General features: G+C 60.3%; 1 protein-coding gene across 1 annotated transcript; it reads left to right on the top strand.

Annotated features, from left to right (window-relative positions):
• Window positions 1–24,674: 24,674 nt before the first annotated feature.
• Window positions 24,675–58,023, top strand: Adgra1 (adhesion G protein-coupled receptor A1). The gene is made up of 5 exons (XM_042702141.1): window positions 24,675–24,796; window positions 26,784–26,907; window positions 30,529–30,674; window positions 51,192–51,296; window positions 56,817–58,023. Exons 1-5 carry the CDS (start codon window positions 24,747–24,749, stop codon window positions 58,021–58,023), a joined length of 1,632 nt encoding a protein of 543 aa, XP_042558075.1. The 5' UTR covers window positions 24,675–24,746.
• The last annotated feature ends 12,516 nt before the right edge of the window (window positions 58,024–70,539 follow it).

The following is a 70,539-nucleotide window of genomic DNA, read 5'->3' on the forward strand; positions in this document are numbered from 1 at the left end:
CACAGACACACAGACACACAACTGCACATGACACACACATTTTCATGCCACACAGACACACAACTGCACATGACACACATTTACATGCCACACAGACACACAGACACACAATTGCACATGACATACATATTTACATGCCACACAGACATACAGACACACAACTGCACATGACACACATGTACATGCCACACAGACACACAGACACACAACTGCACATGACACACACATTTACATGCCACACAGACACACAACTGCACATGACATACACATTTACATGCCACACAGACACACAGACACACAACTGCACATGACACACACATTTTCATGCCACACAGACACACAACTGCACATGACACACATTTACATGCCACACAGACACACAGACACACAATTGCACATGACATACATATTTACATGCCACACAGACATACAGACACACAACTGCACATGACACACACATTTACATGCCACACAGACACACAGACACACAACTGCACATGACACACACATTTACATGCCACACAGACACACAACTGCACATGACATACACATTTACATGCCACACAGTCACACAGACACACAACTGCACATGACACACACATTTACGTGCCACTTACATACTTCCATACTCATACACCACCATGCACTCATACACACATCCATACACTCAGGCCACACACATTCAAGTTCACACATGGTCACACCTTACCTGTGCTTGTACACTCACACTGGGACATGCATGCACTTGCACGTGTTTCCACACGTGTGCACACACATGCCTGCAGCACTAGCACACCTAGTTGCTCACACGCAGTACTTGGCAGTGGCTGACCAGTCCCGGTGGGTGGGAGGTACTTCAGCCCACACCCTAGCGTTAAGTATTTAAGTTGTTCCAAATTTCTACCATTAACAACAGCTCCAAGCCAGAATGACTGGCTCAAATTTTATTAGAAAATTTAAAATATAAGGATTATTTTTAGGCTTAGAGATATATTTAAAGGAGAGAAAGAAATGTTCCAAACTGTAAAGAAGCAGAAAACTGTTCTGCTCAAGATTGCTAACACTAGAAAAACTAGTGACTTGGTCACATAACAAATAATTACTTTAACCAAATTGCCAGATAAAGCAACTCGCTCTCCAGCACATTAATGTGGTAACATTGCTCTCACCCAAAGCTGGTGGCCTTGGCAGGCATGGTCAGCCAGGGGGGCCGGCGGGCAGCTGGCAGGGCTGGACCAGGCAGGGAGCCCCTGGAGATGCTCCTAGCTAGGGATAAGGCAGCCAGACCTGGACAGCTCAGGGGCTCGGTGGGATGGTCCCAGGAAGTCCGTCTCAGCTCTCCCTCCTCAGGGTCCTGGTGTCTGGACGGCTCCCCCAGGGTCCAAGATGGAGAGCTGTCTCCAGTGCCTGTGGTCTCCTTCTGGACCTCCTGACTCAGCCCCGCTCCCTGGCAGGGAGTCGGGGGGAGGCCAGCACTGCGGTGCCTGGAGGGGCCCCCTCTGCATTAGAAAGCACGATTCTTGGGTCTCGGCCTTCTAGGCCTCCTGTCTTGACCTAAGTGTGGCTCTGAGGGCTAAGGTTTGGGCCAGGGCCCTAATTCCCCCGACTCCCACCCACCTCCACTACCCACCACGGCAGGCCAGAGGGGCCCTAATGAGACACGCGAAGGCCCGTGGCCTGAAGGTCACCTCGCCCAGGAACGCCAGCCCCATCCCACAGGGCAGGGTCACCCTGGAAGCCACGTCCTGTGGATGCTTGTTTGGCCGAGACACACGCATCCCCACACTGAGAACGTTCCCGTGGCTGAGGTCCTGTGGGCAGATGCACAGCCCAGCAGCTGTGGCTGAAACCTCGCTGTTGGCCAAGCTCCCAAGAACCCCACAGGAACCGTCCGTGAGAAACGGATGCCGTTCCGTGCGGGTCTGCAAAGCCAGCCCAGTGCCTGTGCTCCTTGCCAGCCAGCCAGCCAGCCAGCGCGGTGACCGCTCCGCTCGCCCAGCGCGCGTGGAGCTTTGTGTGCTGCTTATCTCTCTCTGAGATGAGCCACATTAATATTCTGTGCTGCTGCGCAGTCTCCACAGAGTTCACAGGAGGCTGGTCCCGGGGCTGGGGCTGTGTGCCGCAGCCACACTCCAGCCTGACGGGAATGGATGCTGTGTGCCCGGGGACAGGGAGCCTGCCCAGCACTGTCCCCAGCCTGACGGGAATGGATGCTGTGTGTCCGGGGACAGGGAGCCTGCCCAGCACTGTCCCCAGCCTGACAGGAATGGATGCTGTGTGTCCGGGGACAGGGAGCCTGCCCAGCACTGTCCCCAGCACTGTGTCTGCGTGTGAGCTCCCCGCCAGGCACCAGCAGGCCCCCGGCAACGAGAAGCCCCACTTTCCATACGGGGACCAGGGATCCTCAGAGGCACTCCCCAGCCCTCTGACCCCTCCCCCCCCCCCCCCCAGTGACGCAGCTGATGCCAGGCAGTGCTGCTGTTTAGACACAGAAAGGGCCTGGCACGCGCCTCCATGGACGGCCACACTGGCTCCCAAGCCCCTCCTCCCCGGTCGGCAGAGTGCTGAGCCACGGTGATGTGTGGCCCACAGAAGGCCACGTCCGGGCAGAGAGGAGGCCCAGGGGGCGTCCAGGAGGACAGCCAGGAAGCCGCCAGCCACGGAGCTGCAGCAATCCCCACACCACCACGACAGCCGAGCGCAAACCGACTCACTCCGTCCCCAGACACCGTGTAGCTCCAGGGGCCAGTGGAACAAGGGAGAGTTCTGTGCACACCGCCCTCCCCTACTAGGTCCAAATGGCATCCTGGACTTGCTCTGCTACATGGGGGGGGGGGGGGGGTGCAGCACCATCCTCAGGAGCGACCTCCGAGCAGAGAGGAGCAGGCAGGGGCCACAGGCCCTCCAAACCTCGCACAAACCCAGGGATCCTGGAAAGGAGTGGCCCTCCGTCCTCTGAGGAGGAGGATCCCGAGGCCCAGGGTGTGCTGACAGGGCCCGGACCAGGCACCGGGCACTCAGAGGCCGAGGGTGAGGGCACTGCCCCCCACAGACCACCCTGCCCAGCCTGTGGTGATTCGGCCGCACCTCCAGAGCAGGGCTTTCCTGACAACAACCTGGAATCTCCAGAGCCCTGTCAGCCGAGGGACACGGATGCAGACTCAGCGGGCACTACAGGCACCGGTCATTACAAAGCATGGTGGGCAGAGGCATGAACCGGCTGCAGTGGAGGCCCGACTCCCCTCACGGCTCCTGGTGGCAGATGGGTTCATTTCATTATCTGGTTCTCAAACTGTGCTTTCTTCAGGGTGAGGATGAGTTTGCTGGCACTGACGCTGTTGGGAACAGTCGGCACAAATTCAGACTGATGTCGTTTGGGGGGAGGGGGGGAACAGCGGTTGCCACAGCAACAAAAAAGCCTTTTCATTCCACACCACAGCCTGGACGCACACACCGCAGGCCCCAGCCACAGCCCCTTTCCAGGCCCCAGAGACCAGTTTCCACATCCTGTGACGCGCCCAGGGCTCTGGGGTCTCAGGCCCCATGAGATGGCTGAAAGCAAGCAATTGCAAAGACTTTAGGGTCCTGTGTGTCCAGGGCAGTGTGCTGTGTGGTCCAGGGCAGTGTCCTGTGGTCCAGGGCAGTGTCCTGTGGTCCAGGGCAGTGTGCTGTGTCCAGGGCAGTGTGCTGTGTGTCCAGGGCAGTGTGCTGTGTGGTCCAGGGCAGTGTCCTGTGGTCCAGGGCAGTGTGCTGTGTGTCCAGGGCAGTGTGCTGTGTGTCCAGGGCAGTGTGCTGTGTGTCCAGGGCAGTGTCCTGTGTGTCCAGGGCAGTGTGCTGTGTGTCCAGGGCAGTGTCCTGTGTGTCCAGGGCAGTGTCCTGTGTGTCCAGGGCAGTGTGCTGTGTGTCCAGGGCAGTGTGCTGTGTGTCCAGGGCAGTGTGCTGTGTGTCCAGGGCAGTGTCCTGTGGTCCAGGGCAGTGTGCTGTGTGTCCAGGGCAGTGTGCTGTGTGGCCCAGGGCAGTGTCCTGTGTGTCCAGGGCAGTGTCCTGTGGTCCAGGGCAGTGTGCTGTGTGTCCAGGGCAGTGTCCTGTGTGTCCAGGGCAGTGTGCTGTGTGTCCAGGTCAGTGTCCTGTGTGTCCAGGGAAGTGTCCTGTGTGTCCAGGGCAGTGTCCTGTGTGTCCAGGGCAGTGTGCTGTGTGTCCAGGGCAGTGTCCTGTGTGTCCAGGGAAGTGTCCTGTGTGTCCAGGGCAGTGTGCTGTGTGTCCAGGTCAGTGTCTAGTGTGTCCAGGGCAGTGTCCTGTGTGTCCAGGGCAGTGTGCTGTGTGTCCAGGGCAGTGTGCTGTGTGTCCAGGGCAGTGTCCTGTGTGTCCAGGGCAGTGTGCTGTGTGTCCAGGTCAGTGTCCTGTGTGTCCAGGGAAGTGTCCTGTGGTCCAGGTCAGTGTCCTGTGTGTCCAGGGCAGTGTCCTGTGGTCCAGGGCAGTGTGCTATGTGTCCAGGGCAGTGTGCTGTGGTCCAGGACAGTGCGCTGTGTGTCCAGGTCAGTGTGCTGTGTGTCCAGGTCAGTGTCCTGTGGTCCAGGGCTGTGTCCTGTGTGTCCAGGGCAGTGTCCTGTGGTCCAGGTCAGTGTGCTGTGTGTCCAGGTCAGTGTCCTGTGTGTCCAGGGCAGTGTCCTGTGTGTCCAGGGCAGTGTCCTGTGTGTCCAGGGCAGTGTGCTGTGTGTCCAGGGCAGTGTGCTGTGTGTCCAGGGCAGTGTGTGTGTCCAGGTCAGTGTCCTGTGTGTCCAGGGAAGTGTCCTGTGTGTCCAGGGCAGTGTGCTGTGTGGTCCAGGGCAGTGTGCTGTGTGTCCAGGGCAGTGTGCTGTGTGGTCCAGGGCAGTGTCCTGTGGTCCAGGGCAGTGTCCTGTGTGTCCATGGCAGTGTCCTGTGGTCCAGGGCAGTGTCCTGTGTGTCCAGTGCAGTGTGCTGTGTGTCCAGGGCAGTGTGCTGTGTGTCCAGGGCAGTGCGCTGTGTGTCCAGGGCAGTGTGCTTTGTGTCCAGGGCAGTGTCCTGTGTGTCCAGGGCAGCGTCCTGTGGTCCAGGGCAGTGTCCTGTGTGTCCAGGGCAGTGTGCTGTGTGTCCAGGGCAGTGTCCTGTGTGTCCAGGGCAGTGTCCTGTGGTCCTGGTCAGTGGCCTGTGTGTCCAGGACTGTGTCCTGTGGTCCTGGTCAGTGGCCTGTGGTCCAGGTCATGTGTCCAGGGCAGTGTCCTGTGGTCCAGGGCAGTGTCCTGTGGTCCAGGTCAGTGTCCTATGTGTCCAGGGAAGTGTCCTGTGGTCCAGGGCAGTGTGCTATGTGTCCAGGGCAGTGTGCTGTGTGTCCAGGGCAGTGTGCTATGTGTCCAGGGCAGTGTGCTGTGGTCCAGGGCAGTGTGCTGTGTGTCCAGGGCAGTGTCCTGTGGTCCAGGGCAGTGTGCTATGTGTCCAGGGCAGTGTGCTATGTGTCCAGGGCAGTGTGCTGTGGTCCAGGGCAGTGTGCTGTGTGTCCTGGTCAGTGTCCTGTGTGTCCAGGGCTGTGTCCTATGCGTCCAGGGCAGTGTGCTGTGGTCCAGGGCAGTGTCCTGTGTGTCCAGGGCAGTGTGCTATGTGTCCTGGTCAGTGTCCTGTGTGTCCAGGGCAGTGTGCTATGTGTCCAGGGCAGTGTGCTGTGGTCCAGGGCAGTGTGCTGTGTGTCCAGGTCAGTGTGCTGTGGTCCAGGGCAGTGTCCTGTGTGTCCAGGGCAGTGTGCTGTGTGTCCAGGGCAATGTGCTGTGTGTCCAGGGCAGTGTCCTGTGTGTCCAGGGAAGTGACCTGTGTGTCCAGGGCAGTGTGCTGTGGTCCAGGGCAGTGTCCTGTGTGTCCAGGGCAGTGTCCTGTGGTCCAGGGCAGTGTGCTGTGGTCCAGGGCAGTGTGCTATGTGTCCAGGGCAGTGTCCTGTGGTCCAGGTCAGTGTCCTGTGTGTCCAGGGCAGTGTCCTGTGGTCCAGGGCAGTGTGCTATGTGTCCAGGGCAGTGTGCTGTGGTCCAGGACAGTGCGCTGTGTGTCCAGGTCAGTGTGCTGTGTGTCCAGGTCAGTGTCCTGTGGTCCAGGGCTGTGTCCTGTGTGTCCAGGGCAGTGTCCTGTGGTCCAGGTCAGTGTGCTGTGTGTCCAGGTCAGTGTCCTGTGTGTCCAGGGCAGTGTCCTGTGTGTCCAGGGCAGTGTGCTGTGTGTCCAGGGCAGTGTGCTGTGTGTCCAGGGCAGTGTCCTGTGGTCCAGGGCAGTGTGCTGTGTGTCCAGGTCAGTGTCCTGTGTGTCCAGGGAAGTGTCCTGTGTGTCCAGGGCAGTGTGCTGTGTGGTCCAGGGCAGTGTGCTGTGGTCCAGGGCAGTGTGCTGTGTGTCCAGGTCAGTGTGCTGTGGTCCAGGGCAGTGTCCTGTGTGTCCAGGGCAGTGTGCTGTGTGTCCAGGGCAATGTGCTGTGTGTCCAGGGCAGTGTCCTGTGTGTCCAAGGAAGTGTCCTGTGTGTCTAGGGCAGTGTGCTGTGGTCCAGGGCAGTGTCCTGTGTGTCCAGGGCAGTGTCCTGTGGTCCAGGGCAGTGTCCTGTGGTCCAGGGCAGTGTGCTATGTATCCAGGGCAGTGTCCTGTGGTCCAGGTCAGTGTCCTGTGTGTCCAGGGCAGTGTCCTGTGGTCCAGGGCAGTGTGCTATGTGTCCAGGGCAGTGTGCTGTGGTCCAGGACAGTGCGCTGTGTGTCCAGGTCAGTGTGCTGTGTGTCCAGGTCAGTGTCCTGTGTGTCCAGGGAAGTGTCCTGTGGTCCAGGTCAGTGTCCTGTGTGTCCAGGGCAGTGTCCTGTGGTCCAGGGCAGTGTGCTATGTGTCCAGGGCAGTGTGCTGTGGTCCAGGACAGTGCGCTGTGTGTCCAGGTCAGTGTGCTGTGTGTCCAGGTCAGTGTCCTGTGGTCCAGGGCTGTGTCCTGTGTGTCCAGGGCAGTGTCCTGTGGTCCAGGTCAGTGTGCTGTGTGTCCAGGTCAGTGTCCTGTGTGTCCAGGGCAGTGTCCTGTGTGTCCAGGGCAGTGTCCTGTGTGTCCAGGGCAGTGTGCTGTGTGTCCAGGGCAGTGTGTGTGTCCAGGTCAGTGTCCTGTGTGTCCAGGGAAGTGTCCTGTGTGTCCAGGGCAGTGTGCTGTGTGGTCCAGGGCAGTGTGCTGTGTGTCCAGGGCAGTGTGCTGTGTGGTCCAGGGCAGTGTCCTGTGGTCCAGGGCAGTGTCCTGTGTGTCCATGGCAGTGTCCTGTGGTCCAGGGCAGTGTCCTGTGTGTCCAGTGCAGTGTGCTGTGTGTCCAGGGCAGTGTGCTGTGTGTCCAGGGCAGTGCGCTGTGTGTCCAGGGCAGTGTGCTTTGTGTCCAGGGCAGTGTCCTGTGTGTCCAGGGCAGCGTCCTGTGGTCCAGGGCAGTGTCCTGTGTGTCCAGGGCAGTGTGCTGTGTGTCCAGGGCAGTGTCCTGTGTGTCCAGGGCAGTGTCCTGTGGTCCTGGTCAGTGGCCTGTGTGTCCAGGACTGTGTCCTGTGGTCCTGGTCAGTGGCCTGTGGTCCAGGTCATGTGTCCAGGGCAGTGTCCTGTGGTCCAGGGCAGTGTCCTGTGGTCCAGGGCAGTGTCCTGTGTGTCCAGGGCAGTGTCCTGTGGTCCAGGGCAGTGTCCTGTGTGTCCAGTGCAGTGTGCTGTGTGTCCAGGGCAGCCCTTACTTCTGATTCCAGAAACCGCAGTGCAGAGGGAAGCATGTCCTGCCGTGGCCCGGGGCTCTGTGAGCACCTAGACATCAGCCCAGCCATTCCTTCGGAGCACGCCCCACCCCTCACAGGCTGCACCCATAACCAGCCCACTGGAAACAAGCAGAAGCGCCTAGCCGTGCTCATGCCAGCAGCCGCGGGGCCTGTACCTTTGTGTCACAGAACACAGCTTTTCCCTAACCAAACTCAAGGTGCCACCTCTGTGGCCAAGACCCTAGGTCTTCAGTGACTGTCCAGCCTGCGTGACAGCTAGTAGATGCCCTTCACAGGCATCCAGAAGACTGAGCTTGTTTGAAGGCAGAGCATGAGCACAGCAAGTCCAGACATGGCCCTAGAGGAGGGAGAGGCCGCGGTGGAGCCCGGGGCGGAAGGGTCAGGAGGGCCTCCGCACTGCCTCGTCCCTGCCACAGGTAGGAGCTGAGAGCCTGGCCTTGCTGAGGAAGACGTCGGCCCCAGGCCAGCGCGGCGATCCCCTGCCACAGGTACCTGTAAACGGATCCGCTTTGTGCAGGTGTGTGGGGACTAGGCCTTGAACTCAGGGCTTTGCTCTTGCTTGGCTGTTTATTCCCCTCCTACAGCTAGCGTTCTACCACTCGAGCCATGCCTCCGGTTCTGGCTTGGGGACAGAATCTCCAAATTTAATTGGCTAACTGGAGATAAGACCTGCTTCCGTGGCTTCGAACCTCAGCCTCCGATCCCAGCATCTGCAGTCGCCTCGTGCTCTGTGCAGAGCCGAGCGGCGTGGAGACCCCCCTCCCCCCCCCCGCCACAGCACCACCACCCAGGAGATAGAGTCTGAGGCAGACACCACCTGCAGTCAGCGCCCAGAGCCACAGCGGGCGCCACTGGGCAGGGTGCCCGACATGAGCTTGGAGACCATAACCCAGGACTGACCGCACTGCTAGAAGAACATGGCCAGCCCTCACTCTGCACCCTCCAGAGGGCCCAGGGGCCTTGGCCAGCTGCGCCAGCACCAGAGCCATACAACCCTGGCTTCCCTTCCCCTGCCCTGAGTCAGCTTAAGAAGGGTCAGGAGTCCTGACGGGGGACACGGGACCTGCGTCCACCTGTGCACTCTGTACCCTCAACTTTGTGAAAGTCGGCAAGGAGTACACACACACACCTGCACACACGCGCATGCACACCCATACACACATGCATACTCACATACACACTCACATGCACACATGCACACGCACACACATACACACATGCACACGCATGCATGCACACACGCATGCACGCGTGCACACACACATGGCCCACTTTGGGAGATCTTGGGCTCCCTATATTCCCCGACCAGCTGCCCGAGGAAGCTGGGTGGCCTGAAGGTCGCCGGCCTCGTGGGACCCTGTGACTGACAAGTCACCCCGCCCACACCCTGAGCCGCAGGTCAGGGCTCATCACCATCCTCACACTGGGGCAGGACAGCCGGCACCCCTACTCAGAGGCAAAGCTGACCTGCGCTGTCCTGGGTCCTATCTGCCTTCAAGATTGTTAACCCAGAGAGCAAGGTGCTGGGGGGACCCTGGGCCTGTGTGGACGTCCCGGTGCTGGGGAAGTGCAGTAGCCGTGTCAGGCCAAAGGGGAGAGGAGGCCCTGGCCAGAGGCTCCCATCTTAATGGCAGCACTGGGCCCTGGCTGCCACTGCCAAGAATTAACCTTGTGAAGGATCTATGGCTGACCAGGCAGCAGCCAGCTTTCCCACTCCCTCCCCACCACCTTCCCCCTGAGTGCTGGGGTCTGGGTACCCTGGGGAGGGGCAGGAGGCCGGGCTCCATCCACGCACAGCGGGACCGCCCTGCTGACTCACACCAGGGACCTGTGGTTCAGCTTCATCTCAGACTAGGCAAACGTGGATTTGAGACTATTTAAATGTGAGGACTATAAAAATCCCTCCGAAATCCATCTCCTTTTTCACGTAGAGCCCTCCACAGACAGGATTTCCTTTCAAAGGTGTCACCGCGTCCTCCTCTGGGGGGAGGCTTCCATGTGGGTTGTCTGACTATTGGAAGGCAGTGGCCAGCCTGGTCGGTTGTCTCTTTAAATTGACTCTGCAGTGTGACGGGCGGGCAGGGCGGGCCAGGCTGGCTGGGAAGAACCATTCCTCCTCTGCCACAGGGAGCCTAGCACCTCCCCCGTCCCCATGGTTACGGCTGCTGCTTCCTGGCCGGTCCCGGTCCCTGGCTGCGGCAGGAAGACTGGAAGACGCGGCACCGGTGTCCCTGCCCAGAGCTGCCTGCTGAGATCATATTGAATGCCTGCTCTCCGTGTCTCTGACTCATTCCTCACCACCACCACGCGCCGGCCACAAGCCCGCAGCTGCAGCCCTGCAATCTGTTGATCGCTCGGCGCCCAGGCTCTGGTCCAGCGCTCTCCGGGATGGAAAGCCGTCCCCTGACCTGGGGGCCCTGCCACTTTGCGTCTGCGACAAGGAGGAGGGCTGTAGGACCTGTGCCTCCACAGCGGTTTTTAGCAAAATAGGTGAGAAGTTGAGCTGTGTCGTCCAGGGGTCTGGGCTGCAGAGGGGCCCTCGGGGTCCGGCTCCGGCCACTGCAGAGGCTGCTTACAGGGCTGGTCTCACCTCCCTGCCAGGCCGCTCTGTGGGGAGGCAGGAAGTTTGGGCCTCCCGGGCAGAGCCAAGAGCGTCCTGGGGGATGACAGCCCCCAGGTCCGGCCACAGCCCGGCCTGGCTGCCGGGTCTGGCTGAGTACTAGGAGATGTATTCGGGCTTACTTGTTCTCTTGATTTAAACTGACAGACATGTTTATCTGGCTTTGTGCAGCCCCACGCGACCGAGTTGGGCTCCTGTGTTGGGGTGGCGAGCAGGGATTGGTTTTAGGCAGGAAGAAGGGTGGGGGGCAGTGTCGGGCAGCTTCACGCAGGTCCCCGAGCTCAGCGGCCCAGGGTGGCACAGCTCCTCCGGAGCCCCCAGGGCTCGGGTCAGAGGCTGTGGCCAGCCCGGAGGGAGAGTGGAGGAGGGGCTGGCCCCTTCTGAGGGGTGGAGGGGAGGCAGGAGACAGCCCACGGTGCCTCTGTCCTCACAGGTGGGCGTGGCCTCCAGACCCCCAGCCGCCCGCCGCGTCCTGCCCAGAGCCCGGCTGACCGCAGCTGCCGCGCAGGACGGTGACCTTCCAGGAGGCCATGGAGGCCGGAGGGGAGCAGGGTGCGACCTAGCTGCCCCTGCCAAACCTCCGCTCCACCTGCGCCCTGCCTTCCGAACTCCACAGGGCTCATGGTGAGTACAGAGCCCGGGCCCCGCCAGCCGGGCGGCCGGCGGCTGCCCTCGCCTCTGGTGGCCAGGCAGAAAAGTAAGTTGTGGAGCAATTAGTCAGGGAATGCACGCGTGCCTAGCGCTGGGGTAGGGGGCTCTGTGAGGAGGTGGAGGCGGCGGCCCCGCCGCGCCGGGGCCTCCCCCCACCGCCTGACCAGGCTGCTCGCTCGCAGCTCTTCATACTGATCCGCTGCAGGCACATGCCAATGTCAAATCACTGAACCAACAGAGTGGCTCCGTTGCGAGGGGACTCTGCCCGAGGAATCTTGCTTGGCTCCCGGACGGGGTGGCCCCACTCAGGACCCCCGGGCCTGCTCGTTAGACCCTTCTCCTGCCCGTCAGAAAGCCAGCGGGCTGTGATGGGGAGAGGGAGAGACGCTTCTCTGACCAGAAAGGGGTCAGCGTGGTCAGCTGGCTACCATGGTGCCCAGGACCCAGCGGGCCCATCCTGAAGGCTCCCACAAGCTTTTATGGTGGTTGCTGCCGGCCTGGACCCCAGGAAGGTTGGTGTGGAGTAAATAATGCTCTGTGTGTGTTCGTAAGGGATGGTGACAGGGCCCTGGGGCGGCTGCACGTGCAGAGGTGCCGACAGCCCGTAGGACAGCACGTCCAGGGCCCAGACGCGTGCTGAGCGCCTCCCTGCAGACCTGGGTGTCTGCCTCCTGAGGAGCGCTCTGTGTGAGTCACAGCCTCGTTTTCCTCTCTTGTCCAAACGACAGAGATGTTCTCTGCCAAAATCCAGCCTCCTCTCAGGGCTGCTAGGAGCCTGGAGGCTGGAGGTTGGGCCATGCTCCCTTCCAGACATCCAGCAAGGTGACCTGCGTGGGGCCCGGAAGCCACCAGAGAATGGCAGACCGGCCCAGCACCAGCACCTCCGACCCAGGCACCTGCTGCCCCCCGGTGCCACACCCAACATGGCTGTCCATCCTGCATTGCCATTATTCATAACTTTCGACCTCAGATGTAAGATGTTTACGAAATGGAATGGTGCCCTTGACCGACAGGAGGCCGGCCTTCAGAGCAGGTGCGGCCCCTGCCTGTGTGACGCGCTGGCGGGGTCTGGTGCCCAGCTCGGCGGCCCTCCCACCTCCCCTCCCGAGCCCCAGACCGCCCCTGCACACACCCTGCGCACACTCCCCCTTCCTCTGCGTCCCGTGTGGGACCCCCGGTCCCAGCAGAACTCTGCTGGCCCTGCAGTCGCACGGCTGTGTAAATTCAGCAATCATCCAGCCACGGACGACTTTGCTTCTGTCACCATATGATCTTCACATTTAGCGCCACAAATGCATTCTTTCAGAATGAAATGGCATCTCTGAGTGACTCTAAGAAGTACGCAGCCTTTTCTTTCTGTCTGCCTACTTCCTGAGGCTGGTGAGCAAACCAGAAGTGCTTTGTGTGCACAGGTCTGCTTTCCCAGCAACGCTGCTCCCGAAGCCAGAAACTGAAGGAGAGCTGGTGTGACAGACATGTCACCGTGTGATAGGAGACAGAACGGCGTGGATCGCAGGACTGCCTAGCACAGTGTGAATAGCCTGGTGTCCTATGGGGTCTCTTTGGATGGTGTAGCAAGCGTGTTGTGAGGTCAAGTATAGGAAGGTGCTCCAGGAGGAAACTGTGGAATGAGGGATTGTCGGGTGGTGGTGATTGCAGGGGTGTCCAGGGATGTAGTGGGATGGTATCCAGAGTGAGCCTGTGTGGTGTGACATGGGGGCGCGTGGTGTGGTTTGGGATACAGCTGGCGGGTGGTGTCCCATGGCTCCGTGGGGAGTGGGGTAGAGTGGACGTAAGTGGTGTACAGCCGCACGGGTAGACCAGTGTGGAGTGCAGCAATACCGGACGGCAGAGTAGGGGAAGCGTGGCACAGCCGTGGGGTGGCACGGGATGGGGTAGGAGAGGACAACGTGGTGTGGATGGAGTGGTATTGATGCACGGTGTGAATGTATTGTGCGGGCATGGCATGGATGGGGCGACAATGGCGGCGTGGTATGAGGTGTCATGGTATAAATGGCGGGACATGGCATGGATGATGTGGTGTAGATGGTGTGATGGGGTGTTGATGGTGTAGATGGGGTGATGGGGTGTTGGTGGTGTAGATGGTGTGATGTGGTGTTGATGGTGTAGATGGTGTGATGGGGTGTTGATGGTGTAGATGGGGTGATGGGGTGTAGATGGTGTAGATGGGGTGATGGGGTGTTGGTGGTGTAGATGGTGTAGATGGTGTGGTGTTGATGGTGTAGATGGTGTGATGGGGTGTTGGTGGTGTAGATGGTGTGATGGGGTGTTGGTGGTGTAGATGGTGTGATGGGGTGTTGATGGTGTAGATGGGGTGATGGGGTGTTGATGGTGTAGATGGTGTGATGGGGTGTTGATGGTGTAGATGGTGTAGATGGGGTATAGATGGTGTTGATGGGGTGATGGGGTGTTGATGGTGTAGATGGTGTTGATGGTGTGGTGTTGATGGTGTAGATGGGGTGATGGGGTGTTGATGGTGTAGATGGGGTGATGTGGTGTTGATGGGGTAGATGGTGTGATGGGGTGTTGATGGTGTAGATGGTGTGATGGGGTGTTGATGGTGTAGATGGTGTGATGGGGTGTTGGTGGTGTAGATGGTGTGATGGGGTGTTGGTGGTGTAGATGGGGTGATGGGGTGTTGGTGGTGTAGATGGTGTGATGTGGTGTTGGTGGTGTAGATGGGGTGATGGGGTGTTGGGTGTAGATGGGGCGATGGGGTGTTGGTGGTGTAGATGGGGTGATGGGGTATTGATGGTGTTGATGATGTGGTGTGATGGTGTGGTGTGAGGTGACATGGTGTAGATGGTGTTATGGGATGTTGATGGTATAGATGGTGTGATGGGGTGTTGGTGGTGTTGATGATGTGGTATTGGTGGTGTAGATGGGGTGATGGGGTGTTGATGGTGTAAATGGTGAGGCATTGATGATATAGATGGTGTGATGGGGTGTTGATGGTGTAGATGGTGTGATGGGGTGTAGATGGTGTGGATGGGGTTATGGGGTGTTGATGGTGTGGTGTTGATGGTGTAGATGGGGTGATGGGGTGTTGATGGTGTAGATGGGGTGATGGGGTGTTGATGGTGTAGATGGGGTGATGGGGTGTTGATGGTGTAGATGGTGTGATGGGGTGTTGATGGTGTAGATGGTGTGATGGGGTGTTGATGGTGTAGATGGGGTGATGGGGTGTTGATGGTGTGGTGTTGATGGTGTAGATGGGGTGATGGGGTGTTGATGGTGTAGATGGTGAGATGGGGTGTTGATGGTGTAGATGGGGTGATGGGGTGTAGATGGTGTAGATGGGGTGATGGGGTGTTGATGGTGTGGTGTTGATGGTGTAGATGGGGTGATGGGGTGATGGGGTGTTGGTGGTGTAGATGGGGTGATGGGGTGTTGGTGGTGTAGATGGTGTAGATGGGGTGATGGGGTGTTGGTGGCGTAGATGGTGTAGATGGTGTGGTGTTGATGGTGTAGATGGTGTGATGGGGTGTTGGTGGTGTAGATGGTGTGATGGGGTGTTGGTGGTGTAGATGGGGTGATGGGGTGTTGATGGTGTAGATGGGGTAATGAGGTGTTGATGGTGTAGATGGTGTGATGGGGTGTTGATGGTGTAGATGGGGTGATGGGGTGTTGATGGTGTAGATGGGGTAATGAGGTGTTGATGGTGTAGATGGTGTGATGGGGTGTTGGTGGTGTACATGGGGTGATGGGGTGTTGATGGTGTAGATGGGGTGATGGGGTGTTGATGGTGTAGATGGGGTGATGGGGTGTAGATGGTGTAGATGGGGTGATGGGGTGTTGATGGTGTTGATGGTGTAGATGGTGTGTTGATGGTGTAGATGGTGTGGATGGGGTTATGGTGTGTTGATGGTGTAGATGGTGTTGATGGTGTAGATGGTGTAGATGGTGTGGTGTTGATGGTGTAGATGGTGTGATGGGGTGTTGGTGGTGTAGATGGTGTGATGGGGTGTTGATGGTGTAGATGGTGTGGTGTTGATGGTGTAGATGGGGTGATGGGGTGTTGATGGTGTAGATGGGGTGATGGGGTGTTGATGGTGTAGATGGGGTGATGGGGTGTTGATGGTGTAGATGGTGTAGATGGTGTGGTGTGGTGTTGATGGTGTAGATGGTGTGGTGTTGATGGTGTAGATGGGGTGATGGGGTGTTGGTGGTGTAGATGGTGTAGATGGTGTGGTGTGGTATTGATGGTGTAGATGGTGTGGTGTTGATGGTGTAGATGGGGTGATGGGGTGTTGGTGGTGTAGATGGTGTAGATGGTGTGGTGTTGATGGTGTAGATGGTGTGATGGGGTGTTGATGGTGTAGATGGTGTGATGTGGTGTTGATGGTGTAGATGGTGTGATGTGGTGTTGATGTTGTAGATGGTGTGGTGTTGCTGTAGATGTGTGATGGGGTATTAATGGTGTAGATGGGGTGATGGGGTGTTGATGGTGTAGATGGTGTGGTGTTGATGGTGTAGATGTGTGATGGGTATTAATGGTGTAGATGGTGTGATGGGGTATTGATGGTGTTGATGATGTGGTGTGATGGTGTGGTGTGAGGTGACATGGTGTAGATGGTGTTATGGGGTGTTGATGGTATAGATGGTGTGATGGGGTGTTGGTGGTATAGATGGGGTGATGGGGTGTTGGTGGTGTAGATGGGGTGATGGGGTGTTGATGGTGTAAATGGTGAGGCATTGATGATATAGATGGTGTGATGGTGTTGATCGTGTAGATGGGGTGATGGGGTGTTGATGGTGTAAATGGTGAGGCATTGATGATATAGATGGTGTGATGGGGTGATGGTGTAGATGGTGTGATGGGGTGTAGATGGTGTGGATGGGGTTATGGGGTGTTGATGGTGTAGATGGTGTGATGTGGTGTTGATGGTGTAGATGGTGTGATGGGATGTTGATGGTGTAGATGGGGTTATGGGGTGTTGATGGTGTTGATGGTGTGGTGTTGATGGTGTAGATGGTGTGATGGGGTGTTGATGGTGTAGATGGTGTGGTGTTGATGGTGTAGATGGGGTTATGGGGTGTTGATGGTGTTGATGGTGTGGTGTTGATGGTGTAGATGGTGTGATGGGGTGTTGATGGTGTAGATGGGGTGATGGGGTGTTGATGATGTTGATGGTGTAGATGGGGTGATGGGGTGTTGATGGTGTGGATGGGGTTATGGGGTATTGATGGTGTGGTGTAGATGGTGTAGATGGGGTGATGGGGTGTTGATGGTGTAGATGGTGTATGTAGATGGGGTGATGGGGTGTTGATGGTGTGGTGTTAATGCCATGGTATGGGATGTCATGGTGTGGTTGGCATTGTAGGGATTCCACGGTGTGAGGTGAGGTGGTTTATAGATGGCTCAGTGTAGGGTGGCAGGGTGTTGATGCATGATGTGGATTTGCCATAGGTAGTATGGGTGGTGTTCATGGCATGGAATGATGATAGCCTGGTATGGGGTGGAATCCAGTGGGGTGGGTGGAGTGACGTGAAGTGAGACAACGTGGGTGGGGTGGCATGGGTGGGCGGCATGGCGTCTACTGGCACGGTGGGGGGCGATGTGATCTGGATGTGGGGGGGGGTGGCATGGGTGGGCGGCATGGCGTCTACTGGCACGGTGGGGGGCGATGTGATCTGGATGTGGGGGGGGTGGCATGGTGTGGGCGGCATGGCGTCTACTGGCACGGTGGGGGGCGATGTGATCTGGATGTGGGGGGGGTGGCATGGTGGGCGGCATGGCGTCTACTGGCACGGTGGGGGGCGATGTGATCTGGATGTGGGGGGGTGGCATGGTGGGCGGCATGGCGTCTACTGGCACGGTGGAGGGCGATGTGATCTGGATGTGGGGGGGGGGTGGCATGGTGGGTTAACTCCTGGCTCCCCATAGGTATGCATTTGAGTGGAGCCTCCTCTCTGGTGAGCAGGACAGTGCTGTGTACACTCTCTCCCTCCACGGCTTGCTGTGGCATGGACGCTGTGGATACAGCACCAGCAGGACTTGGGTCCTTACAGAGGCCTCCTTCAGCCCTGCTGACTTGGGTCAGAGGTCGCCTAGCTTCCACTGCAGCAGTCTTTGCCAAGCTCTGCAGGGAACTCAAGGCCAGGATTAGGCAGACAAACCTGGCCCAGCCCATTTGCACGGAGGCTCTCAGTATCTAGAGAGAGAACATGCCGGGCTGCCGTCCTTTTCCACATAACCGCCCACATTCAAGAGGGCATGCTGGGATTAAAAGCCCAAAGGCCCTAGTCCAGAGCAGAGATGGAACCCTTGGACACAGTACCACTGCTCACGGAGCACGCCTCTGCTCACGGAGTGTGCCTCTGCTCAGGGAACACGCCTCTGCTCACGGAACACGCCTCTGCTCACAGAGCTCACCTCTGCTCACGGAGCACGCCTCTGCTCACGGAGCGTGCCTCTGCTCACGGAACACGCCTCTGCTCAGGAAACATGCCTCTGATCACGGAGCATGCCTCTGCTCAGGGAACACGCCTCTGCTCAAGGAACACGCCTCTGCTCATGGAACACGCCTCTGCTCAGGGAACACGCCTCTGCTCAGGGAACACGCCTCTGATCACGGAACATGCCTCTGCTCATGGAGTGTGCCTCTACTCACGGAGCACGCCTCTGCTCAGGGAACACGCCTCTGATCACGGAGCATGCCTCTGCTCAGGGAACACGCCTCTGATCACGGAGCATGCCTCTACTCACGGAGCACACCTCTGCTCATGGAACACGCCTCTGCTCATGAAACACACCTCTGCTCAGGAAACACACCTCTGCTCACAGAGCTCACCTCTGCTCACGGAGCACGCTTCTGCTCACAGAGTGTGCCTCTGCTCACGGAACACGCCTCTGCTCAGGAAACACGCCTCTGATCACAGAGCATGCCTCTGCTCAGGGAACACGCCTCTGCTCAGGGAACACGCCTCTGATCATGGAGCATGCCTCTGCTCAGGGAACACGCCTCTGATCATGGAGCATGCCTCTGCTCAGGGAACACACCTCTGCTCACGGAACACACCTCTGCTCACGGAACACACCTCTGCTCATGGAATATGCCTCTGTTCAGGGAACACGCCTCTGCTCAGGGAGCACGCCTCTGATCACGGAACACGCCTCTGATCACGGAACACGCCTCTGATCACGGAACACGCCTCTGCTTAGGGAGCACGCCTCTGCTCAGGGAGCAGGCCTCTGCTCAGGGAACACGCCTCTGCTCAGGGAGCACGCCTCTGATCACAGAACACGCCTCTGATCACGGAACATGCCTCTGTTCAGGGAATGGACCTCTGCTCACGGAACACACCTCTGCTCATGGCACGCCTCTGCTCATGGGACACGCCTCTGCTCATGGAACACGCCTCTGCTCATGGAACACACCTCTGCTCATGGAGCTCACGGGGCTCACAGAACACGCCTCTGCTCATGAAACTCATGGGGTTCACGGAACACGCCTCTGCTCACGGAGCACGCCTCTGCTCATGGAACATGCCTCTGCTCACGGAGCTCAAGCTCACAGAACACGCCTCTGCTCACGGAGCACACCTCTCACGGCCAACACCCTGGAGGTGATCCTGAAAGCCGGGATTCGGAGAGCCCCTGTGAGGCTCCGGCCATGCAGGTCAGCTCAGGAAGAGCCAGGACCAGAACCTGGACCAAAAATGGGTGCCAGGATGCCACAGCTCCACCGTGGAGTGTGCAGTGCCAGGCAGGTGGCTCGTTGGTGAGCGGGGCCGGGAGCCTCCTCCAGCACAACAGAGAAGTTGGTCATGTTTATAAACAAACACTCCAGCACAACAGAGAAGTTGGTCATGTTTATAAACACAGCGTAACTCCCAAGGATTGTTTTCAAATGGCTGCCTTTTGTTTAGCCCGATGTCTAAATTACTAAAAGCTTCTAAAATCCGCCTTTCTCGCACATCCCACGTAACATTCTCCTTGGATTACAGACTTCAAACAAGAAGCTACCAATATGGAAGGAAGTCTCCATAGTACTTCCCAATGTGTTTTTTCTCCAAATAGCTTCTTAATTTCACAGTCCTATGTATCCCTCCAAAAGGAAGGCTATAGTAAACTGTATTCAGGTAATGTCCACTTTGGGTATCTAATGTTTCAATAAAATATTGTTCTTTTTTTTCATTCTGCCTTCCCTTAAAGTATTTCCATGAAAAGCTGATAAGTCAATAAGATGCCATTAGCATTAAAAGAAAGACAAGAATAATGCCCAATATATGCACATGAGAAGGGAACTGGGTCGGCAGAGTTGTGGCTCACTTGGTAGAGCACCAGCCAAGGAGTCAAACATCAGGTGCTAAGTTCGAGACCCATTCTCCCAACAAAAACAAGAGAGAGAGAAAGAAAGAAAGAAAGAAAGAAAGAAAGAAAGAAAGAAAGAAAGAAAGAAAGAAAGAAAGAAAGAAAGAAAGAAAGAAAGAAAGAAAGAAAGAAAGGAAAGAAAGAAAGAAAGGAAGGAAGGAAGGAAGGAAGGAAGGAAGGAGAGAGGGAGGGATGGAAGAAGGAAGGAAAAAGAAAGAGAGAGAGAAAGGAAGGAAGGAAGAAAGAAAGGAAGGAAGGAGAAAGGGAGGGAAGAAGGAAGGAGAGAGAGAGAGGAAGGAAGGAGAGAGGGAGGGAGGGAAGAAGGAAGGAAAAAGAGAGAAAGAGAGAGAGAAAAGAAGGAAGGAAGGAAGGAAGGAAGAAAGAAAGAAAGAAAGAAAGAGGAGCTAGGAAACTTCAGGATATGGGTATAGATGGGGATGATACAAGGTGATACTGATGGAAATGTATTGCACACATAAATGGACATGTAAACCACACCACCATTTGGAAAATAACAATAAAAAAAGGTGGGAGAAAAAAGCACACATCAGGCTCTAATTAAATCTATCTGCATTGGTGCAGAACCAAGAGGAAAAACTAGGAAAAGGAACGAAAACACAAATCAGGAAGACCAAACAGATGAACCAAGAAGAATAAGGAGTCAGGAAAAACCAGGAGGGAACGGTTGCCGCTTGGTGGGAGCCCCCCCCGCCCCCTGACCCCCGCCCCCTGACCCCCGCCCCTGACCCCCGCAGGATGTGCCTGTGGCAGGGGTCCTCCTGCTCAGTCGTAAAGGCCGCATTTTGATCAGAGGTGACCCACCGCCCGAGTGGCCTTCTCTTCCCATCTTGCCTTCCCCGACACCCCGTCCTTATGAGCACCCTGAGTCATTCAATTTGCAGAGCACATCAGAAAGGACACATCCGTATAGAAAAGATGCAAACGGAAGAGGAAGTCGTGGCTCTGAGGAGCACAAGTCACACTGACACAGGACGCTCACGGGCTGCGAGGGGAGCGGGAGCTGCCGTTCCCCGGGAAGCAGCGCCTCCACGGGCCTTCCCAGCCGCTGTGTCTGCAGACAGAGCAGGAGGCGCTGGGCCCCCTCGCCGGGCCCAGGGCTTCGCTGGGCTTTTCCACAGCCCCGTGTCGCTGGACCTGCTCCCTGCTCAGTACTGACTGTAGGTAAGAAAACAGTTCTGGGAGCCAGCAGAGTTTGGTATTACCTGGCCAGTGAATGGAGCAGGGAGATCATACCAGAAAGCCACCTCCTCCGGGGTGGGCTGGGGTCTAGGTCTTCCCTAGGACCGGTGGAGGCTTGGAGGACTCGGGGCCTGCCCTTTCTTCCTGGCCGGCTGTGACCGGCCGCCGCCCGAGGGGTGGTGATGCTCTCCTCTGTGTGAAGGGTTTAGAGGGCGCCCGTGTCGTCTGCAGGATCAACGTCCCAGCGGGACCGCAGAGCCCTGGGGCCTTTGCAAGCCATCTGTACGATGCCCGGACAATCGGCTCTGGCGTGGTGACGCTCTGTGTACAAGCAGCTGGCTGGGGCTCTGCCCCACCCGGGCAGGCACCTCGGGTGGGCAAGGAGGCCTCGGGCCAGCCATCCCCGCCCTTGCCTGAACCGGCAGGGCTGGGCAGCAGCAGACCGGAGTGGCGTCCCCTGGTGTCCCGGCTCTTGTGCAGCCCAGTGCTGACGCCCTTAGCCTGCGCAAGGCTGAGGCTCCTGGGCTGGAGGAGGGACTGAGTGCCACAGCTCTTCCTGCGACCACAGACCACAAGCCCTCTGCCTTCTGCCCCGGCCGCTGCTCGCGCTGCCCCGCACGGCCCCTCCTGCGCTGCTGCCACAGCGTGGTGACGCCCTCGGGGCTGCTCCCTCCAGGCCCTGCATCACACAGGCGGCCTCACGCTGACTCCCCCCCCCCCCCCCCGCCCTGGGCCGCATCTGTCACGACCTCTTCTGTTTTCTTTGCTACCAGCTGGGCCACCCTACTAACCAAAAGTAGGCAAGAAAGAACACTCGGGAGAAGATTCTGGGGGCCGAGGGTCGCCACGCCTGAGGGCATCGGAGGTGTCCTGCCTGGCTCCCAGAGTGACCGACACCGCCAGACCGGTGTGTGTGCCCGCGCGGCCGTCAGTGCACCAGTCCTAGCAGTCTCCACGCAAACACAGGGTTAAGCCCAGGACTGGTGGCTTTGCTACTCGGGAAGCTGACAATGGAAGGATCATGATCCGAGGACCATCTGGGCAGAGAAGTTCACAAGAGTTCCCTCCTCAACCCAAGGCTGCCATCCCGCTACCCGGGGGGGCTGAGATGAGGAGGATTGTGATGCCAGGCCAGCTTGAGCTGAAGTGCGTCTCCACGGAGGGAAGCTGGGTGCAGTGGCACACGCCTGTGATCCCGGTACCTCCAGGAGGCTCAGCCGCTCAGCCATGAGCCTGAGTGGGAGGCAAGACCCTACTCTAAAACTAACCAGTGAAAAACAGGACTAGAGGTGTGGCAGGAAGGGTAGAGAGCTGGCCTGGAGAGTGTGAGGCCATGAGTTCAACGCCCAGGACTACACACACACACGCACACACACATACATACACACACAAACACACACACATACAAACACACACATGCAAACACACAAACACATACATACACACACAGACATGCAAACACACACAAATGCACATGCACACATACACACACATGCAAACACACACACACACAAACACACACAAACACACACGCAAACACGCAAGAAGGACTGGTTTACTCCTCTGCATGGCCCTGGGAGACACCCTCTCGCCTGGATGGCAATGTCCGCACAGGCATCTGGAGCTCACTAACGCTGGGGTGGCCCGTCCAGGGCAGCCCTGCTGGGGCAGTGTCCTCGGAGCCAGCCCTGGGCTGCACCTGCTTCCACAAGAGGAAGGCTCAAGGCGCGGAGCCAGCATTGGGGGCTGGCGGACGGCCTGGCAACGCCAGTCCTTCACCAGTGGCAGCCTGGCCGGGAAGGGTCTCAGTGCTCCAAGGGGCCCAGATCACCCACCCCTACATCCCGGCTGTGTAAAGAAAAAGCGAACACTGAGGGATGCTTCTCATGACGTTCACTTAGCTGTGATTCAATAGGGCTCTAGCAACGCTCAACTCCTGCCCCTGGGCATCGGAAGCACTGATCTGAGATTCTGCTGTGTCCTGTCCCTGCTCAGAAGAGAGCTGTGTGTCCCAGGTGCTCGGGACTGTCGGCTTGAGCCAGGCAGGCTCTACTCCAACCACACAGGGGACCGTCAATTCTTCCCTCAGGAACATGTGCACAGTAGACTCCTCTGGGGAACTTGCCCATGTGTGAACTTTAAAATATAAAATGTATCTCCACGTTGCATTGCCTACTTTGAATTTTAAATGTCACCTCTAAAAATGCAGAGAGACACTGCTGATCACTGATTTGGAGACAAAAAGTAGGAACCCAGACCCTCATTCTTGATCTCATTGTCATCTGTCCCCAGTGGGGACGCCCTCAGGCCCAGGATCCAGGTCCACAGAGGAGCTAGGGGAGGGCAGTCAGAGGCCTCTCCCGAGGCCCGGCTTCCATGTGCGACCTCAAAACCGGGTGGGCAGCCTGGCCCTGAGCCCAGCCAGCTTGGTGCCAGCTGCGCGTTCTACATCGGTGCATCTATCGAGGGGATCAATAGAGTCAATGGATCGCTGGCTATCTGGAGGTCACCAAGGAGCACGCTTTCCGTGACTTCCCGAGTTGTTTCTGTGGAAGCGTGCTGAGCCATGACTCGTGCTCGGGGTCACTGACGCCCAACACCAGCAGCTAGGAGGCCCTGGGAGCCCCCCGAAAGCTGGTGTATCACGGAGCCCCATCTCCCCACCAACACTCAGGGCAAACGTCAGGCACACTGAGGAGCTGAGTCCAGACAGAGCGGGGGCCTCAGTGTCCAGGAGGGCCAGTGACAGACCCAGCCTGAGGAGACACGCCGTCCTGCTGAGCCCTGCAGAGGGCTCCAGGCACCAGGGCCACCTTGTAGGCATTTCCAGACTCTGGGGCGGGTATGCAGGTCGGCTGAGATAACAGAGGGCTTCCTCTGTGGGCTGGGGCGATAGGAGGTCCTGACCAGCGAGCACGCTGAGGCCTTGGGCAGGGTGGCCACGTTCTGGTCAGGTGGAGGGAGCCTCATCCCCCGCAGCCTAGACGGCTCTCCAGCGGCCACCTCTCCCTGCCCACAGCCTAGACGGCTCTCCAGCGGCCACCTCTCCCTGCCCACAGCCTAGACGGCTCTCCAGCGGCCACCTCTCCCTGCCCACACCCTAGATGGCTCTCCAGCAGCCACCTCTCCCTGCCCACAGCCTAGCGGCTCTCCAGCGGCCACCTCTCCCTGCCCACAGCCTGGACGGCTCTCCAGCGTCCACCTCTCCCTCCCCGGCAGCCTAGACGGCTCTCCAGCGGCCACCTCTCCCTACACTCTGGGCGGTTTTGTCTGGAGATCTGGAAGAATGGGGCACTATGCAGCGTCACTAGGGCTGTTCGCATTCTGCTGTATCCAAGTCTACCCTTCCCAGTCCATCAGCCACCCATAGTCTGGATAGCTGAGGGACAGGTGTCAGGACACAGCACGGACCACCCCAGCTGCCCACCAATGCAAGCCAGGGTCTCCCTCGACCACAGGGGCCAACACACGGCCTTCTAGCTGAAACCAAACTCAGAGGCCCAGGGAGGACAAATCCAGCTCCAGTCTGGACACTGACAAGGACAGGCCCCTGGTGACATCCACATGGGCAGCGTGCTCTCTGACTTCTGGCCGCGGCCATGGTGCAGAGCGGAGATGTGATGCAGACGTGAGGGGCCCCGGGCCACGCCAGGGCATGTGGCCACTCCAGTGGCCACTCCTCCATCACACCACAGCCCAGGAGCTGCAGAACCCGAGGCTGAGCTCCCTGAGACACTGAACATCAGAATGTCAGTGGGCAAGAGGCACAGGAAGGCGGTGCACTCGCTGCCTCGCTGCCTCTTGTAACGCAGGCCCTGCAGGACACAGTGTGCCACCCAGGCCGCCCACGTCCTGCCTCTGCCAGCAGCATGGGCGCAGGGGTGAGGAAGCTCTCGGTCACCGCAGCCCCCACGAGACCGCTGGCAGCCTGGGGCTGGGCTGCGGCCTTCATACACACACCCCGCCCCGCTGGACCACTAGGTAGAGTTCTCATCCACTAGCCGTTCAAGTGAGGAAACCGCTTGAACCACCCCAGAAGTCCTGGCCGTGTGTCTAGACTCCTGGCCACACCAACCACATGGGTCTCCTCTGATTCCCTTCCAGGATTTGAAGACTGTCCTCTCCCTGCCCCAGTACCCAGGGGAGTTCCTGCACCCTGTGGTGTACGCCTGCACCGCTGTCATGCTGCTATGCCTGCTCACCTCTGTCATCACCTACATTGTGCACCAGAGGTAAGGCTGGTGGGCCCAGGCCTCACTCCCAGGACCAGGCCAGGCCTCACTGTCAGGACCAGACCAGGCCTCACTCCCAGGACCAGGCCAGGCCTCACTCCCAGGACCAGACCAGGCCTCACTCCCAGGACCAGGCCAGGCCTCACTCCCAGGACCAGGCCAGGCCTCACTGTCAGGACCAGACCAGGCCTCACTCCTAGGACCAGGCCAGGCCTCACTGTCAGGACCAGACCAGGCCTCACTCCCAGGACCAGGCCAGGCCTCACTCCTAGGACCAGGCCAGGCCTCACTCCCAGGACCAAACCAGGCTTCACTCCCAGGACCAGGCCAGGCCTCACTCCCAGGACAAGGCCAGGCCTCACTGTCAGGTCCAGACCAGGCCTCACTGTTAGGACCAGGCCAAGCCTCACTCCCAGGACCAAACCAGGCCTCACTCCCAGGACCAGGCCAGGCCTCACTGCCAGGACCAGGCCAGGCCTCACTCCCAGGACCAGGCCAGGCCTCACTGTCAGGAACAGACCAGGCCTCACTGTCAGGACCAGGCCAGGCCTCACTGTCAGGACCAAACCAGGCCTCACTGTCAGGACCAGGCCAGGCCTCACTCCCAGGACCAGGCCAGGCCTCACTGTCAGGACCAGGCCAGGCCTCACTGTCAGGACCAGGCCAGGCCTCACTCCCAGGATGAGGTCTCCCACTTCAGATAGCACAGAGTTACTCGAGGAAAAGCCACATGCCACCAAGCACTCAGTTTTGCCCCCAGACTCAGGACCTCCCACAGAAGCAGCCGTAGGCACATCCTCCACTCACGGTCCCTGTTGGTCTGTCTTTAAGAGCAACTGGGTGAAATACAGAAACATGTTGGCACGGGTGTCCAAAAGGTCATGTCCTGAAGACCCCTAATACTGCCTTTGCATGTGCCTTTTATTCAGGAAGGGAGTCTAGGCCTTTTATTCAGGAAGGGAGTCCAGGCCTTTTATTCAGGAAGGGAGTCCAGGCCTTTTATTCAGGAAGGGAGTCCAGGCCTTTTATGCTTCTGAGGGTGTGCTTGGCCACCTCTGCCTGAGAACTGTGATGACCGCTGTGTGTCCATCTGCCTGAGTCTTGGAAATGCACTGGAGAGCATGAACAGGGCCCTGGCGGTGGCCATTCCACACCCAAAATCAAGAAATCAAAGGCAACGCTTCGGTCTCAGCCACACCCACAGGCACGAAGATTCTCAGATGAGACTTGAGTTCACAGGGTCCTGACCAGGGCCACCACTTGGGTGAACCTGTGGTCTGGATCTGTTCAGGCCACTGAAACAAATTACTAGAGCAAGTGTAGCTGATAGCACAGTTTCGAGTATGCCTTGGTTTATCACTGTTCTAGAAGCTGCAAGTCCAGATCCAAGGCACTGGCAGGGTTGGTCTCTGGTGAGGCCTTGGTCTGCTCCTGTCTGGTAGCCTCCACGGGAAGTTCTGAGGGCTGGAGCCCCACTCCCAGAGGCTCTGCCCCTCCAACACTTGCGTGGTGATCAGGTTTCCGCAGGGGAGTTGGGTGGTGTGAGGACGGAGACCACAGCTGGCCCGCGAGGTGGGGAGTGGCACCGTCTTGGAGGCCTGATGGAGTCAGCGTCCCAGGCTAAGCAATACCAGTGCCAGCTACAGCCGCGTGGGCAGGGGCCATGCCCAGGCCAGGCCACCGGTACAGCTATCGCTAACAGCTGCTCAGAGAGGCCAGCGTCTGCCTGGGAGCCAGGAGGTGATTCTGTCTCTGAGGCAGTGGACAAGTCATAGCTCAGGCCTCAAACCCTCCATTGCCAAGCAGTCAGGAGGCTGGCTTGGAGCTGCTCTGCGAGGCACCCCACCTGAGTGATCCTGCCCCCGAAGCGCCCAGCACTGCAGTCTTCTCCACCGTCTCCTCCACGGGGCGTGGCACCCTGGGGGGCAGAGCGGGACCTTTCCCTGCTCTCTGGTGCTCACCCGGCTCTCATCTCCACTCCCCACAGCGCCATCCGCATCAGCCAGAAAGGCCGGCATGCGCTGCTGAATTTCTGCTTCCACACGGCCCTGACCTTTGCGGTGTTCGCCGGTGGCATCAACCGCACCAAATACCCCATCCTGTGCCAGGCGGTGAGTACTGTAACAAAACCAGAGGTGTTTGTCGGCCTCTTACCAAAGGGGAGATGTGTGGATTCTCATGAAAGAATATCCCACTGTTTGCTCGACTGCTGCTCCTGAGAGGAGCGGCGCCCGCTCCGGCCTCATCCCCTCAGAAGCCATCTGCACTGCCCAACATCAGATCATTGCCATGGGCCAGCTAGCTCTGAGGCTGCAGGGGCCGGATCAAGATGGTCACTGTCCAGCAAACAGTGGACTCAGGACATAACGCTTCTCTCAAAGCGTCCTTGAGACCCTCCAGGAGCCGACCCATGCTGCAATCTGCAGGGCTGCTGCGTGTGCGGCCTCCGAGCTGCCAGGCCTGGGTCGCAGAGCCCACCTGCCAGCTCTGCGAATTCGCGAGAGCCTGCCCCAGTTGACATGACTGTCATTGCATGTGTGCCCTGGTCTTGCTTTGATTTAAAAAGTGTTGATAGGGCTGGGAAGGTGGCTCAGTGGTAGAGCGCTTGCCTCGCATGCATGAGGCCCTGGGTTCCATTCCTCAGTACCACATAAGCAGAAAAAGCCAGAAGTGGCGCTGTGGCTCCAGTGGTAGAGTGCTAGCCTTGAGCAAAAGCAGCTCGGGGACAACGCCCAGGCCCTGAGTTCAAGCCCCAGCACTGGCAAAAAAAAAAAAAAAAGGGTGTTGGTATGCGTAACCTCCAGGCCTTCCGGGGACCCCAGAGAAGACCTTTTCCCTGACCCCTTGGAATGGCTCTGGCCAGGAGGGGGCGCCCATGGCAGCCCGCAGCCCCTGCACACCAGTCCTCAGGCCGCTCCTGAGGACCCAGGCTCCACTGATGGCCCTAGAAGCAGGAACAGCATGCCCCACGGAGGCCAAGGCCACCTGGCAGGCCGACCTAGCCCACACAGGAGCAGTCTTGAGGTCAGGTGTCCCTGGGGAGCACATGTCCTCCTTCTCCCGGCTCCGAGGCCGGCCTGACTCGGACCGTGTGGCTGCGCTTTTGTTCCCAACACTAAGATGAGTTGAGCCTAGTTGTACTTTGTGAGCAAGATATTCACACCCGGGAGACAGAACCCCTGCTCTGGAGCTCTGTGCACCAGGAGATGTCTCAGACACCCCCATGACCAAACGATGCATCCCACCCCAGGAAGCCAGGCCCACCGCCTCGGCTGGCAGCACAGGCCTGAATGAGCGGAGACACAGGGGAGACGGCTCCTGCTTCCCCGTCTCTCCACAAGCTGAGCAGCTACAACCCAGCACAGGCCAGGAAATCCCTTCTCCCTGGCTGTGATCGTCCGCCCGGAGCCGCCGGAAAAGCTATCAAATGGGTCATTATCCTTATGTCTGTACTTCACCCCACCGGCTCCGTGAGGGGGGCCTACCCACCACAGAACCCACTAGAACCGCTTCCCGGTGCCTGTTGGAGGCCATCTCCAGCCCTGGGAGGGTACGTCTGGAGCACCGCCGGCCGCTCAAGGCCAGCCCAGCCCAGGGGCTTGGGAGGCAGGGCAGAGCAGGTCTAGAAGGACTCCAAGGCTGAGAGCATGCTTGGTGAGAAATGCTTCCCTGCTGACAACCCCAAGGAGCCTGGATGGCAGGAAGACCGGGTGAGGCAACAAGGAAGATGGTGGCCACCAGGCGTCTCTGGCCCCTGCTTGCTTTTTCAGGAGAGGCAGCTGCCCCCATCCCTCACAAACACACCCTGCCAGGCCCAGGCTGGACCAGCCAGAGACCTACCCTGCGCATGCACCAGGGCAGTGCCACCGCAGGCAAACGCAGCAGGATGCGGCAGACAGGTGCAGGAGATGCTGGACTCCTGGGGCAAGGGGTGGAAATGGAAGCCGCGGCTCTGCAGGTGACACGCCCCTCGCACATAACTGCTTCCCGCGGCAGCTGCCCTGTCCCCGCGCTGCTCTGCGCCCAGCTGCTTCCTGCCTGCGGCCACCAACACACATGCCTGGCACCGCAGAGGCCTCCCCCAGCCAGGCCCAGGCTGGCTTTGGTCAGCAGCCCAGCGGGTCTGAGGGAAGGGGCTCAGCTCAGCCAGCCAGCCATTCAGTGCCTTATCTGCTGGAAGGGAGGCGCATGGGGCAGAGCAGGTTAAACACTCGGCCATTGGGACCCCGGTGTGCCCCACCCTGACCTGCCACCCAGGACGCCTTCCCGGGGACTCAGGACAGGACGCCCTGTCCTCTCCTCAAATGCAAGCTCGGCATCACCACCACACAACCAGGAGAAGTGGTCCAGAGAGCTGGATGGATGGAGAGACAGTTGTCATGGAAACAGGAAGAGGGCCATGAGCCTCATTATAGTACCAGTGACATCATAAACAGAAGCAGGCAGCCGCCGTTAGTTCCCTTCCTGGATGTGCCTCAACGCCAGCCTGGAAGCAGGGACTGCATCCTGCCCTGCCTCCGTCCCCTGGCAGCGGGCCACAGAAGCCAGGTGGCCTCTGGGGCCTCCCAATGTGTCCAGCCTAGAGCTGGCGTTTGAGAGACAGCCTTCCTGAGGATGGCTTGAGTATACCTTCTGGGATCCCCAAACCCATGGCCTGGGTGAGGCTCACCAGACCCCTGTGCACGCCCTCCGGGTCAGAGCCCTGCGGAGAGTCTGCTGGGTGAGGCTGGCCAGACCCCCGTGCACGCCCTCCGGGTCAGAGCCCTGCGGAGAGTCTGCTGGGTGAGGCTGGCCAGACCCCCGTGCACGCCCTCCGGGTCAGAGCCCTGCGGAGAGTCTGCGTTGTTTGTGCGTTGGTGTGGGCCTTGCTGCGGACCGTGCCCCCGGCCAGGGCCAGGCCGCCCTTTCCCCGTCGTCCAGGCTGCGAAATTCTCTCCGGGAGGTTCCAGCCCCTTACACTCACAGGCAGGGAAGGCCTGCACGCTGGAGATGTCCACCCAGCGCCCTTTACACCCAAGAGCAGTGAGAAGGGACCGCTGGGTGTCTGCTGTCCCCGCGACGCCACACTACCATGAGCAGCTCCCAACTTTCCACCTCCCTCAAAACCCTCATCAACGATTAGAGTTTGCTCATAAGCAAAACTTGAATTCTGGATTTGATAACTCATTATAATGATATAATGTTCGCGTTATTCAAGGGATTTCTGTATTCTTGAAACATCTATGTCTTCTCCAATTATAGCCATATTTTACTTGTCATTTCCAAATGTCAGCCTATTACCTCAAAGGTAGCCCCATGTTAGGGAATCAGATGGAGATGAAGTTCAGCATGCACAGCGAGTTGGCGTGTGCGTCCTGCGGCTGGGCCGCAGCCCCAGCTGCTGTCTCCATAGCTAGGAGTCCCTGACACTCCCGGGCAGGGTCTGAACCTCACCCAGGCCAAGGCCACCGTGACAGCTCTGGGGGTTGGGGCACCGCTGCACCTCCTTCCACCTGGGCCCTGTGCGGGGATGCTCACTGGGGGCTCTGCCCCTCCCTTCGGAGGAGCCACCCCTCACAGGGCCCCCCTTGCCCTCTGCCAGTCCCTGGAGAAGTGTAGAGAAGCTGCAAGGCTCGGCCCCCGGCAGCTGAGGAAGGCTGTGCGGTGCAGGACGGTCGGCTTTGGGGGAGGGGACAATGGGGGGGGCAGCAGCCTGGGAGGGGAAGCCGGCTAGCTGACATGTCCCCTCCCAGGTGGGCATCGCGCTGCACTATTCCACACTGTCCACCATGCTGTGGATTGGAGTGACCGCCAGGAACATCTACAAGCAAGTGACCAGGAAGGCCCCTCCGTGCCCTGGTGCAGACCAGCCGCCGTACCCCAAACAGCCCCTGCTCAGGTATTCGAGCGTGCGCGCGGGCCCTGCCGCCACCCAGGGGGGACCCCTGGGGACCCCTGACCGGGGACGAGCCTCCGCAGGGCTTAACAAGGCAAACAGACTCCCTCCCCAGGAGCTCAGCCCAAGGGTGGCCCTCCACACACACACACACACACTGGGGGAGGGGCGGGGGCCGCATGCGGGAGTGGGCGAGGCCCTGGGTCAGGGTTGGGACCAGTAGACCTGGGGTGGGTGATGCTGGCGTGGGGGCAGCATCCCAGGGGGCACCCGGGGCAGCGTGCAGAGATGGGTGGCGAGATGGCCGGGACGGGATCCTCCCTCAGCATCTGGCGGGACGCTGGCTGGCCCTGTGCACAGGGGGCTCCCTGGCAGGGGGCCCTCCGTGTCCCCTGAGGGCCAGGCCTGGAGGCCGCGTGGCTGTGGCTCTGGCGTACATCCTGGTCTTAGTGAAGCCAGGACACCCACCGCCTCTTAGGGTAACCTCAGCTCTGGTGGTGATCGTGGCCTGGCCCTGGAGCCAGCGGACCGGGTCCCAGCTGAGGGCCTGCCTTCTCAGGGCACGGGGCCGTGTGGGGAGCCCAGGTGTGCCGGGACCACGGGAACAACACCGAGGAGGGTGGGACCTCCCTCCCCAGGGCAGCCCAGGGTCACTTCCCCGACCTCCGTAGGGCCGCCATGCCAGAACACCGGACGTCGCTTCGGACAAGACAGACACCGGCCACCGGGGCCAAGGGTGCCTCACCATTTGCACACTTGAACCAAAACCCTGGGCAGTGAGTCTGGTCCATGTGAGGCTGGGCACGTGGGCACTGACCTGGGCAGTGAGTCTGGTCCGTGTGAGGCTGGGCACGTGGGCACTGACCTGGGCAGTGAGTCTGGTCTGTGTGAGGCTGGGCACAGGCACTGACCTGGGCAGTGAGTCTGGTCCGAGTGAGGCTGGGCACGTGGGCACTGACCTGGGCACGTGGGCACTGACCTGGGCAGTGAGTCTGGTCTGTGTGAGGCTGGGCACGTGGGCACTGACCTGGGCAGTGAGTCTGGTCCATGTGAAGCTGGGCACAGGCACTGACCTGGGCACGTGGGCACTGACCTGGGCAGTGAGTCTGGTCCGAGTGAGGCTGGGCACGTGGGCACTGACCTGGGCAGTGAGTCTGGCCCGTGTGAGGCTGGGCACGTGGGCACTGACCTGGGCAGTGAGTCTGGCCCGAGTGAGGCTGGGCACGTGGGCACTGACCTGGGCAGTGAGTCTGGTCCGTGTGAGGCTGGACACAGGCGCTGACCTGGGCAGTGAGTCTGGTCCGAGTGAGGCTGGGCACATGGGCACTGACCTGGGCACGTGGGCACTGACCTGGGCAGTGAGTCTGGTCCATGTGAAGCTGGGCATAGGCACTGACCTGGGCACGTGGGCACTGACCTGGGCAGTGAGTCTGGTCCGTGTGAGGCTGGGCACGTGGGCACTGACCTGGGCATGTGGGCACTGACCTGGGCAGTGAGTCTGGTCTGAGTGAGGCTGGGCACGTGGGCACTGACCTGGGCATGTGGGCACTGACCTGGGCAGTGAGTCTGGTCCATGTGAAGCTGGGCATAGGCACTGACCTGGGCACATGGGCACTGACCTGGGCAGTGAGTCTGGTCCGTGTGAGGCTGGGCATGTGGGCACTGACCTGGGCACGTGGGCACTGACCTGGGCACGTGGGCACTGACCTGGGCAGTGAGTCTTGTCTGAGTGAGGCTGGGCACGTGGGCACTGACCTGGGCACGTGGGCACTGACCTGGGCAGTGAGTCTGGTCCATGTGAAGCTGGGCATAGGCACTGACCTGGGCACATGGGCACTGACCTGGGCAGTGAGTCTGGTCCGAGTGAGGCTGGGCACGTGGGCACTGACCTGGGCAGTGAGTCTGGTCCGAGTGAGGCTGGGCATGTGGGCACTGACCTGGGCACGTGGGCACTGACCTGGGCACGTGGGCACTGACCTGGGCAGTGAGTCTGGTCCATGTGAAGCTGGGCACAGGCACTGACCTGGGCACGTGGGCACTGACCTGGGCACGTGGGCACTGACTTGGGCAGTGAGTCTGGTCTGAGTGAGGCTGGGCACGTGGGCACTGACCTGGGCAGTGAGTCTGGTCCGAGTGAGGCTGGGCACGTGGGCACTGACCTGGGCAGTGAGTCTGGTCCGAGTGAGGCTGGGCACGTGGGCACTGACCTGGGCACGTGGGCACTGACCTGGGCACGTGGGCACTGACCTGGGCAGTGAGTCTGGTCCGTGTGAGGCTGGGCACAGGCACTGACCTGGGCAGTGAGTCTGGTCCATGTGAGGCTGGGCACGTGGGCACCAATTCAGAAGCAGAGCTTACGTCCCAGGAAGCCATCAAGGCCCACGTCCCCAAATTGAGGAAGCAGGTCAGGTGCCACTCAGGGCCCTGGGCAGAAGGCCGCAGGCCCAGGCCTCGCTCTGGCCTCTGGGGGCCACGCCAGCCTGCAGGCTGTCCGCAGGCCAGCCGCGGGCACGGGCCGCCATACCTTCCACTGCGGCTGCCCCAGCAATGTCTTGTGGTTTGAAGCACACAAACCTTGGGCCTCCTTGGTCTCAAGTTTTCCCTTTTACTATAAATAGGATTGCTGTCTTGCCATTGAATTCTAATCATTCATGGCTGGTGTACTGAAACACAGCTGATTCTTCAGCATCAATCACAGATCCTGCAGCTCTGCTGAGTTCCTTTACTAGGCCCAAGAGTTTTCCTACTTCAAAGACTTCTGTGTATACGGTGATGTGTCATCTACGCCTACAGGGAGATGACGGCTCCAACACCAGCCTTCCTGCCCAACCACTGGCAGGCACTTCAATATCAGTATTAGTCCTCTCTCCTCTTTCCAGTCTGCCGGTGCCGTTGACCTACCTAAAGAACAAACTTTGGATTATCTAGTTTCTTTGTCTTTCTGTTCTCTATTTTATTGTCTCTGCTGTGGTTTTTTAGGGTTGATTGCCTTTCTTCTGCTCACTTGGGGTTTAGTTTGTATTTCCTTTTCTCCGTTCCTTACAGTCTGAAACTAGATTGTTGACCTGAGATCTCTCTTCTTTAGTGAAGATGTTCTCTGCTTGGAGTTTCGCTCAGAGCTGCGTTGCTGTGTCCTGTGCAGCTTGCTACTCTTCTACTCAATCACAGTAGTTTCTAGTTTCCCTTGGGTTTCTTCCTGGCCTTTGGCATTTGTTTTTCAATTTTAATTTTTTTATTGTTATTCTAATGGTGGGGTACAGAGGGGTTACAGTTTCCAGCCAGATAAGGAGTGCATTTCTGTTTGGACAAGGCCAGGCCTCCCCTTGCTCCTTCCCAATTTTTCCCTCCCATCCCCAGGCCTTTCGTATTCAAGTGTACACAGTGTGATTCCCACAGGCCAGAGGGTATCTATGAGAAGAAAACACGCCTCTACAAGTATGCTGGGGCTTTTAGCCATGATCAAAACGGAGCAGCCCTCGGCTCGTTCGTAGGGCCATCATGGCGGCCTCTGGCCTGTCCCTGAGCGGCTCATGGCTTCTTCTTCATTCCCCATGCTTGTAGAGGGTGGTGATACGAAATCCTGCCCTTTGAGGAGCGAAGCCCGGAGCTGGCTGAGTCCCTCTAGCCAGCGGGACTGCGTGTCCAGCATGACGTGAGCAGGCTGTGTGTCCAGCACAACGTGAGTGAGGCTGTGTGTCCAGCACAACGTGAGCAGGGCTGTGTGTCCAGCATGATGTGAGCAGGGCTGTGTGTCCAGCACGTGAGCAGGCTGTGTGTCCAGCACAATGTGAGCAGGGCTGTGTGTCCAGCATGATGTGAGCGGGGCTGTGTGTCCAGCACGTGAGCAGGCTGTGTGTCCAGCACAACGTGAGCAGGGCTGTGTGTCCAGCACAACGTGAGCCCTCTGCAGGTCAGACTGCCTCTGGACCCGTGCGAAGCCCCAGAGGAACAGTGCCGCCCTCACCCTGCGGGAGGGATCTGGGAAGGGGCCACCCAGGCCTCCCCTGGGAGGGGTGATGTCAGAGGACATTGTCCCCTGGAGAGAGATGACCTGCAGGATGGACAAGGTCAGAGGAGGACATTCGGGCTCTCCCAGGAGGAGAGGGCATGACCCTGAGTAGAATGGGACACAGAGGACAAGAGGCAGGCGGGAGGCAGCCGGGGATGGCATCAGTGGGCATGGGCACACCATCTGTCCTACACTAGGGGCAGGGCCCCAAGCTCCAAATCCCTGACCAGGTCATCCCTGAGTCCCCACTGCCCCACCAGCACCTGGCGCCTCACACCAGCCCCTGACTGCTCACTACTCACACCAGCACCTGACGCCTCACACCAGCCCGACTGCTCACTACTCACACCAGCCCCTGACTGCTCACTACTCACACCAGCACCTGACTGCTCACTACTCACACCAGCACCTGACGCCTCACACTAGCCCCTGACTGCTCACTACTCACACCAGCACCTGACTCCTCACACCAGAACCTGACTCTTCGCTACTCACACCAGGACCTGACGTCTCACTCCTCACACCAGAACCTGACTCCTCACTACTCACACCTGGACCTGACTCCTCACTCCTCACACCAGCATCTGACTCCTCACTATTCACACCAGCACCTGACTCCTCACTATTCACACCAGCACCTGACTCCTCACTATTCACACCAGAACCTGACTCCTCACTATTCACACCAGCACCTGACTCCTCACTATTCACACCAGAACCTGACTCCTCACTACTCACACCAGAACCTGACTCCTCACTATTCACACCAGAACCTGACTCCTCACTACTCACACCAGAACCTGACTCCTCACTACTCACACCAGAACCTGACTCCTCACTATTCACACCAGAACCTGACTCCTCACTCCTCACACCAGAACCTGACACCTCACTATTCACACCAGAACCTGACTCCTCACTCCTCACACCAGAACCTGACTCCTCACTACTCACACCAGAACCCTGACTCCTCACTCCTCACACCAGCACCTGACTCCTCACTATTCACACCAGAACCTGACTCCTCACTCCTCACACCAGAACCTGACTCCTCACTCATCACACCAGAACCTGACTCCTCACTCCTCACACCAGAACCCTGACTCTTCACCACTCACACCAGAACCTGACTCCTCACACCAGAACCTGACTCCTCACTATTCACACCAGAACCTGACTCCTCATTACTCACCCCAGAACCTGACTCCTCACTATTCACACCAGAACCTGACTCCTCACTCCTCACACCAGCCCGACTCCTCACTATTCACACCAGAACCTGACTCGTCACTCCTCACACCAGAACCCTGACTCCTCACTATTCACACCAGAACCTGACTCCTCACTCCTCACACCAGAACCTGACTCCTCACTCCTCACACCAGAACCTGACTCCTCACTATTCACACCAGAACCTGACTCCTCACTCCTCACACCAGAACCTGACTCCTCACTCCTCACACCAGAACCTGACTCCTCACTCCTCACACCAGAACCTGACTCCTCACTATTCACACCAGAACCTGACTCCTCACTATTCACACCAGAACCTGACTCCTCACTCCTCACACCAGAACCCTGACTCCTCACTCCTCACACCAGAACCCTGACTCTTCACCACTCACACCAGAACCTGACTCCTCACACCAGAACCTGACTCCTCACTATTCACACCAGAACCTGACTCCTCATTACTCACCCCAGAACCTGACTCCTCACTCCTCACACCAGCCCGACTGCTCACTCCTCACACCAGAACCTGACTCCTCACTCCTCACACCAGCCCGACTCCTCACTCCTCACACCAGAACCTGACTCCTCACTATTCACACCAGAACCTGACGCCTCACTCCTCACACCGGAACCTGACGCCTCACTACTCACACCAGAACCTGACTCCTCACTATTCACACCAGAACCTGACTCCTCACTATTCACACCAGAACCTGACTCCTCACTATTCACACCAGAACCTGACTCCTCACTCCTCACACCAGAACCTGACTCCTCACTATTCACACCAGAACCTGACTCCTCACACCAGAACCTGACTCCTCACTATTCACACCAGAACCTGACACCTCACTCCTCACACCGGAACCTGACTCCTCACTCCTCACACCGGAACCTGACGCCTCACTATTCACACCGGAACCTGACGCCTCACTCCTCACACCAGAACCCTGACTCCTCACTATTCACACCAGAACCTGACTCCTCACTCCTCACACCAGAACCTGACTCCTCACTCCTCACACCAGAACCTGACTCCTCACTATTCACACCAGAACCTGACTCCTCACTCCTCACACTGGAACCTGACGCCTCACTATTCACACCGGAACCTGACGCCTCACTCCTCACACCAGAACCCTGACTCCTCACTATTCACACCAGAACCTGACTCCTCACTCCTCACACCAGAACCTGACTCCTCACTATTCACACCAGAACCTGACTCCTCACACCAGAACCTGACTCCTCACTATTCACACCAGAACCTGACGCCTCACTCCTCACACCGGAACCTGACTCCTCACTCCTCACACCGGAACCTGACGCCTCACTATTCACACCGGAACCTGACGCCTCACTCCTCACACCAGAACCCTGACTCCTCACTATTCACACCAGAACCTGACTCCTCACTCCTCACACCAGAACCTGACTCCTCACTATTCACACCAGAACCTGACTCCTCACACCAGAACCTGACTCCTCACTATTCACACCAGAACCTGACTCCTCACTCCTCACACCAGAACCTGACGCCTCACTCCTCACACCGGAACCTGACTCCTCACTCCTCACACCGGAACCTGACGCCTCACTATTCACACCGGAACCTGACGCCTCACTCCTCACACCAGAACCCTGACTCCTCACTCCTCACACCAGAACCTGACTCCTCACTATTCACACCAGAACCTGACTCCTCACTATTCACACCAGAACCTGACTCCTCACTCCTCACACCAGAACCTGACTCCTCACTATTCACACCAGAACCTGACTCCTCACACCAGAACCTGACTCCTCACTATTCACACCAGAACCTGACTCCTCACTCCTCACACCAGAACCTGACGCCTCACTCCTCACACCGGAACCTGACTCCTCACTCCTCACACCGGAACCTGACGCCTCACTATTCACACCAGAACCTGACGCCTCACTATTCACACCGGAACCTGACGCCTCACTCCTCACACCAGAACCCTGACTCCTCACTCCTCACACCAGAACCTGACTCCTCACTATTCACACCGGAACCTGACTCCTCCTCACACCAGAACCTGACGCCTCACTGTTCACACCAGGACCTGACACCTCACTCCTCACCCCAAGCCTCTCCTGACTCCAGGACACCTCTGCTGGAGCCGCCCTGGCGGCTTCCTGCCCCTTCTCCACATGTCTCCTGAGGGCATGGCAGGCTCGTTCGGGGCACCATCAGGACAGATAGAGCCTGCTCCCTCAGCAGGTCTATGCCAGTACTCTGTCAGATAGGTAAGCTGTGTCTGGAGTGTACTAAACCACACTCCAGAAGGACGAAGATCTCCACTCCTGTGTCCAACAGGAACACCAAACCCTAGGAGTCAACGTAGAATCAGAACCTCCCTTAGAGAGACTCACATCACACCAGAGACGTAGCCTGGGTCTCTGGACCCCAGGACCAGTCATAGACCCCAGGACCAGCTGTAGCCCAGGGGTATCCTGACCCCAGGACCAGCCATAACCCAGGGTCTCCTGACCCCAGGACCAGCCGTAGCCCAGGGGTCTCCTGACCCCGACCCCAGGACCAGCCACAGTCCAGGGCCTCCTGACCCCAGGACCAGCCGTAGTCCAGGGCCTCCTGACCCCAGGACCAGCCGTAGTCCAGGGCCTCCTGACCCCAGGACCTGCCGTAGCCCAGAGCCTACCATCCCCAGGCCTGGCTGTAGCCCAGGGGTCCCGGGCCCAGGAGCACAGGCCCACCCTGCACACCCAGCCTAGACAGCTGTCTTGCAGGCTTGGGGTCCTGCACAAAGCATCTGCGAGCTGGCCATACCAGGAACACAGACACCACCTGAGGGCAGCTGCAGGAGCCGGCCCTCCCTGCCAGCAGGCCTGAGACTTAATCCATCCCACAGAGGAGCCGCCGTGCCCAAGAGCTCATGGACAGGGCCAGGTTCCTCCGTCCTGAATGCCAGAGGCTGAGAATGAGTGTGAGCATCCTCCAGCCAATGTCACCAGGGGACGACGTCAGCAGGGAACAAGGTCACCAGGGGACAAGTTCACCAGGGGATGACATCACCAGAAGACGCTGTCACCAGGGGATGCTGTCACCAGGGAATGATGTCACCAGGGGATGATGTCACCAGGGGACGATGTCACCAGGGGATGATGTCACCAGGGGATGATGTCATCAGGGGATGATGTCACCAGGGGATGATGTCACCAGGGGACAAGTTCACCCGGGAATGATGTCACCAGAGGATGATGTCACCAGGGGGTGCTGTCACCTGGGGGGCACTGTCACCAGGGGATGATGTCATCAGGGGACGATGTCACCAGGGGACAAGTTCACCAAGGGATGATGTCACCAGAGGATGATGTCACCAGGGGACGATGGCACCAGGGGATGATGTCACCAGAGGATGATGTCACCAGGGGATGATGTCACCAGGGGATGATGTCACCAGGGGATGATGTCACCAGAGGATGATGTCACCAGGGGACAAGTTCACCAGGGGATGATGTCACCAGAGGATGATGTCACCAGGGGATGATGTCACCAGGGGATGATGTCACCAGGGGATGATGTCACCAGAGGATGATGTCACCAGGGGACAAGGTCACCAGGGGATGATGTCACCAAGGGACGCTGTCACCAGGGATGCTGTCACCAGAAGACGCTATTACCAGGGGACACTGTCACCAGGGGATGCTGTCACCAGGGGATGCTGTCACCAGGGGGCACTATCACCGGGGGATGCTGTCCTCAGGGGGCGCTGTCACCGGGGAATGCTGTCACCAGGGGGCTCTGTCACCGGGGACACTGTCACCAGGGGGTGCTGTCACCAGGGGACACTGTCATCAGGGGGCGCTGTCACCGAGGACACTGTCACCAGGGGGCTCTGTCATCAGGGGGCACTGTCACCAGGGGGCGCTGTCACCAGGGACACTGTCACCAGGGGACACTGTCACCAGGGACACTGTCACCAGGGAGCACTGTCACCAGGGACACTGTCACCAGGGGGCACTGTCACCAGGGGACACTGTCACCAAGGGGCGCTGTTACCAGGGACACTGTCACCAGGGGGCGCTGTCACCAGGGACACTCACCAGGGGGTGCTGTTACCAGGGGATGCTGTCATCAGGGGGCGCTGTCACCAGGGGGCACTGTCACCAGGGGGCACTGTCACCAGGGGGCGCTGTCACCAGGGGGCGCTGTCACCAGGGACGCTGTCATCAGGGGGCGCTGTCACCAGGGGGCGCTGTTACCAGGGACACTGTCACCAGGGGGCGCTGTCACCAGGGACACTGTCACCAGGGGGCGCTGTCACCAGGGGACACTGTCACCAGGGGACGCTGTCACCAGGGGGCGCTGTCACTGGGACACTGTCACCAGGGGGCACTGTCACCAGGGGGCGCTGTCACCGGGACACTGTCACCAGGGGGCGCTGTCACCAGGGGGCGCTGTCACCAGGGGGCGCTGTCACCAGGGGACGCTGTCACCAGGGGGCGCTGTCACCAGGGGGCGCTGTCACCAGGGGCGATTCAGAAGAGGCCAGTGTCACCAGGGCTCCCTGCGTCAGCACTGGTGCTCGCAGAGGACAGACGCCTCCCTGTGGTCTGTGCGGTGCGGGTGGCCGTGGCACCTGCGGTCCAGAGGCAGAGCCTGGGCACTCCCAGCGGGGCCTCCCGTCCCAGCACAGAGGCGGGGTCCAGCTCCTCCCCCTTCCAAGACCTGCTGGCCACCAGACAAGGCTGCCCTCCGGCTGAGGACAGGCTGGGCAGGGAGTTCAGGGCCCCTCAGTGGCCGGCACAGGACTGTGGGTTGGGCCCTGAAGGCTGCCCAGCAACAAGTGACAAGCCATGGGGAAGGCGCCTGCCGAGGCCTCTGGCGCCCTCTGCTGACAGAACATGTCCCTGCATGTAACTTGGGAGCAATGGGAGAGAACTCGGACCTTCAGAGCCCTGGCCTTGCAGCTAGAGCCACACAGGCAAGGTGGCCTCCCTGGCCACCAGCTGGGGAGATGACCCTGATGCCGAAGGAGTCGGGGTCTGAGAGGAGGCCTGCAGCCACAGGGGAGGCGGGAGCAGACATGCTGAGCAGCCCGATGGGAGCAGGCAGGGTCTCCAGGTCAGGCCATTGGAAGGCAGCAGGAGCTCTCCACCTGTCCTGGGACACGGAGGCCACCTCTGGGTGCTGAGACACGGAAAGCAGCAGCACTCATCCTGAACACAGCACAGCACACACCATGTACCCCATGGCTGCCAGGGCCTGTGAGGGGCCTGGGCAGCAGGGCTGAGGGGGGCAGGGCCTGGGCAGCAGGGCTGAGGGCTGCAGGGCCTGGGCAGCAGGGCTGAGGGGGGCAGGGCCTGGGCAGCAGGGCTGAGGGGGGCAGGGCCTGGGCAGCAGGGCCTGGGCAGCAGGGCTGAGGGGGGCAGGGCCTGGGCAGTGTGGCCTCCACAAATCCAGAGTGAGGCCCGACTTGCACTGGCACGGAAGCAGCCCCTGGCTCTGTACCATGGCTGAGGACTGGCGGGAGCAGGGAAGCCCAACAGGTGACTTGGCCAAGCCCTAAAGAAGCATCCGCATCCTGGCCGCCGCCCTGGGCACAGCTCACCTGGGAGAGTTCCTTCATGCCCACCCTGACGGCCCAGGTCCTGCACCTTGTCCTTCACCTGCGGTGTGCACCCACCGCATCTCGCACGCCCCCTGCGGTGTGCCCCCACCGCATCTCACAGGACACCTGCGGTGTGCACCCACCGCATCTCACAGGACACCTGCGGTGTGCACCCACCGCATCTCGCACGCCACCTGCAGTGTGCACCCACCGCATCTCGCACGCCACCTGCAGTGTGCACCCACAGCATCTCGCACGCCCCCTGTGGTGTGCACCCACCGCATCTCACACGCCCCCTGCGGTGTGCACCCACCGCATCTCACAGGACACCTGCAGTGTGCACCCACCGCATCTCACAGGACACCTGCGGTGTGCACCCACCGCATCTCGCACACCCCCTGCGGTGTGCACCCACCGCATCTCGCACGCCCCCTACAGGGCACCGCCTCCCCGCCCACACCCAGGCGTCCGTTCCAGGCACACCCCAAGTGTCCTGCCACGTTGGTCCCTCATCTGCCAATGCAATTCTTCCCATGACAGTGTCTTCTCGGCCAATCAACCACCCCCTTGCTCATGAGTGTGGTCTGAGGTGTGGGTCACAGCACCAGGTCCCTGGGCACACCTGGGGCTCCAGGCTCCCAATCTCACCAGAGAAAAGTGGCCAGGATCCCTCCAGAAGGCTCGGCACCTCCCTCCAGTTCAGGGACAGCCAGGCGCATGGCAGCTGACGTGCTATCCGGACCGTGGGTGACTGAGAGGGAGAGGAGGGTGGCCCCAGGGTGCAGGTGAGCGGAGCGGCTGGGGGCAGGCAGGGCCGGACGGAGGGAACAGGTGTCTGGCCCACACAGGACCTGGGTGCCGGTCAAGGGCCTCTGAGGTCCTTGTCATTCGTGGGAAGCTACGGCCCTTGCTTAAGGGTTTCCTGGCTTCCAAAGTCACCCTGATGGGAGTGCAGCCCTGGCCGCGCCCAGGAGACGCGTGGGCTCACATGCTGCAGTCAGAGGCCGGCCCCAGGCAGGGCAGGGGCGGAGGAGGAGGTGCTGTGGGCAGAGGCCAGGGCAAACCGGGAAACACCACTCTTTGTCAGGCAGCAACTCAAGAATCTCAGCAGAACCCAGGCAGGGTCCCACAGGTGCACCAGGGGCCTGGGCAGGAAAAGGGGTCCCCAATGAGAGAAGAAATTCCAGAGGCACAGATGGCAGAGGCCCTGGAGCTCAAGGCACGTCTGAGAGTTGAGAGTCCAACCTGAGCCATGACCAGGGGAGCTGGGGCCCCCCCAGAGGCCTCCCGACTGTAGGGACAGCAAGAGCCAAGTAGGCCCTGACACCAAGAGCCAGGAGGGACCTGGGTGTGTGCAGGGGAGGGGGAGGGGCTGGGCCCCCTCCGCTGCACGGCCCGGCCCGGCCCGTGCCAGGGCGTGTGAGAAGCTTGGCAATGGAGCCCGGCCCAGGCCCACCCCCTCTCCCCGCCCCCCGCCCCGGCCCACACAGCTCCGCTGAGGGGCCTGCCCTGAACAAAGACGGGCCTTGCTGTCTGACGTGCACTGCCTCCTCCCAGGCAGGGGTCTGGCGGGAGAGGTGCTCTCTGAGACCCCCACTTTCTCCTCAACTCAGGGTCAAAGCGTGAAAACGCTCTTCTGCGCACAGAGCTGAAAGCCAAGAGCCACCCCACTGTTCCACCATTAGCCCTGTGTGCCACCTGCCTGCCCCTCGCCTCTCGCCTGCCCCTCGCCTCTCACCTGCCCCTCGCCTCTACCTCCTGCCCCCTCTGCCGGCCCAGCTCCCTCCTGTCTATACCCTCCTTGTGTCCATCCATCTGCCTGATTTCTTGATTTTCAAAGTAGGCCATAGACCTCTCTCTCTCTCTCTCTCTCTCTCTCTCCCTCTCTCTCTCTCTCCCTCACACACATGTGCGCACGCACACACACACACACTCAGCAGGCCAGAGTTCACCACTTACCGGGCTTTGCCCACCGTGTTAACGTTATTTGCAGTGAGAGGCACCGTGCGTGTAGGTCCACTGAAGTGTGGCAGGCGCCTGGTGGGGAACTTGGCTGCCGGCCTCGGCCACTGTCGTGAGAGTTTCTGGCCATTGTGGCCATCGGGCACTGTTCCAGCAGAGGGAGCCAAGGAGGCCGACGGCACACATTCACGGTGACCCTCGGTGGCAGGCTGGGAGGCACGGCCTGAGCGGAGCCTGGCGTGGTCTGATGGGTGGTCTGATGGGTTCCGAGGCCCTGGGCAGGCTGTGGGGCTGGCAGTCTTCCCCAACAGTGGCTGTGACCACCATCTTGTCTTTGCCCATCACCGACATCCCAAAGCATCTCCGGTGCCTGCCCCAGGCACACAGGTGTGCATGCACACACCTGCATACACGTGCATGCGCACACTGGCCTCTGTGCTTCCTTCCCATCACTTGGTGATGCTTCTTGGCTTAAAGCTCTGTGCATAGGAGACTGCTGGTGGCCCAGGATGTGGCTCTGTGGTCAGGCATGCCCCTGGCAGGCGGGAGGCCCTGGAAACAGCAGCAGTGTGTGCCACACCTTTGGGAGTGGGCTGTCCTCTGCTCAAAATGGGAGCCTGGCTGTGTTCAGTTAGAGTTGCAGTTAGACTTCCATGAACGTGGTTGCTCAAGTCCCCACGAGCATGCTTCAGGGTCTCTTGCATACATGCCTATGGTGAGCATCTGGGTGGCACTGGAGCCTGCATCTCACCTCTGCTCTACCCCACACCCTGCCCACGGGCCCAGAGAGCCCCACCCCACACCCTGCCCACAGGCTGGGAGAGCCCCACCCCACACCCTGCCCACAGCCCAGAGAGCCCCACCCCACACCCTGCCCACAGCCCTGAGAGCCCCACCCCACACCCTGCCCACAGGCTGGGAGAACTCCACCCCACACCCTGCCCACAGGCCGAGAGAGCCCCAACCCATACCCTACCCAAAGCCCTGAGAGCCCCACCCCACACCCTGCCCACAGCCCTGAGAGCCCCACTCCACACCCTGCCCACAGGCTGGGAGAGCCCCACCCCACACCCTGCCCACAGCCTGGAGAGCCCCACCCCACAACCTGCCTACAGCCCAGAGACCCCACCCCACACCCTGCCCACAGGCCCAGAGAGCCCCACCCCACACCCTGCCCACAGGCTGGGAGAGCCCCACCCCACACCCTGCCCACAGGCTGGGAGAGCCCCACCCCACACCCTGCCCACAGGCTGGGAGAGCCCCACCCCACACCCTGCCCACAGGCTGGGAGAGCCCCACCCCACACCCTGCCCACAGGCTGGGAGAGCCCCACCCCACACCCTGCCCACAGGCTGGGAGAGCCCCACCCCACATCCTGCCCACAGCCCAGAGAGCCCCACCCCACACCCTGCCCACAGCCCAGAGAGCCCCACCCCACACCCTGCCCACAGGCTGGGAGAGCTCCACCCCACACCCTGCCCACAGGCTGGGAGATCCCCACCCCACACCCTGCCCACAGCCCAGAGAGCCCCACCCCACACCCTGCCCACAGGCTGGGAGAGCCCCACCCCACACCCTGCCCACTGCCCAGAGAGCCCCACCCCACACCCTGCCCACAGGCTGGGAGAGCCCCACCCCACACCCTGCCCACAGGCTGGGAGAGCCCCACCCCACATCCTGCCCACAGGCTGGGAGATCCCCACCCCACACCCTGCCCACAGCCCAGAGAGCCCCACCCCACACCCTGCCCACAGCCCAGAGAGCCCCACCCCACACCCTGCCCACTGCCCGGAGAGCCCCACCCCACACCCTGCCCACAGGCTGGGAGAGCCCCACCCCACACCCTGCCCACAGGCTGGGAGAGCCCCACCCCACATCCTGCCCACAGGCTGGGAGATCCCCACCCCACACCCTGCCCACAGCCCAGAGAGCCCCACCCCACACCCTGCCCACAGGCTGGGAGAGCCCCACCCCACACCCTGCCCACTGCCCGGAGAGCCCCACCCCACACCCTGCCCACAGGCTGGGAGAGCCCCACCCCACACCCTGCCCACAGCCTGGAGAGCTCCGCCCTCGGAGAGCTCCAGCCACCCACTCTCTGGCCAACCTCGCACCCACGCCTCTTCAGGCAGCTCTGGTCTGGGACACAGCACCCCCCCCCCAAAGGCCTTGCTTTTGCCCTTGTGGCCCTGAAGCAGTGCTGTGGGCATGCTCCCTCCTCCGTGTGCTGCCCTTTGGGCACGGTCCTCCTCCTCCTTAGTTTGTTTTTTAATCCACAAGGAAGCTTGTGTATTTGAAGAGCATTCTCCTCTGTCAGCATCCTCCAGGAGTGACCGACTCCACCGTGCCTTCTCCGTGCGCTGCCCCGGTGGGGAAGCTGCTAGATGTCTGCTCATCTGTGACTCCACCTTGTGCACAGTGTCAAAGGCGTCTGCGGCCGCACCATGGGGTGAACTCAGCTGGCGTGTGCGGTGTGAACTCAGCTGGCGTGTGCGGTGTGAACTCAGCTGGCGTGTGTGGTGTGAACTCAGCTGCAGTGTGCAGGGTGAACTCAGCTGCAGTGTGCAGTGTGAACTCAGCTGCAGTGTGTGGTGTGAACTCAGCTGGCGTGTGCGGTGTGAACTCAGCTGGCGTGTGTGGTGTGAACTCAGCTGCAGTGTGTGGGGTGAACTCAGCTGCAGTGTGCAGTGTGAACTCAGCTGCAGTGTGTGGGGTGAACTCAGCTGCAGTGTGCAGGGTGAACTCAGCTGGCGTGTGTGGTGTGAACTCAGCTGGCGTGTGTGGTGTGAACTCAGCTGGAGTGTGCGGGGTGAACTCAGCTGGAGTGTGCGGTGTGAACTCAGCTGCAGTGTGCGGGATGAACTCAGCTGGAGTATGTGGTGTGAACTCAGCTGGTGTGTGTGGTGTGAACTCAGCTGCAGTGTGCGGTGTGAACTCAGCTGCAGTGTGCGGGGTGAACTCAGCTGGAGTGTGTGGGGTGAACTCAGCTGGAGTGTGTGGTGTGAACTCAGCTGGTGTGTGTGGTGTGAACTCAGCTGGAATGTGTGGTGTGAACTCAGCTGCAGTGTGTGGTATGAACTCAGCTGCAGTGTGCAGTGTGAACTCAGCTACAGTGTGTGGGGTGAACTCAGCTGGAGTGTGCGGTGTGAACTCAGCTGGAATGTGCGGTGTGAACTCAGCTGGTGTGTGTGGTGTGAACTCAGCTGGAGTATGTGGTGTGAACTCAGCTGGTGTGTGTGGTGTGAACTCAGCTGCAGTGTGCGGTGTGAACTCAGCTGGAGTGTGTGGTGTGAACTCAGCTGGTGTGTGTGGTGTGAACTCAGCTGGAGTATGTGGTGTGAACTCAGCTGGTGTGTGTGGTGTGAACTCAGCTGCGGTGTGTGGGGTGAACTCAGCTGGAGTGTGCGGTGTGAACTCAGCTGGAGTGTATGGTGTGAACTCAGCTGGTGTGTATGGTGTGAACTCAGCTGGAGTGTGTGGTGTGAGCTCAGCTGGAGTGTGCAGGGTGAACTCAGCTGCAGTGTGTGGGGTGAACTCAGCTGATGTGTGTGGTGTGAACTCAGCTGGAGTGTGTGGTGTGAACTCAGCTGGAGTGTGTGGTGTGAGCTCAGCTGGAGTGTGTGGTATGAACTCAGCTGGAATGTGCGGTGTGAACTCAGCTGGTGTGTATGGTGTGAACTCAGCTGGAGTATGTGGTGTAAACTCAGCTGATGTGTGTGGTGTGAACTCAGCTGCAGTGTGCGGTGTGAACTCAGCTGGAGTGTACAGTGTGAATTCAGCTGATGTGTGTGGTGTGAACTCAGCTGCAGTTTGCGGTGTGAACTCAGCTGCAGTGTGCGGTGTGAACTCAGCTGGTGTGTGTGGTGTGAACTCAGCTGGAGTGTGTGGTGTGAGCTCAGCTGGAGTGTGTGGTATGAACTCAGCTGGAGTGTGTGGTGTGAACTCAGCTGGTGTGTATGGTGTGAACTCAGCTGGAGTGTGCCGTGTGAACTCAGCTGAGTGCTACAGATCCTGTGGCTTTGGTCTTCCTTCCAGGTCTATTTGATGTGGATGGGTAAAGACAGAGCCCCACCACCCCACGTGCTAAGCCAGCACTCTGCCACGGAGCCATACCTTGGGGCGAGGTTGTATTCAGTGTAGATAAACCAAGTTTCAATACGGATTTTCTGGCCTCTGACTCCTGTCAAAGGGAATGTCCTTCTCGATTGCCTTATTTGACGAGCTCAAAATCATTTCACTAGCCACTATGGGTGTAGCCTGGACCTCTCCTGTGTCTGTGAGTCTAACCTGGATCTCTCCTGTGTCTGTGAGTCTAACCTGGATCTCTCCTGTGTGTGTGTGGGGGGGGGGGGTGTCTAACCTGGATCTCTCCTGTGGGGGGGGGGGAGTCTAACCTGGATCTCTCCTGTGTCTGTGGGTCTAATCTGGATCTCTCCTGTGTCTGTAGGTGTAACCTGGATCTCTCCTCTCCTGTGTGTGGGGGTCTAACCTGGACTTCTCTCCTGTCTGTGGGTCTAATCTGGATCTCTCCTCTCCTGTGTCTGTAGGTCTAACCTGGACCTCTCATGTGTTTCTGTAGGTCTAACCTGGACCTCTCCTGTGTGGGGGGGGAGGGGTGTCTAATCTGAACCTCTCCTGTGTTTCTGTAGGTCTAACACCTCTCCTGTGTGTGTGTAGGTCTAATCTGGACCTCTCCTGTGTGGGGGTCTAACCTGGACCTCTCTCCTCCTATGTGGCTGTGGGTCTAACCTGGACCTCTCTCCTCCTATGTGGCTGTGGGTCTAACCTGGACCTCTCTCCTCCTATGTGGCTGTGGGTCTAACCTGGACCTCTCTCCTCCTATGTGGCTGTGGGTCTAACCTGGACCTCTCTCCTCCTATGTGGCTGTGGGTCTAACCTGGACCTCTCTCCTCCTATGTGGCTGTGGGTCTAACCTGGACCTCTCTCCTCCTATGTGGCTGTGGGTCTAACCTGGACTTCTCTCCTCCTATGTGGCTGTGGGTCTAACCTGGGGCACTCCTGTGTGGCTCTGTGTCTTTGCCTGCTTTTGTCAATTATTGTCCTTTCCCCACGACATAGTGTCTTGGTAAGATACGTCCTTGATACTCCCATACCAATTTCAGAATGAATTTCTCAGCTTTCACAGAAAGCAACTTGGCTGGGCCTGTGGTTCCGACTGTGCTTTTATGTCCTTGTAATGATACTTGAGTTGCTGTCCGGTGGCCTCCTGATACCACATCCACATCAGATGATGTTTATGCATGGCCTCGTTCCAAAACACGTCTCGGTCTGGTGCTGTCCTGCAGACCTGTGTCTTTCCTGCACCCCTGTGTCACCCCCACATGGAGACATGTTCTTCATCGGCTATGTGGCAGAACCTCTTGTAGGCTCCTCTAGAAACTGAGGGCACTGCCTTCTGTGCCTACTTGGCTGTGTTTTTGTGGTGAACATGTGTTCATTTTCCCAGATTTTTTCCATCATCCATTAGTGATCACCGTTTCATTCTGAACTGCGTAGATGACCTCTATGATTAAAAAACTGGCTCCCAGTTTTATTTGGTCATGCTGTAGCTTCCATTTGCCCGGGTATAATTATTATTGCTAGAGATTTTAATGTTGTCCATTGGAGAAGGTCACTTTTTCCTCAGTGCCTGGGTCTGCCTTTGACTGGCTCCCCACCCACAGCCTCCTTGCCTGGGTCTGCCTTTGATTGGCTCCCCACCCACAGCCTCCTTGCCTGGGTCTGGCTTTGATTGGCTCCCCACCCACACCTCAGTGCCTGGATCTGGCAAGTGAAGGGCCCTGTCCATCACCATCTGAACGCTGATGTGAGGCTAACATCATCTCAAATGTGGTATGCTGCCCACGAGCTACTCATGTTCAGTTGCTGAAACTGACATTTTTACTAGTGGTAAGTAATTCTATTTGTCCTTGCTTTAAACTTTTCTAATCTGTCCTTTTTCCCTAGGAGCTCATCCATGTGATTATTTCTTATGTACACATACACTTCTTCTAGTGTCCATGATACAGCCTCCTTTTTAACCCTTAATGCATAATTTGTTGGCTTTTTTCAGGGAGGCGACTTTTCATTATTTTTTTCTGCTCTTCATCATTTCCATCTATTTGAGTCTACTTTGATCTTCTGTTTGTCTACATCATTAAGGTGAAATCTTTAGTTATTAAATTTTAGATCTTTCTTTTTTCTAGTATAAGCATTTAACTCTGTGAATGTCCCTCTAAATTGTGCTTCACCTGCATACAAGAAGTTTGGGCAAGTGGAATGTTCCTTATTATTCTGTCTAAAAGGCTTCCTAAAATTTTTGTGGCTTCTTCTTTGGCCCATGAATTGTTTACAAGTATGTTTTAAGTCTGTAAAGATTTAGGGCTTTCCTAATGATCTTATTGCTATTAATTCCTCATTTAATTGTGGCTAGAGGAGCCCTGTCTGTGGTTTCCAATCCTTGGGATTTTTAGAGGCTCACTTGGAGGCATCCTCTACCTCTGTCCTGTGAAGAGTTCACATGCCTGGAGGGAAGGAGGCCAGACCACTGTTGGTATGATATGTCAGAAGGAGCAATTAAGTCGGTCAACTAATACTCTTATTCACATCCCCTTTACTGAGCTCTGGACCCACACTTGCTAGGAAGAGGGCCTTAAAATCCTCAACTATGATTTCAGAACTGGCTATGACAAATGCAGAGGGTGGTATGGAGACCTCTTTTCTCTGCCCCAAAACCTGTTGATCTGCCAGTATTGGGTCAAGCTAGACTGCCTGGTACTGTCACTGTGGTCACACACACGCAGTCCTGGGACTGTCACTGTGGTCACACACACGTGGTCCTGGGACTGTCACTGTGGTCACACACACTCTGTCCTGGGACTGTCACTGTGCGCCACGCCCCATGCACGTTGTTCTTTGGAGACAGAACTCTGAGAGGCCAAGATTGCTTAGCAGCCCTCCCAGTCCCACCCCCGGAAAGGGGGCCCGCGACTGACTGTGGGGCCATGGTGCCAGGCTGCTCCCTGCGGTTATCTGAGATAGGCAGGACACTGGCCCCTTTCTGCAGGCCCCACTTGGAGCTGGTCCCTTGGTGGTCCCTACAAGAGGCCACCATGTCTCGGGAGAGCAGTGAGGACACACAACACCAGATTAGCGGGCTGGATTGATCCTCCTCTGTGGAGCTGCAGTGGAGGCCTTGGGGAGGGGAGGTCAGCCCAGGCCACAGCCAACTCCTGCTAGCGTGGGCAGGACAAGGCTCAAACGTGAGCATCTCTCTGGCAGCTCCAGGGGGCTGGGTGGGCCTGAGCCCTTCTAAAGCCCGGTAGGGCTGTAAAACTGCCCACTTGGTCATGGGACCACTGGCTGATGCAGAGACAAAGGGCTGGGGTGTGGCCTGCGCTCTGGCTGAGGACAAGTCCAGAGGGCTCCAGCCAAAGACCCCAGACCTGAGCTCAAGCACTCAGCACCTGCTGGTCATGGTCTCCTCCACGGCCCGGGTACAGCAGGCTCTGCCTCTTGGTGCCTGTCCCCACCCCACCCCAAGTTCCATGAAGTCAGGTTCACTGCGCCCCAGGTCCCGTGAGGTCGGGTTCACTGTGCGCCCCGGTGTCTGCAGCCCCCAGGCTAGCCAGGCCCAGCACCCAGCCACCTCTCCTTGGCACCCCAAAGGGAAAATGGTGCCCACTTTGAGGCCTCAGCCCCTCTGTCTTCCGGCAGGTTCTACCTCATCAGCGGAGGGGTTCCTTTCATCATCTGTGGGGTCACTGCTGCCACCAACATCAGCAATTATGGGACTGGAACAGGTGACGAGGACGCTGCCTAGTAAGTGCTGGTTCCATGTTGGGGGGGAGCGCATGGACGCCATGCTCAGATGGGGGGAGACAGGACGACACAGCTCAGGGGCGAGCATCACTCCACACCGCCCTGCGTCCAGCCAAGGCACCCGCAGCGAGGGGGTCCCCGAGACAGACAGACACCAGCCCTGGGAAGACAGACAGACACCAGCCCTGGGCCAGGGCTCTGACCTGTGCCTCCACAACCCCCCTGCCCCCTACCCCCCTTCCTCTGAGTGTGCATAGCCCCCTCCCCTGACAGGTACCCTCCTCCCACACACACCCTCCTCCTCCCACACACCCCCTCCTCCTCCCACACACCCCCTCCTCCCACACTCCCTCCTCCTCCCACACACCCCCTCCTCCCACACACCCCCTCCTCCCACACACCCCCTCCTCCCACACACTCCCTCCTCAAACACACCCTCCTCCTCCCACACACCCCCTCCTCCTCCCACACACCCTCCTCCCACACACCCCCTCCTCCTCCCACACACCCCCTCCTCCCACACACCCCCTCCTCCCACACACCCCCTCCTCCCACACACTCCCTCCTCAAACACACCCTCCTCCTCCCACACACCCCCTCCTCCCACACACCCCCTCCTCCCACACACCCTCCTCCTCCCACACACTCCCTCCTCCCACACACCCCCTCCTCCTCCCACACACCCCCTCCTCCCACACACCCTCCTCCCACACACCCCCTCCTCCCACACACCCTCCTCCTACACACCCCCTCCTCCCACACCCCCTCCTCCCACACACCCCCTCCTCCCACACACCCTCCTCCCACACACCCCCTCCTCCCACACACCCCCTCCTCCTCCCACATACCCTCCTCCTCCCACACACCCTCCTCCCACACACCCCCTCCTCCTCCCACACACCCCCTCCTCCTCCCACACACCCCCTCCTCCCACACACCCTCCTCCCACACACACCCTCCTCCCACACACCCTCCTCCCACACACCCCCTCCTCCCACACACCCCCTCCTCCCACACATCCCCTCCTCCCACACACCCTCCTCCCACACACCCCCTCCTCCCACACACCCCCTCCTCCCACACACCCCCTCCTCCTCCCACACACCCCCTCCTCCCACACACCCTCCTCCCACACACCCCCTCCTCCCACACACCCCCTCCTCCTCCCACACCCCTCCTCCTCCCACACACCCCCTCCTCCTCCCACACACCCTCCTCCTCCCACACACCCTCCTCCCACACACCCCCTCCTCCTCCCACACACCCTCCTCCTCCCACACACACCCTCCTCCTCCCACACACACCCTCCTCCTCCCACACACACCCTCCTCCCACACACCCTCCTCCCACACACCCCCTCCTCCTCCCAAACACCCCCTCCTCCCACACACCCTCCTCCTCCTCCCACACACACCCTCCTCCCACACACACCCTCCTCCTCCCACACACACCCTCCTCCCACACACCCTCCTCCTCCCAAACACCCTCCTCCTCCCACACACACCCCCTCCTCCCACACACCCCCTCCTCCCACACACCCCCTCCTCCTCCCACACACCCCCTCCTCCCACACACCCTCCTCCCACACACCCCCTCCTCCCACACACCCCCTCCTCCCACACACCCCCTCCTCCTCCCACACCCCTCCTCCTCCCACACACCCCCTCCTCCTCCCACACACCCTCCTCCTCCCACACACCCTCCTCCCACACACCCCCTCCTCCTCCCACACACCCTCCTCCTCCCACACACACCCTCCTCCTCCCACACACACCCTCCTCCTCCCACACACACCCTCCTCCCACACACCCTCCTCCCACACACCCCCTCCTCCTCCCACACACCCCCTCCTCCCACACACCCTCCTCCTCCCAAACACCCCCTCCTCCCACACCCTCCTCCTCCTCCCACACACACCCTCCTCCCACACACACCCTCCTCCTCCCACACACACCCTCCTCCCACACACCCTCCTCCTCCCAAACACCCTCCTCCTCCCACACACACCCCCTCCTCCCACACACCCCCTCCTCCCACACACACCCTCCTCCTCCCACACACACCCTCCTCCTCCCACACACCCTCCTCCTCCCACACACCCCCTCCTCCCACACACCCCCTCCTCCTCCCACACACCCCCTCCTCCCACACACACCCTCCTCCTCCCACACACCCCCTCCTCCCACACACACCCTCCTCCTCCCACATACACCCTCCTCCTCCCACACACACCCTCCTCCTCCCACACACACCCTCCTCCCACAGGCCCCCTCTTCCCACACACACCCTCCTCCTACATGCCCCCACTCGCCTCTCCGCCTATAGATCCCTCCTCCCACAGGCTCCATATGGACACCCAAGGCATGACTTCCTTAGCTAGGAAGGGCCTGGGTGCAGGTGAGAATTCAGCAGCACATACAGATCTAGATGCTATGGGGATTGGTGACAGCCCAGCCTCACCCCTAAAGGTGACAGAGCTCTGGTGACACCCTCTTCTCCCCCAGAACCCCAGTGCTTCCTGTGCCCTTTCCACACCTCCCCACGACCTCTGCCCCTTCCCTGACCAAGACCCTCCACCTGACTCACAGAGCACCTCTGATCCCTGCTCTGCCCAGGACCACCACTTGACCCACAGAGCACCTGTGCCCCCATCCCTGCCCAGGACCCCCCATCCGACCCCCGCAGTGCCTCTACCCCCTTCCCTGCCCAGGACCCCCACCAGACCCACCGAGCACCTCTGCCCCCTTCCCTGCCCAGGAGTCCCCAACCTGACCCACAGAGCACCTCTGCCCCGCACTGCCTCTGCCCCACAGCACCTCTTCCCCGCACTGCACCTCTGCCCCACACTGCACCTCTGCCCTGCACTGCACCTCTGCCCCACACTGCCTCTACCCTGCACTGTGCCTCTGCCCCACACTGCCTCTGCCCCGCACTGCACCTCTGCCTCGCACTGCCTCTGCCCCGCACTGCGCCTCTGCCCCGTACTCCCTCTGCCCTGCACTGCGCCTCTGCCCCGCACTGCACCTCTGCCTCGCACTGCCTCTGCCCCACACTGCGCCTCTGCCTCGCACTGCCTCTGCCCCGCACTGTGCCTCTGCCCCGCACTGCGCCTCTGCCTCGCACTGCCTCTGCCCCGCACTGTGCCTCTGCCCCGCACTGCGCCTCTGCCTCGCACTGCCTCTGCCCCGCACTGCGCCTCTACCCCGCACTGCCTCTGCCCCGCACTGCCTCTGCCCCGCACTGCCTCTGCCCCACAGTGCCTCTGCCCCACACTGCCTCTGCTCTGCACTGCGCCTCTGCCCCGCACTGCCTCTGCCCCGCACTGCACCTCTGCCCCACACTGCCTCTGCCCCACACAGCCTCTGCCCCACACTGCACCTCTGCCTTGCACTGCCTCTACCCCGCACTGTGCCTCTGCCCCGCACTGCCTCTACCCCGCACTGCCTCTGCCCCGCACTGCCTCTACCCCGCACTGCGCCTCTGCCCCTCACTGTGCCTCTGCCCCGCACTGCCTCTGGCCCACACTGCCTCTGACCCACACTGTAGCTCTGCCCCGCACTGTGCCACTGCCCCGCACTGCACCTCTGCCCCGCACTGTGCCTCTGCCCCGCACTGCACCTCTGCCCCGCACTGCACCTCTACCCCGCACTGCGCCTCTGCCCCACACTGCCTCTGCCCCACAGTGCCTCTGCCCCGCACTGCCTCTGCCCCCCACTGCCTCTGCCCTGCACTGCGCCTCTGCCCCGCACTGCCTCTGCCCCCCACTGCCTCTGCCCCGCACTGCCTCTGCCCCACAGTGCCTCTGCCCCGCACTGCCTCTGCTCTGCACTGCGCCTCTGCCCCGCACTGCCTCTGCCCCGCACTGCACCTCTGCCCCACACTGCCTCTGCCCCACACAGCCTCTGCCCCACACTGCACCTCTGCCCCGCACTGTCTCTACCCCGCACTGTGCCTCTGCCCCTCACTGTGCCTCTGCCCCACACTGCCTCTGCCCCGCACTGCCTCTGGCCTGAACTGCCTCTGACCCACACTGTAGCTCTGCCCCGCACTGTGCCACTGCCCCGCACTGCACCTCTGCCCCGCACTGTGCCTCTGCCCCGCACTGTGCCTCTGCCCCGCACTGTGCCTCTGCCCCGCACTGCACCTCTGCCCCGCAGTGCCTCTGACCCGCACTGCCTCTGACCCGCACTGCACCTCTGACCCGCACTGCACCTCTACCCCGCACTGCGCCTCTGCCCCACACTGCCTCTGCCCCACAGTGCCTCTGCCCCGCACTGCCTCTGCCCCCCACTGCCTCTGCCCCCCACTGTCTCTGCCCTGCACTGTGCCTCTGCCCCGCACTGCCTCTGCCCCCCACTGCCTCTGCCCTGCACTGCGCCTCTGCCCCGCACTACCTCTGCCCCGCACTGCGCCTCTGCCCCGCACTGCCTCTGCCCCACAGTGCCTCTGCCCTGCACTGTGTCTCTGCCCTGCACTGTCTCTGCCCCTCACTGCCTCTACCCCGCACTGCCTCTACCCCGCACTGCACCTCTGCCTCGCACTGTCTCTGCACAGCACTGTGCCTCTGCCCTGCAGTGCCTCTGCCCCACACTGCCTCTGCCCTGCACTGCCTCTGCCCCGCACTGTGCCTCTGCCCCGCACTGCCTCTGCCCCGCACTGTGCCTCTGCCCCACACTGCACCTCTGCCCCCCACTGCCTCTGCCCCGCACTGTGCCTCTGCCCCGCACTGTGCCTCTGCCCCGCACTGTGCCTCTGCCCCGCACTGCCTCTGGCCCGAACTGCCTCTGACCCGCACTGTGCCTCTGCCCCGCACTATAGCTCTGCCCAGCACTGCCTCTGCCCCGCACTGCCTCTGGCCCGAACTGCCTCTGACCCGCACTGTGCCTCTGCCCCGCACTATAGCTCTGCCCAGCACTGCACCTCTGCCCCACAATGCCTCTGCCATGCAGCGCCTCTGCCCCACACTGCGCCTCTGCCCCTCACTGCACCTCTGCCCCGCACTGCGCCTCTGCCCCTCACTGCGCCTCTGCCATGCAGCGCCTCTGCCCCTCACTGCGCCTCTGCCCCGCACTGCCTCTGCCCCACACTGCGCCTCTGCCCTGCACTGTGCCTCTGCCCCGCAGCGCCTCTGCCCCACACTGTGCTTCTGCCCCACACTGCCTCTACCCCTCACTGCGCCTCTGCCCCGCACTGCACCTCTGCCACCCACTGCCTCTGCCCCACACTGCCTCTGCCCTGCACTGTGCCTCTGCCCCACACTGCCTCTGCCCCGCACTGCCTCTGCCCTGCAGCACCTCTGCCTCGCACTGCCTCTGCCCCGCACTGCCTCTGCCCCGCACTGTGCCTCTGCCCTGCACTGTACCTCTGCCCCGCCGGCTGGATCTGCATCTCATTCCTGACCTGCTTCGGTGCAGTTTCTTCTCCCCTTGCTATTTCCACACCACTCTGGAGCCCCCTCGGTCCTGCAGGGCTGGGGAGGGGCCCGGCCCGGTCCGGGCCCCTGACCTGCCCTTCCCGCAGCTGCTGGATGGCCTGGGAGCCCAGCCTGGGGGCCTTCTATGGGCCAGCGGCCTTCATCACACTGGTCACCTGCGTGTACTTCCTGGGCACCTATATCCAGCTGCGGCGCCACCCCGAGCGCAGGTACGAGCTGCACGAGCACCCGGAGGAGCGGCGGCGGCTGGCGGGGCCTGAGGGCAGCCGCTGCCCGGGGCCACGGCCCTGCACGCCCCCTGGCTGCGACGGGCCGGCTGCCTCCCCACTGCAGAACGAGCACTCCTTCCAGGCCCAGCTGAGGGCCGCCGCCTGCACGCTCTTCCTGTTCTCAGCCACATGGACCTTCGGGGCCTTGGCCGTGTCGCAAGGCCCCTTCCTGGACATGGTCTTCAGCTGTCTGTACGGGGCCTTCTGCGTGACGCTGGGGCTCTTCGTGCTCATCCACCACTGCGCCAAGCGGGAGGACGTGTGGCAGTGCTGGTGGTCCTGCTGCCCCTCCCGGGGGGATGCCGCCACCTCCACGCCCGGCGCCCACCCCGCCCTGGACGCCAACGGGGATGCGCTGGGGCACGCCGCCCGCCTGCCAGACTCCCCCTGTGCCGGCCAGCCCAGGGGCTTCGGCCACCTGCCCTCCGGCCACTGCAAGATGACCAACCTTCAGATTGCTCAGGGCCACGTCGGCTGCCTGCCACCGGCCACCCCCTGCTGCGCCAAGATGCACTGCGAGCAGCTGATGGAGGAGGAGGCCCACGTGTGCATGGCAGAGGGAGACGGCTTCCCGCACACCCCGCTCCCACACAGATGCCTCGAGGGCAGAACTAAGCCCCACTACTTCAGCCGACACCAGGCTGCCGCTCACCAGAGCTACGCCTACCACATCCCCTCCAGCCTGGACGGCAGCGCCCCCAGCTCCCACACAGACAGCCCCCCCAGCTCCCTGGAGGGCCCTGCGGGGGTGCACACGCTGGCCTGCTGTGCCCAGGCCGGCCCCTTCCCCCTGGTCAGCCAGCCTGAGGGTGGCGAGGCCAGCCCGGGGCTCTACGGGTGCCCCCCACGGCTGCCTCCAGGCCCGGCCCATCTAGAGATGCTCCGCAGGACACCGTCCCTGTCCTTCAGCGGCCCCAGCCCCGACGGGCTCCTCCGGGGTGGCATCCAGGAAGGCCTGCCGTTCGGCACTGACAGCACAGGCAACATCCGAACAGGGCCCTGGAAAAACGAAACAACTGTGTAGTTGGGGCAGGAATGTGACCCTCCTCCGGGTGCCACCAGTCCCTGGGAGGGCTTCAGCACAGAGGGCCTGTCTACCGCACGAAGCCAGCATAGGGGATGCCAAAGCCGCCCTCGGCTGCAACTCTGTGCGGGAGACCCCAGCAGGAACACACTCTGGTCAGGCCAGCTGCCACCGGTCCCAAAGCGGAACGTGGCCATGCCGTACATCCATTCCTGGGCAGCCTGGCACCCGCACGCAGCCCTCCATGCCCACCAGGGCCCTGTCCTGCCAGAACAGCGGGGACAACCCAGGTGCTCTCAGTGGGTCTCGTCCGCTGTGTCCCGCCCCGGCGTGGGTTTAGTTTTCTCTGGGAGATTCCACAGCCTCTCTGCTGCCCTCCTGTCACTCCTCCCCCGCCAGGCTCCTGGACCCATGCCGTTGGAAATGCCCGAGCACTTGACTTCCAAAGCCATCCGCTGTGAGGACCAGCTCCTCTCCAATGTGAGCATCGCAATTCTGTGCTCATTCCCAAGAAGAGGGGCTTGTGGGGTCTGGTGGTCTCCAAAACAAAATGTCTTTCCTTTTGTGCATTTCTGAGAAAAACCCCAATGTCAAGGACAGATGTCAACCACGATGCAGGCCAGTCTGAGCCCTGGAAGGGCAGAGGGCCGCATTCAGGGGACACCCCGGGGACCGAGTCTGCCCTCTCCTGTCTGCCTCATCCCGGTCTGCAATATGCTGGCACACACATTTACACGAGCACATATGCACACACCACATGATTGAACCCATTCATGTGTGTGCACACATGTCTGTGTGCATGTGCTCATGGCACACATGTGTGTTCACACAATGCACGTACCTGCCTCTTCACATCCATACACCACATGTGAGCGTGTATAGAAACACCTGCACATACTACAAAACACACACACATGCATGCATGTGTCTGCACACTGCCAACTGTGTGCGCACACGATACAAGGCTCACATACACACATACACACATGCACACAGGTACTACAAAACACATACAGGCATGTGTCTGCACACTGCCACCCGTGTGCACATAGAATACAATGCTCACATGCACACACATGCACATGTACATACACAGAATTAGTGTGTTTTCTAGCCACATGAGCACTGGGGTTTCCATTGCAGACCTGAGTGCCAGTGTCCCTGTGACCCAGCATCGTGCTCTGCCCCCTGGACAGGAAGCTCCCAGGAGCAGGGCCCCCCACTCTGCGCCTTGGGAAGGGGGTGAGTGAGTCCCGAGGGCCCAGGGAAAGGGAGTGGGTGAGCCCAGAAGAACTTGAGGAAGGAGGCAGGTGAGCTCTGAGGACTCAGGGAAAGGAGGCAGGTGAGCCCCAAGGGACTTGAGGAAGGGTGTAGGTGAGCCCCGAGGGCCCAGGGGAAGGGAGCAGGTGAGCCCCAAGGGCCTGGGGGAGGGGGCAGGCGAGCCCTGTGGGCCCGGGGGAAGGGGTGTAGGTGAGCTCCGAGGGCCCAGGGGAAGGGAGCAGGTGAGCCCCAAGGGCCTGGGGGAAGGGGGCAGGCGAGCCCCAAGGGCCTGGGGGAAGGGCTGTAGGTGAGCTCCAAGGGCCCAGGGGAAGGGAGCAGGTGAGCCCCAAAGGCCTGGGGGAAAGGGGCAGGCAAGCCCCGAGGGCCCGGGGAAAGGGGTGTAGGTGAGCCCTGAGGGCCCGGGGGAAGGGGTGTAGGTGAGCTCCGAGGGCCCGGGGGAAGGGAGCAGGTGAGCCCCAAGGGCCAAGGAAAAGGGTGCAGGTTAGCCCCAAGAGCCCAGAAGAAGGGGTGTAGGTGAGCCCCAAGGGCCCAGAAGAAGGGGGCAGGTGAGCTCCAAGGGCCCAGGGGAAGGGGGAAGGCGAGCCCCGAGGGACTTGAGGAAGGGTATAGGTTGAGCCCCGAGGGCCTGGGGGAAGGGGTGTAGGTGAGCCCCGAGGGCCTGGGGGAAGGGGTGTAGGTGAGCTCTGAGGGCCCGGGGGAAGGGGTGGGTGAGCCCCAAGGACCTGGGGGAAGGGGTGTAGGTGAGCTCCGAGGGCCCGGGGGAAGGGAGCAGGTGAGCCCGAAGGGCCAAGGAAAAGGGTGCAGGTTAGCCCCAAGAGCCCAGAAGAAGGGGTGTAGGTGAGCCCCAAGGGCCCAGAAGAAGGGGGCAGGTGAGCTCCAAGGGCCCAGGGGAAGGGGGAAGGCGAGCCCCGAGGGACTTGAGGAAGGGTATAGGTGAGCCCTGAGGGCCCGGGGGAAGGGGTGTAGGTGAGCCCCGAGGGCCTGGGGGAAGGGGTGTAGGTGAGCTCTGAGGGCCCGGGGGAAGGGGTGGGTGAGCCCCAAGGACCTGGGGGAAGGGGTGTAGGTGAACCCTGAGGGACTTGAGGAAAGGTGCAGGTGAGCCCCGAGAACCCAGGGGAAGGGGGCAGGTGAGCCCCAAGGGACTTGAGAAAGGGGGCAGGTGAGCCCCAAGAGACCAGGGGAAGGGAGCACAGAAGAGCCCCAAGGAACTTGAGGAAAGTGCAGGTGAGCCCCAAGGGCCCAGGTGAAGGGGGCAGACGAGCCCCAAGGGCCCAGGGGAAGGGGGCAGGTGACCCCCGAGGGCCCAGGGGAAGGGTGCAGGTGATCTCCAAGGGTCCAGGGGAATGGGGTGGGTGAGCCCCAAGGGCCTGGGGGAAGGGGGTGGGTGAGTCCAGCACTCTGCCGAAGGAGGCGCTGTGCTAGGTGACACTCAGTATCTGAGTAAGGAGCCTGGCAGCCCTGACACAAGTGTGTGAGCTGCACCTAGCACAGGATCCCCATGTCCCTCGGGTCAGCAGATGTGCAGCAGAGGAGCATCGGGCAACCAGCACCTGTGCCCCCAGCCTCTCACCTGCTTCCGTAGCTGATGTGCACAGAATCCATGTTAAGCTGCGTACACACTGTAGATGCAGACTGTCCAGACAAAATACAGTGTTTTTCATTACTGGCCCTGGTGTGGCTGTTCAATCACAAACGTGTTTCTCATCCTTAATGGGGAAAGAGGGCAGGGTAGGGCTGGGCCCCTGAGCCCCAGGCCCTGGCCCTCAGCGCCTGCTGCCCTGGGCAGAGTCAAGAAGTGCCTCACCGCCAGAAAAATTCTGCATTAAACATGAAAGCTTGTTTCAATGCTGTTTTCTCCTCCCACATCCACATGGGGGCAGGACTGTGCAACTCCCCAGCGTGCCCTGCTGCTGAGCGTGAGGATTTCCAGTGTAGCTGTGTCCATGAGCACGTGACACTGAACCACGGAACACATGGGGCCCTGCCTGCAGATGTGTGGGTCCCCTTCCTACCTTTGTGAGCATGCGTGTGGGCAGCTAGTGTGGTGTCAGCGTGTGGCAGGAGTGTGCACAGGAGTTTGTGCTGTGCTGGTGATGGTGTGAGGATGGTGCGTGTGCACACAGGAGTGTGTAGAAGGATAAACATGGCTGTGTGTAGCAGAAGGTACTGTCTGCACTGGGCACACGGGTTAGAAGCAGGGAGGAGCCAGAGCACTCAGACTCAGTGTCACCACATAGAACCAGGCTGATGCACACGCCAGCAAGTTCAGAAACCTGGGCAGCCGGGTTGGGGGGGCACTGGGGCCCTCAAGAGGTCCCATGCTGGGATGCTGCAGACACAGGGTCACGTCCAGGAGATGGGGTTGGACTGCGGAGGCCGGTGGGCATTGGGCCTCCTTGGCTAGGTCATGCAGCCAATGTCTCCTCCTCTGCGCTCACCGAGCTCCTCATCAAGCTCCTCCTGACTGATAGCTTTGCACCAGGAGCCCGAGCCCCCCTCTCCACCCCACCCTTCCCTCTTCCCACCCCTCCCCAGCCTTCCCTTCCCCCCTTCTCCCCACCCCACCCCTCCCTCTAGCAGCAGCCCAGACCCTCCTCTGGGAGGGCCAGCCTGGACTGCAGGGTGGAGGTGGAGGGGGCTGTCCATGGCCCTGTGGGAGCAGGGGCTTCAGTCTCAGGACACTGTGAGATTTATCAATCTTCAGGTCACGTATTCCTGGTCAGCCCCTTGTCAATGCTATGTAAACTACCTGTCACATGTCACATCCCCACCCAAAGCAGCAACAGTGGCCATACCTGGCCTGGCCCCAGCGTCCACCCCCGAGCCTCAGCTTCCTGCAGCAGTGGCAGCTGTCCAGGACTGCTGGCATTTCTTGGGTTCAATGGTCCCAGCCCAGGCCTGTCTTGTGGGCCTTGGTCTGGGTGGGACGGGTGTCAGAACACCCCCATGGTGTCCCTCAGCCTGCTCTACACGGCCCCCCTCCCCCGCCGGCACGTGGCGGCTCCCACCTGGTGCAGACTCAGGCACAGCATCCGGTAACATGGCTGCAGCCTGCACCTGGAGACAGGCACCACAGTGGGCGGGGGCAGAAGCACGCAGAGCCGACCCAGCAGAGGACGAGAGCTTGGGGTGGACACACAGAGGTGGAGGAGAGCGCTGGCACAGCGCAGGCCACCGCTGGAGGCTCTGTGGACGAAGCTGCGTGTGGGGAAGACAGACCCTTTGGAGAGAGGAAGGAAGTGCCTGAGCCTTGCATGAGAAGAACCCAGAAGGGCCCAGACCAGCACCCCTCCCTTCCCCCGCCATACCCAGACTCCGGGGGTTCTGGTTCCTAGAGATCTGTGACAGGAAGGAGACCCGAGGAGGAAGGAGCGGAAGAGCCTGTCAGAACTTCATCAGCCCACTTAAACCAGGCCCGTGGGGAGCTGCTTCTTTGTGAGAGAGGCAGTGACCTCTGGGAACCACCCTGGTCCTGCGGGGGGGGGGGGGGAGACTACTGCAGGCCCACATGCGGGCTCCTTGGGACAGCCCAGGACTCAGCCTAGGACTCAGCCTAGGACTCAGCCTAGGACTCAGCCCAGGACTCAGCCTAGGACCTCAGCCTAGGACCTCAGCCTAGGACTCAGCCTAGGACTCAGCCTAGGACCTCAGCCTAGGACCTCAGCCCAGGACTCAGCCTAGGACTCAGCCTAGGACTCAGTCTAGGACTCAGCCCAGGACTCAGCCTAGGACCTCAGCCTAGGACTCAGCCTAGGACCTCAGCCAAGGACCTCAGCCTAGGACCTCAGCCTAGGACTCAGCCTAGGACCTCAGCCTAGGACTCAGCCGAGGACTCAGCCTGGGACCTCAGCCTAGGACTCAGCCTAGGACTCAGCCTAGAACTCAGCCAAGGACCTCAGCCTAGGACTCAGCCTAGGAACTCAGCCTAGGACCTCAGCCAAGGACCTCAGCCTAGGACCTCAGCCTAGGACTCAGCCTAGGACCTCAGCCTAGGACTCAGCCGAGGACTCAGCCTGGGACCTCAGCCTAGGACTCAGCCTAGGACTCAGCCTAGAACTCAGCCAAGGACCTCAGCCTAGGACTCAGCCTAGGAACTCAGCCTAGGACTCAGCCCAGGACTCAGCCTAGGACCTCAGGCTAGGACTCAGCCAAGGACCTCAGCCTAGGACTCAGCCAAGGACCTCAGCCTAGGACTCAGCCAAGGACTCAGCCTAGGACCTCAGCCTAGGACTCAGCCTAGGACTCAGCCCAGGACTCAGCCTAGGACCTCAGCCTAGGACTCAGCCTAGGACCTCAGCCAAGGACCTCAGCCTAGGACCTCAGCCTAGGACTCAGCCGAGGACTCAGCCTAGGACCTCAGCCTAGGACTCAGCCTAGGACTCAGCCTAGAACTCAGCCAAGGACCTCAGCCTAGGACTCAGCCTAGGAACTCAGCCTAGGACTCAGCCCAGGACTCAGCCTAGGACCTCAGGCTAGGACTCAGCCAAGGACCTCAGCCTAGGACTCAGCCAAGGACCTCAGCCTAGGACTCAGCCAAGGACTCAGCCTAGGACCTCAGCCTAGGACTCAGCCTAGGACTCAGCCTAGGACTCAGCCTAGGACCTCAGCCTAGGACTCAGCCTAGGACTCAGCCGAGGACCTCAGCCTAGGACCTCAGCCTAGGACTCAGCCTAGGACCTCAGCCTAGGACCTCAGCCTAGGACTCAGCCTAGGACTCAGCCGAGGACCTCCGCCTAGGACCTCAGCCAAGGACCTCAGCCTAGGACCTCAGCCTAGGACTCAGCCTAGGACTCAGCCGAGGACCTCAGCCTAGGACCTCAGCCAAGGACCTTAGCCTAGGACCTCAGCCAAGGACCTCAGCCTGGGACTCAGCCTAGGACTCAGCCTAGGACCTCAGCCTAGGACTCAGCCTAGGAATTCAGCCTAGGACTCAGCCTAGGACTCAGCCTAGGACCTCAACCTAGGACTCAGCCTAGGACCTCAGCCTAGGACTCAGCCTAGGACTCAGCCTAGGACCTCAGCCTAGGACTCAGCCTAGGACTCAGCCTAGGACTCAGTCAAGGACCTCAGCCTAGGACCTCAGCCTAGGACCTTAGCCTAGGACTCAGCCGAGGACTCAGCCAAGGACCTCAGCCTAGGACTCAGCCTAGGACTCAGCCAAGGACCTCAGCCTAGGACTCAGCCAAGGACTCAGCCTAGGACCTCAGCCAAGGACTCAGCCTAGGACTCAGCCGAGGACCTCAGCCTAGGACTCAGCCAAGGACCTCAGCCTAGGACTCAGCCAAGGACTCAGCCTAGGACTCAGCCTAGGACTCAGCCTAGGACTCTGCCAAGGACTCAGCGTAGGACTCAGCCAAGGACTCAGCCTAGGACTCAGCCTAGGACTCAGCCTAGGACCTCAGCCTAGGACTCAGCCTAGGACTCAGCCAAGGACCTCAGCCTAGGGCTCAGCCAAGGACTCAGCCTAGGACTCAGCCTAGGACTCAGCCTAGGACCTCAGCCTAGGACTCAGCCTAGGACTCAGCCTAGGAACTCAACCTAGGACTCAGCCAAGGACCTCAGCCTAGGACTCAGCCGAGGACTCAGCCTAGGACCTCAGCCTAGGACTCAGCCTAGGACTCAGCCTAGGACTCAGTCAAGGACCTCAGCCTAGGACCTCAGCCTAGGACCTTAGCCTAGGACCTTAGCCTAGGACTCATCCGAGGACTCAGCCAAGGACCTCAGCCTAGGACTCAGGCAAGGACTCAGCCTAGGACTCTGCCAAGGACTCAGCCTAGGACTCACCCTAGGACTCAGCCAAGGACCTCAACCTAGGACTCAGCCAAGGACTTAGCCTAGGACTCAGCCTAGGACTCAGCCTAGAACTCAGCCTAGGACCTCAGCCTAGGACTCAGCCTAGGACTCAGCCTAGGAACTCAACCTAGGACTCAGCCAAGGACCTCAGCCTAGGACTCAGCCGAGGACTCAGCCTAGGACCTCAGCCTAGGACTCAGCCTAGGACTCAGCCTAGGACTCAGTCAAGGACCTCAGCCTAGGACCTCAGCCTAGGACCTTAGCCTAGGACCTTAGCCTAGGACTCATCCGAGGACTCAGCCAAGGACCTCAGCCTAGGACTCAGCCAAGGACTCAGCCTAGGACTCTGCCAAGAACTCAGCCTAGGACTCAGCCTAGGACTCAGCCAAGGACCTCAGCCTAGGACTCAGCCAAGGACTTAGCCTAGGACTCAGCCTTAGGACTCAGCCTAGGACCTCAGCCTAGGACTCAGCCAAGGACTCAGCCTAGGACTCAGCCTAGGACTCAGCCAAGGACTCAACCTAGGACTCAGCCGAGGACTCAGCCAAGGACCTCAGCCTAGGACTCAGCTAAGGACTCGGCCTAAGACCTCAGCCTAGGACTCAGCCTAGGGTCTCAGCCACGCCTCGTGTTAGTGACCTCCGGTTCTGGTTTGTTGTTGTCATCACGAAGTGGATCCACTGGTGGTGTGACTGGGAGCCCAGCACAGTGATCACCTGGGACCACCGTCTGACATGTCGGCCGCTGGCATGAGCTGCTTCTCAGCCACCATTGTCAACTCCATCCAAACCAACCTGGGAGCACCCTCTTCTCGCACCTGCAGATCTGGTGTCTGAAGACCCGCGTCCACTTCGTGCTGTGCAGGAGGAGCTTCTGTGACAGCCCTCTTCTTCCACGGCGGGGCGTGGATGGGTGTGATAACCGTCCTGAGGCCGGGCTCCCGTGAGCTGGCCCCAAGGTACCCGTGTGCTGTCTAGCCTAGCGCGGGGACAGCCTGAGGACAGAGGCCCCAACACCCACCGGAAAGCACCCTGCAGGGCCCGTGGCAAACACACAGGCTCTGGCACGAGCTGCCGCCAGCCGCGGCCCCGCCTTGATCCACACTGCCCGGCCCCAAGGGGGGCAGTCAGGCTTACGGCTGTCAAGTCTGTTTAAATCCAGCTAACGAGATGTTCTAAAGTTTACTTTCAAAGATCAGGGCTGTTTGCAATGGGCTTGTCAACAGGCCAAGGACGCCTCAGAGGGCGTGCATTCAGTAGCACAGGCCACCTGACAAGGGAGCCGCCACTGCACACACGGGTGTGCACGGACGTGTGCACACACGCACACACACACACCTGTGCACAGCTGGCGTGCATTCAGTAGCACAGGCCACCTGACAGGGGAGCCACCACTGGACACACGGGTGTGCGCAGACATGTGTACACACATGCACACACCTGTGCACAGCTGGCGTGCATTCAGTAGCACAGGCCACCTGACAGGGGAGCCGCCACTGCACACACGGGTGTGCACAGATTTGTGCACACGCGCGCACACACACACACCTGGGCACAGCTGGCGTGCATTCAGTAGCACAGGCCACCTGACAGGGGAGCCACCACTGCACACACGGGTGTGCACGGACGTGTGCACATGCACACGCACACACACACACCTGTGCACAGCTGGCGTGCATTCAGTAGCACAGGCCACCTGACAGGGGAGCCGCCACTGCACACACGGGTGTGCACGGACGTGTGCACATGCACACGCACACACACACACCTGTGCACAGCTGGCGTGCATTCAGTAGCACAGGCCACCTGACAGGGGAGCCGCCACTGCATACACGGGTGTGCACAGATGTGTGCACACATGCGCACACCTGTGCACAGCAGGCGTGCATTCAGTAGAGCAAACCACCTGACAGGGGAGCCGCCACTGCATACACGGTGCACATGGACGTGTGCACACACGCACACACACACACACACACACACACCTATGCACTGCTGGCGTGCATTCAGTAGAGCAAACCACCTGACAGGGGAGCCGCCACTGCATACACAGTGCACATGGATGTGTGCACACGCACACACACACATACCTGTGCACAGCTGGTGTGCATTCAGTAGTGTAGACCACCTGACAGGAGAGCCACCACTGCATACACAGTGCACATGGACATGTGTACACACACACACATGCACACACACCCTGTGCACACGCACACATGCACACATGCATGCACACACACCCGTGCCCATGTGTGTTCACACACCCTGTGCACACATGCATGCACACACACCCTGTACATGCACACACACCCTGTGCACACACATGCACACATGCACACGCGCAGACCAGCTGTGTGTCACATTACGCTCTCCACTCTCTGCCCTGTTGCTCCAAGAGCAGAGCTCTGCTCGCCCAGCACTTCTGCTTTCCCACCAAACGCTTCCGTGGACACAGCTGGGCTTTTCCTGATTCCGGTTTCTTCTGCTGCCATCTAGCTGAGACAGACTGACAGGCTGAGGGCTCGGTCCCCAAGACCATCCCCGGGCAAGTCCTCATAGCCCCACCCCACCCCGTTGGCCTGGATTACTTTGGAGGGGCAGGTCACCACACAGGAACGCCCTCTTAGGTTTGCCTGTCTGTTTAAGGTGTGCTGCAAGGGTATTGGTAAGCAGCCAGATCAGAACCGCAAGAACTTCACGGACCGAGGGACCCCTGCCCTCTTGGCCATCCCACGGCACTCCACGCACCAGCCGTCTGCTGGTTCCCTTAGTGGGGTCCTCAGTGCTCCCCTAACGGGCTGGGCTGATCCCCAGGCCCAGCCTACCCAACCTCCCCCCATGGGATGGACAGGGCACCAGCTGCTCTCCTGGCCTCTCTAGTGGTCAGCCTCATCTTGAGGCTATCCAGGGCCTGTGTCACCTTGTTAGCATCAAGCCAAACTCCACCATTGTCAGGGGCTCCTTGGATAGCAAAGAGCTTCCTCCCATTGAGATATTTCCCAGGCTTCAGAAGCTGTGCAGCAGGAATACAGGATAAAGACTATATATGTCACCATATTTCACAAATCAAGAAAAGGTGCTAATTCCCAGGAAACAAAGGCATCTGCTCGGGATACAGCCTGAAATTCACAGGAGATTGTTGCTGCCAGTCCCACAGCACGGGGCTGGCCCTGGGCCTCGGCAGTGGAGTCACAACAATCCCAAGGCCCTAATCACAAGCTCTAGTACCACAAAATGGAAATACACTCTCCATCCTGTGAAAACGCGGAAGAGAGAGAGGGCTGTCCCTACCAACTGGCCAGTGCTTTCCCACATGGAGTAAGGCCCAGGTCCCCTCCCTGCCTTCCTCCTGAGTTTGAGTACAGACCCAAACTGACCAAGAGACCAGCACATGGGTACAGACCCAACTGAGCAGGAGACCAGGCACCTGACACGGGTACAGACCCAACCGAGCAGGAGACCAGGCACCTGACGCGGGTACAGATCCAACCTGACCACATCATTTAGTGACCACACAAAGCCCGACACTTGCTAGTGCCAGAGGGCTCCTGTCGGTAAACATCCCCACCACAGTAATGGGGTGCGTGCCGATGACCCCCAAGTAGGGCCCTCCTTGCTGCTAAGAAAGCACTGCATGTCCTTAACGCAGGAAATCGACTCCGGAAGCTTCCACAACAGTGACATGGAAAGAGATAGTGGTGGCCAACATGAGCTTGATGAAGACTACGTCTCAGACTCCAGAAGGCTCCGTCACAGGTGGACGGAGTCTCAGACTCCAGAAGGTTCCGTCACAGGTGGACGGAGTCTCAGACTCCAGAAGGCTCCGTCACAGGTGGACGGAAGGAAGAGGCTTCTGGGCAGCACCCAGAGTACTGCGGCTGCCTGGGTCTCCACATCCTCCCACTGAGGGCCTGGCTGGCCGTGTCTCTGCTGCCCTGCTCTTCCCCAGAGCCGGCTGGTCCTCTCCTTCTGTGCACTGCCCGTGACCCCGTGGGTGCTGCCCTTCCTGCCCGTGACCCCGAGGAAGCTGCCCTTCCTGCCCGTGACCCCGTGGGTGCTGCCCTTCCTGCCCGTGACCCCGTGGGTGCTGCCCTTCCTGCCCGTGACCCCGTGGGTGCTGCCCTTCCTGCCCGTGACCCCGAGGAAGCTGCCCTTCCTGCCCGTGACCCCGTGGGTGCTGCCCTTCCTGCCCGTGACCACGTGGGTGCTGCCCTTCCTGCCCGTGACCCCGTGGGTGCTGCCCTTCCTGCCCGTGACCCCGTGGGTGCTGCCCTTCCTGCCCGTGACTCCGTGGGTGCTGCCCTTCCTGCCCGCTGACCCCGTGGGTGCTGCCCTTCCTGCCCGTGACCCCGAGGGTGCTGTCCTTCCTGCCCGTGACCCCGTGAGTGCTGCCCTTCCTGCCCGCTGACCCCGTGGGTGCTGCCCTTCCTGCCCGTGACCCCGTGGGTGCTGCCCTTCCTGCCCGTGACCCCGAGGGTGCTGTCCTTCCTGCCCGTGACCCCGTGGGTGCTGCCCTTCCTGCCCGTGACCCCGTGGGTGCTGCCCTTCCTGCCCGTGACCCCGTGGGTGCTGCCCTTCCTGCCCGTGACCCCGAGGGTGCTGTCCTTCCTGCCCACTGACCCCGTGGGTCCTGCCCTTCCTGCCCGTGACCCCATGGGTGCTGCCCTTCCTGCCCGTGACCCCATGAGTGCTGCCCTTCCTGCCCACTGACCCCGTGGGTGCTGCCCTTCCTGCCCGTGACCCCATGGGTGCTGCCCTTCCTGCCCGTGACCCCATGGGTGCTGCCCTTCCTGCCCGCTGACCCCGTGGGTGCTGCCCTTCCTGCCCACTGACCCCGTGGGTGCTGCCCTTCCTGCCCGTGACCCCGTGGGTGCTGCCCTTCCTGCCCGTGACCCCATGGGTGCTGCCCTTCCTGCCCGTGACCCCGTGGGTGCTGCCCTTCCTGCCCACTGACCCCATGGGTGCTGCCCTTCCTGCCCGTGACCCCAAGGGTGCTGCCCTTCCTGCCCGCTGACCCCGTGGGTGCTGCCCTTCCTGCCCGTGACCCCGTGAGTGCTGCCCTTCCTGCCCGTGACCCCGTGGGTCCTGTCCTGTGCTGCCCACTGACCCCGTGGGTGCTGTCCTTCCTGCCCGTGACCCCGTGGGTGCTGCCCTTCCTGCCCATGACCCCGTGAGTGCTGCCCTTCCTGCCCGCTGACCCCGTGGGTGCTGCCCTTCCTGCCCGTGACCCCGTGGGTGCTGCCCTTCCTGCCCGTGACCCCATGGGTGCTGCCCTTCCTGCCCGTGACCCCATGAGTGCTGCCCTTCCTGCCCACTGACCCCGTGGGTGCTGCCCTTCCTGCCCGTGACCCCATGGGTGCTGCCCTTCCTGCCCGTGACCCCATGGGTGCTGCCCTTCCTGCCCGCTGACCCCGTGGGTGCTGCCCTTCCTGCCCACTGACCC

The sequence above is a fragment of the Dipodomys spectabilis genome, unplaced genomic scaffold (assembly GCF_019054845.1).
Source record: "Dipodomys spectabilis isolate Male_0828 unplaced genomic scaffold, ASM1905484v1 ptg000313l, whole genome shotgun sequence".
Classification (NCBI taxonomy): domain Eukaryota; kingdom Metazoa; phylum Chordata; class Mammalia; order Rodentia; family Heteromyidae; genus Dipodomys; species Dipodomys spectabilis.

Excerpts from the sequence above, each read along its gene's own strand:
- Adgra1 (XM_042702141.1), top strand. The coding sequence starts at position 24,747 with ATGCTGCTATGCCTGCTCACCTCTGTCATCACCTACATTGTGCACCAG. Across the intron at positions 24,797-26,783 it reads ACCTACATTGTGCACCAGAG|CGCCATCCGCATCAGCCAGA; the intron begins GTAAGGCTGGTG and ends CACTCCCCACAG. Across the intron at positions 26,908-30,528 it reads ACCCCATCCTGTGCCAGGCG|GTGGGCATCGCGCTGCACTA; the intron begins GTGAGTACTGTA and ends GTCCCCTCCCAG.